Source organism: Pongo pygmaeus, chromosome 2 (genome assembly GCF_028885625.2).
Source record: "Pongo pygmaeus isolate AG05252 chromosome 2, NHGRI_mPonPyg2-v2.0_pri, whole genome shotgun sequence".
NCBI classification, from domain to species: domain Eukaryota; kingdom Metazoa; phylum Chordata; class Mammalia; order Primates; family Hominidae; genus Pongo; species Pongo pygmaeus.
The window spans coordinates 193,612,882-193,684,616 of NC_085930.1; the positions used below are offsets into that span (position 1 = coordinate 193,612,882).

General features: G+C 47.6%; 1 long non-coding RNA gene across 1 annotated transcript; it reads left to right on the plus strand.

The window, feature by feature from the left end:
- Nucleotides 1–490: 490 nt before the first annotated feature.
- LOC129033055 (uncharacterized) lies at nucleotides 491–43,672 on the plus strand. The gene is made up of 4 exons (XR_008501516.1): nucleotides 491–643; nucleotides 23,716–23,899; nucleotides 27,306–27,728; nucleotides 43,266–43,672. It is a non-coding gene; the product is annotated as an uncharacterized LOC129033055 (long non-coding RNA).
- The last annotated feature ends 28,063 nt before the right edge of the window (nucleotides 43,673–71,735 follow it).

Here is a 71,735-nt window from a genome sequence, read left to right on the forward strand (position 1 = left end):
TGTGTGTATTCATTTTGGTTGCCAAGCAGACTCAGCTGAGTAGATGTGGGCTCTGTAGGCATTGTGAGAAGTGAGGCAGGGGAGTGCGCTTTGTTAGTGACTTGGTTCTTGACCACCATCACCTCAGTTTTGTGATGACTTCCTGGAAATACGGCCATGCTTGAACTGGCAGCAGTTTAGTAGAGTGGTATGAACCGAGAATGACACTTGTTAGCTGTGTGACTTTGGCAAGGTATTTGCCATGCCTCAGCCTCAGTCTGCTGCAACATGGTCTTAATGATGGTTGCCTGCATGATTGTCACAAGGACCATAGAAAACGTATGTACATGCTTGGCATATAGTTGGCACTGAATGCCGTCACTGTAATTGAATCTGACAATGGGTGTGAGAACCATTAGGGAGGGGTGAAATGCTCCCCATGCCCGTGAAAAGGTGGAGGGGACTCAGTGCTCCGGCTTCTATTATGTGATGCGACAATAACTATTACTGTGGGCATGACCACAGCCTTTCTACCTTTGGCAGCCTGTCAAAGGGAATCTTCTGGAGCCAGCCTCTTCCCTCCTTTCCCACCTGAGAGAGGAAACATTCTTTCTTGCTGGGAATGAGGCTGTCAATCTACCTGATTAAGAGTGAGAGAAGAGAGGTGGGGTACAGCGGTGAGGGCTGTAGGGCTGGCGGGGGTGGGCAGGTGTGGAGGAGAAGTCTTCAGAGGCATGTGTGGGTGAGGGAGAGTGGAATGAGAGCAAAGAGATTCTAACATTCTGGGCTGTGTTTATAGGTCTCCTTTAATATTTTTCAAGATACGGATTAAGTGAAATTTCTCTTTCTTGGTAAAATATATATAACATAAAATTTACATTTTAAGGCTGGGCGTGGTGGCTCACGTCTGTAATCCCAGCACTTTGGGAGGCCGAGGTGGGTGGATCATGAGGTCAGGAGTTCAAGACTAGCATGGCCAAGATGGTGAAACTCTGTCTCTACTAAAAATACAAAAATTAGCTGGGTGTGGTGGTGGGCACCTGTAATCCCAGCTACTCGGGAGGCTGAAGCAGAGAATTGCTTGAACCCGGGAGGCGGAGGTTGCAGTGAGCCAAGATCCATACAGAAACTCTGTACCCATTAAACAATAACTTCTCACCCCACCTCCTCCAGCTCCTGGTAACCTCTATAACCTTGATTCTAGTTTCTGTCTCTACACATTTGCTTATTCTCTATCCTAGACATCTAAGTAGAATCATACAATATTCGTCATTTGTGTTGAGTTTATTTCACTTAGCGTAATATTTTCGAGGTTCATTCATGTAGTAGTATGCATCAGAATCTCATTCCTTTTTAAGGCTAAATAATATTCCATTATATGTACAGTCATTCCTTAGTATCCATGAGGGATTGGTTCCAGGATCCCCGTAGATGTCAAAATCCAAGGATGTTCAAGTGTCTGATATAAAATGGTGCAGTATTTGCATATGACCTACACATATCCTCCATATACTTTAAATCCTCTCTACTTATAGTACCTAATACATTGTAAAACTATGTAAATTATTATGCTGTATCATTATTTATTTATTGTTATATTGTTACTTTTTCATTTTATTTTGTCTTCAATATATATACTTATTTTTATTATTATTATTATTTTTTGAGATGGAGTCTCACTCTGTCACCAAGGCTGGAGTGCAATGGCACAATCTCAGCTCACTGCAGCCTCTGCCTCCCAGGTTCAAGCTATTCTCCTGTCTCAGCCTCCTGAGTAGCTGGGATTACAGGCATGTGCCACCACGCCTGGATAATTTTTGTAGTTTTAGTAGAGACAGGGTTTCACTATGTTGGCCAGGCTGGTCTTGTACTCCTGACTTCAACTCATTTGCCCGCCATGGCCTCCCAAGGTGCTGGGATTATAGGTGTGGGCCACCGCGTCTGGCTGTCTTCAAACATTTTTGATCTGTGGTTGCTTGCATCCCTGGGTAGGAAATCGTGGATACGGAGAGGGCTGACGGTATAGTCCACATTTTGTGTCTCAGTTCATCTGTCGAGGAACATTTGGGTTGTTTCCGCCTTTTGGCTATTGTGAATAATGGTGCTTTGAACATTAGTGTACAAGTATCTATTTGAGTCCCTACTTTCAATTCTTTGGATAGATATTTAGAAGTGGAATTGCTGGATCATATGGTAATTCTGTGTTTAATTTTGGAATTTTTCTTTAAGTGCCTTTGGCTGTCAAACTGCATCTTTTGTTCTCATGACGGTTCTCAAATCCTTTCATTCTGTTATAGTTTCTCCCCCTCTTTATTTCATGCCATTGATTTGTTGGAGAAACTGGCTAATTTGTCTCTAGAGAATGATCTACTGCTTAGATATATTTGTTCCCTACTCACGGTATCATTTAATTTGTTCCTTCATCCACCATGTTTCCTGTAAACTGAAAGTTAAATATAGTCTTCATGGGATTCTGGTTCAAGTGTGTGACAGGAATAGCCTATAGAAATGCTCTGTGTTTTTCATTGGATCCTATCAGGAGCTACCAAAATGTGCTTCTTTTTTGTTTTGGAGCCAGGGTCTCACTCTGTCTTCCAGGCTGGACTGCAGTGGCACGACCACAACTCACTGCAGCTTCTACCTGCCGGGCTCAAGTGATCCTTCCACCTCAGCCTCCCAAGTAGCTGGGACTACAGGTGCAAGCCGCCATGCCTGGCTATTTTTAAAATTTTTTCTAAAGATTGGGGTCTCACTATGTTGCCCAGGCTGGTCTTGAACTCTTAGACTCAAGTGATCCTCCTGCCTTGGCCTTCCAAAGTGTTGAGATTACAGGCATGAGAAACCATGCCTGACAAAATGTACTTCTTAAACATAAACATAAATTTACTCTGAGAATGACCCACCTGGGTATGTGGGGTAAAACCTCTTTATTCTGTAACATGAATTCTTAATTTCTTTATTTGTATTATTTGTTTATTTGTTTTTAGAGACAGGGTCTTGTTTTGTTACCTAGGCTGGAGTGCGGTGGTATGATCATGGCTCACTGCAGTCTTGACCTCCCTGGTTCAAGTGATCCTCCTGCCTCAGGCTCCCAAAGTGCTGAGATTACAGGCATGAGCCTGTGATTGTGCAGTGGGATGATCTCAGCTCACCGCAACATCTGCCTCCCGGGTTCAAGCGATTCTCCTGCCCCAGTTTGCATTCTTAATTTCATTCATAATGCTCTGGGGTAGGTACTATCACTCCCACTTTATAGAAGAGGAGACTGAGGCTTAGAGAGATTAGATAAGGTATGCAAAGACACTATGTTAGTAAATGGCTAAGCCAGGATTCAAAGGAAGGGACTTGTGGAACATGGATTTGAGGGGTCATTTCAGCTTTAAGGGAGGGGTCAGCTGTCCAGGGGTCCGCAGACTCAGTGCCCAGGGTCCAGGTCCCCTTGAGGAAGGATTCATGGGGCCTTGTCTAGTCCACAGCGCTCTCTAGCAAGTTGTAGCTGCTTCACTGTAGATTTTCGTGACATCTGCAAGGTACAGAGGATGCAGAGGAGTGGTTCTGGCCTGAGAGCTTTTACAAGAGAATGATGCTCTGTTTCTAAACCAGAATCTCCAGGGATGGGGTATGGGCAGCGGCAGTTTTAAAAAGCTCCCCGGAGACTGTGATGCAGGTGGAGGATAGGATGCAGGCAGGCCTTAGAGGCTTGGGAAGGGCTGTGACTGGCCCTTCCTTGGTGGAGAACTTTCCCTCAGAGCAACCAGCCAGGGAGGGTGCAGTGACTTTGCTATACCTTGCTTAAAAGCCATGGTCTACCGGGCGTGGTGGCTCATGCCTGTAATCCCAGCACTTTGGGAGGCCAAGGTGGGTGGATCACTTGAGGTCAGGAGTTCGAGACCATCCTGGCCAACATGGTGAAACCTCATCTCTACTAAAAATACAAAAAATTAGCCAGATGTGCTGGCACATCCCTGTAGTCCTAGCTACTCGGGAGGCTGAGGCAGGAGAATCGCTTGAACCCAGGAGGTGGAGGTTGCAGTTAGCCGAGTTCGTGCCACTGCACTCCAGCCTGGGTGACAGAGCAAGACTCCGTCTAAAAAAGAAAAAAGAAAAAAAGCCGTGGTCATAATCTATTATTTGTGTCCATGAGAAGAAAGATTGTTCTGTGGTGGTACCAGCGGCCTCAGGAATCTCCTGCGGAAGCCTCCTAAGCCCCACACACTTGTGGGTTCTGGGTAAGCTGCTTATCTCTCTCTGCAGTGTGCTGGGGCAATTGCTGTCAACTGCCAGAAGGTAAGGCCAAAGTCTTTCCCCTTGCTGTGCTTCTGCAGGTGCCCTGCAGTCAGGGATGAGAGTGGAAATAGTGACAGGGGTTTGTTTAAATTAGAGCAGTGCCCTGGGTCAATGGAGGTCCTTCTTCTCAGTTGCTAGTTTCACCATCCTTTGCTCCATTGGCCGCTGTCTCCCAACCCCTACCTGGGCCTCTGTCCCTGCTGTTTGCTGGTCATCTCTGACCACCAGTCTCTGGCCGCCTCCTGCACCTCTGACAAGCATCTGTCACTCTGGCCCTCGGTGCCTGCTGCTCATGTGGGGATGACGGCCCACCCTCATCCTTGGTCCTTGGGTTGTGAGGCTGTGCTCACTCTTTCACTACTACCTAGAACTCTCTGTCACCTCTCCCCAGACTCCTGGGACCCACGGTCTTCCTAGTTCCGTTTAGCTTTTTAAGGGGGAAGTGGGTGTATGTGTTTCATAGCAGAATTGCTTGAGCTCCTAATGGTGGTCCTCCACCGCCTCCCACTGGATTTTACTCTGCAGCCTTTTGCAGTGAGGCATGCCTCCTTCTCCTTCATCATCACCATCATGACCATGTGCTGAGTATCCTGAACTGACAGCACTGTGATGAGAGTGTAACATACGCACGGTCCTCCGTAGGACCATAGGAGGATTGAGCGTAGGAGGCTGTTAGCATCGCCATCCCATCCCTATTTTGCAGATGAGGAAAACAAGGTACACAGAAGTAAAGTAGTATTCCAAGGGAATGTGGCTGAGTGGATTCCTCATGAGATAATTGCTTCCCCCACCTCCTGCCCCTTAAGCTCAGATCTTTGCCTTCCAGGAGGGAGGTGAGTTTGGAGGATTCAGGAGCAGCCTCCCAGGGCACCCTGATTGTTCTGCTGTCCTTGACTGTCACTCTGAGGTGCTGAGTCTGGCCCACTTCCTCATGCGTGGTGATTTCTTTCTTGGGGTACAGTCACCGCGCATGTTACAGGCCTCCATTGGGCCTCTATCCCCCACCCCCACCCCCACCCACTGTAGCATTATCGCTGCCCGTGCCTGCGTGAACCTCAGATGTGATTAGGGTTCAAGCTGGTTTCCGTTGGGCACAAAACACATCTCTTAATGTCTCCAAGCATTTTGTGACAACTTAGTTGGCACAAGGGTGTCTACAGGGTGGTGTCGCTTAACTCCACCGGCCACTGTATGAGTGGGGTGGGGGGCTGGTAAGGTAAGAAGTCAAAATGTCAGTCATCATGATCTCCGAGTGCCAGGATTCTTGCTGAAAACTACTGTTGTTTTTCTTATAGTTTTTGCTATACCAAATACTTAGTACTTGCATAATCAAAGTAAAATAAACATAATCTGGGAATTTTTTTTTTTTTTTTTTTTTTTTTGAGACGGAGTTTTGCTCTTGTTGCCGAGGCTGGAGTGCAATGGCACAATACGGGCTCACCACAGTCTCTGCCTCCCGGGTTCAAGCAATTCTCCTGCTTCAGCCTCCCGAGTAGCTGGGATTACAGGCATGCCCCACCACACCCGGCTAATTTTGTAATTTTAGTAGAGACGGGGTTTCTTCATGTTGGTCAGGCTGGTCTTGAACTCCGACCCGAGGTGATCCGCCCTCTTTGGCCTCCCAGAGTGCTGGGATTACAGGTGTAAGCCACCACACCTGGCCAGGAAAAACTTTAAAAACATACAAAGAAGAGGTCTGGCACGGTGGCTCATGCCTGTAATCCCAGCACTTTGGGAGGCCGAGGCGGGCGGATCACCTGAGGTCAGGAGTTCGAGACCAGCCTGGCCAACATGGTGAAATGCCATCTCAACTAAAAATACAAAAATTAGCTGGGCCTGGTGGCACACGCCTGTAATCCCAGCTACTTGGGAGGCTGAGGCAGGCGAATCGCTTGAATCCGGGAGGCAGAGGTTGCAGTGAGCCGAGATTATGCCATTGCACTCCAGCCTGGGGGACAAGAGCGAGACTTCTCTCAAAAAATAAATAAATGAATAAAATAAAATTAAAAAATAAATAAAAATTTTAAAAAAGTACAAAGAAGAAAATGAAAATCTAAAATCTTAATACCCAGGAATAACCACTGTTGATTTTGGTATAACTACCTAGACTCTTCCTTTGCTGTTATAGATATGCATGATTGGGGTTATCATGCTCTTTTGGTCACAAATAACAGAAATCATCCCTAATAAAATTAACCAAAAAGGAAAATGTACTCAGATGATGGAGGGGGTTCGAAGAACGTGGGGCACTTGGCCTTCTGAGGCTGGAACCAGGAGTCAGGAAGCTGTCTCTGAACAGGACTGAGGACAATGGATTTGTTGACCGCTCCTCATGTTTTCCCCACCCTGTCCCGCTTTGGGGATTCCTCTCCCAGTCCACGTGGCCCTGGGGACTGTCAATCACAGAGTTTCCACCCCGCCACCTCCAGATTCTCGCAGACATCAGGGGCGTTCTTTGGCCCACTTATTAACTCAGGGCTGAAGTGTGTGCTCCGAGCGTCCGAGTCTTCCTTGGGATAGGCCCGTGGACAGATGGGAGGAGTTCTCATTTCCCTAGCTGGTGATAAGAGTCTGGCCCTTCTAAAGGCTTTTATAATTATGATGGGGCAATAACTAAATCCAAGTAGGGTAAGGAAGTGGAGAGAGGAACAAGGCAATACCACACCTACTTAGCAGCTGGTAAGCTCAAGTCATTCTTTTTTGCCCAAGCTGATTGGATCTGGGTTTCTACCACTTGTTTCTGAATAAGACCTGAACAATACCATTTATCTTGGCTCATCTGCTGCTACAGTCCCTTCTTTTTATTTGTTTGTTTGTTCGAGATGAACTCTCACTCTGTCGCCCAGGCTGGAGTGCAGTGGTGCAATCTCAGTTGACCACAACCTCTGCTTCCTGGTTTAAGCGATTCTCTTGTCTCAGCCTCTTGAGTAGCTGGAATTACAGGCATGCACCACCAAGCCTGGCTAATTTTCATATGTTTAGTAGAGACGGCATTTCAACATGTTGGCAAGGCTGTTCTCGCACTCCTGACCTCAAGTGATCCACCTGCCTCAGCCTCCCAAAGTGCTGGGATTACAGGTGTGAGCCACTGTGCCTGGCCAGTCCCTTGTTTTTGAATGCAGGTCTTTGCTGCTTTTCCAAGTCCAGGATGGTGTGTCCACTGCCTGGCAGTTTATAGATACATAGTCCCACCCATGCTCAGAGACTCGCTGGTTGTGTTTGAGCCCCAAATTCCCAGAGAGGGAATTTGCTTAGAGAATGGAATCACACAGGAAAATGATGGCTGCCAGGGGCCCACCTTTGTGGAGGTGTGGAAGTGTAGGTTGGGAGGGATCACAGAGAGAGAAAGAGGACTGTTCTGAGCCAGACAGTCCTCCTGGAGGGATTTCTTAAGTGTCAAAGTATACTTATGCATAAGTACACTTTGCATATTTTCGTGTGGGCGGCCGTGATATAGTGCCACTGATTCCTTAGTTTCTCTTGCCCTGAAGATGTCAGGATCTGCCTTTTGCTCTGGGCCCCCTGCCTCCTGTCTTCTACTCTGGGCCTTTCTGCTCCTTCCCTGGGCTCCCCCTATCCACCCTTTGCTCTAATCAAGGCTCTGCTCCGGAGAGAGCAATGCATCTAAATGCATTCTTATCATTTAGTCAGAGAGACCTGAAGTATGCAGAAAACCCCAATGATGCGGAGCGGTGTGAGGAGCAGTGGGGCCCCTGGAGATCAGGGAGGGAGACATGCTCCCAGCTAGGGGAATTAGGGCAAATCTCATAGAGGAAGCGGGTCTTGAGCTGAACCTTGGAGGACCCTTACACTCAGACACTGCAAGTGGATGGAAGGACCCAGGGCCCTGAGGAGAGTGTGGATTCAGTGGGGCTGGAGGAGGAATATGGAGTGGGAGGATAAAACTGGACAGGCAGGCCCGGGGCAGCTTGTGGAGGGCCCTGAATATCATACATATCTGTGCCAGAATAACCAGGGGCCTCCAAAGCTCAGGGCTGAGAGGATGGCTGGGAGTTATCTGTCTCCGAGGGCTGATACCACACTTAGATGTGGGAGAGCAGGTCCGTGCCCAGGGCTGGGCCTCAGAGGGCCCAGTACTTTGGAGTGCCTTCGTTGCAATGTTCTAAACCCTTCTTGGATGTCTGGGCTGGGCCGACAGTGCTAGCTGGGCTGGGTGCCCAGTGCCTGGACGGGGTCTGTGTGGGTCATGGTTTCTAGAAGACTGTTCCTCAAACATTTCTCTGATGACAGAGGCCAACCAGAGCTGCCCTCCTGGCAGACTTGAGTCTGCCCAGGCCCTGTTTCTCTCCTTTGTGGTGTTCTCTGCCCCCCACTCAGGGTGTGAGGTCAATCTGATGCCCTGAGGAGCTCCGGCACGTATGCCTATGGTGTGGTCCTGGAGTCTGTGCATGGACCCCACTTCCAGGAGGGAAGCCTGGTGATTGAATTGCTCCCGTTGGCACGCACAGTATTTCTTTTATGGGATCCTGTGAGTTTGGTCCACCTCCATTTGTCAGACACAGGCTGAGTTCAAGGTTCCGGGCTGCAGACGGTCCACGACCAACTCTTGGGCTCGACTGTGAGTGTGCCCAGGCATCAGCCCTCCCACTGCACTCCAACCACGGTGCTGCCTCAGGTCGACAGCACTCGAGTGTACCCGTGAGCCCTCCTCACCTTGCCAATGGCACTAGGGCGGCCAGCCCAGCCCTTCTGTGGTCTCCACACCACATATCAGGCAGTCCTCTGAGGGTGGCCCACCTGTCTCCTCCGAGGGCCCTCAGCGCTGGCCCACAACACCAAGGGGCCTTCCCACGGATGTCCTGCTTGCCTTGACAGCTATGTGAGCATCAAGGACACTGTTCTGTCTGTTCACGGGCCCCCTGGCCGATCCTTCCTGCTGGTGGTGTGTGGAAGGCTGTGGGCAGTCAGCAGGGAGAAAGATCACATTCTAGGGATTCGGCAATTATAGCCTGAAGAGTTCTAGAGCAGTCATGTTTGGGTGATGTGCTGTTTTATGTTTATGCTCTACGATTCTAAATGATAAATTTAATATAATCAGAACACAAAGAATTGCTCTTTTTTTTTTTTGCATACTCTGGGTGAGACTTGCCTTGGTAATCATTTTTGAGGAATCACCATCACCACCTTTGAGAGAGCCACTGGAAGCCAGTCCTCAGGGGCTGCACTGCGGATGATGCAGTGTGGAATTATGATGCAACCAGCCTTAAATACATGGTGTTAGGGAATTGCAGAGGTAAAAAGGTCTCTATTGTTTCAATATAAACAGATTTTCTAAAGCAATGACATTGTGGATAATTACAGTCTTGCTACCTGAGATTTATGAAGTTAGTCAGGAATGACAAATTTGATTATAACAAATGTGAAGAGACGGGGCCGGGCACGGTGGCTCACGCCTGTAATCCCAGCACTTTGGGAGGCCAAGGCAGCGGATCACCTGAGATCGGGAGTTCGAGACCAGCCTGGCCAACATGGTGAAACCCCGTTTCCACTAAAAATACAAAAATTAGCTGGGCGTGGTGATGCACGTCTGTAATCCCAGCTACTTGGGAGGCTGAGGCATGAGAATCTCTTGAACCCGGGAGGCGGAGGTTGCAGTGAGCTGAGATCATGCCATTGCACTCCAGCCTGGGCAACAGAGCAAGACTCCATCTCAAAAAAAAATTAATTAATTAATTAATTAATAAAATAACAAATGTGAAGAGATGGTTCCTGGACTCAACAGGAAAAGATGGGTCCTCTACATTCTGAGGAATCTTCATGTTCATTGACTGGACAATAAACAAATACAAAAGGACCTCTTCAATCAATCTGTATCACTCATGTGGACCCATGACTTTTTGTAATATATTATAAAATTAAATTGTTCATGTTGACAGGAGCCCACAAAATGTATTTGCCCAGGGCCTGCAAATCCTAGGAGTGCTTTTGCCCTGGGCAGTACTAGAGAGACCATAGGCCCCTACCCGCCACCCCTGTGGCAGTTCCATCCATCCTGGCCTTGAGGGAATGGTCACCGCCCGCCCTTGGGACCCAAGGCTCTGCATCCTGTGCCTGCGTGCTGGCCTGGCCCCATGCACCAGGTAGACACGGGGGACAAGAGGTGTGTCATGGCATAAGAGACCTGGCGTGGGGAAGGAAAAGTCACAAGTCAGGAGGAAGAGATTGGTGGGAAGAGACATAAGGGTCAGTCTCTTTTGAAACCAGGTGAACAGCCCTACCCAGGTGTCCAGGCTGTAAGCCAGGGCCTTGTCCTTGAGTCCCCCCATCCCTCACCCCCACAGTCAGTCACCATGTCCAGCCAGTTCTGCCTCATATGGAGCTTGCATTTGCCAAGGTTCTCTGGAGAAATAGGACCAATAGGAGGTACATATGTACATCCTATTATTATTATTATTATTATTAATTATTTGAGATGGAGTCTTGCTCTGTCACCCAGGCTGGAGTGCAGTGGTATGATCTTGGCTCACTGCAACCTCCAACTCCCTGGTTCAAGCGATTCTCCTGCCTCAGCCTCCTGAGTAGCTGGGACTGCAGGTACGCACCACCATGCCCAGCTAATTTTTGTATTTTTAGTAGAGATGGGGTTTCACCATGTTGGCCAGGCTGGTCTTGAACTCCTGACCTCGTGATCTGCCCGCCTCAGCCTCCCAAAGTGCTGGGATTACAGGCATGAGCCACTGTGCCTGGCCGTACAAGCTATTATTAGACATATTACGTATTACGGGACTTGGCTCATGTGATTAGGGAGGTGGGAGGTCAAGAAGTCCCACCGTCTGCTCTCTGCAAGCTGGAGACCCAGGAATGCTGGAGATGTAATTAGGTCTGAGTTCAGCTATCTGAGAACCAAGAGCTCTGATGTCTGAGGGTGGGAGAAGATGTCCCAGCTCAAGAGGAGAAAGGAAGAAAATGTGTTCTTCTTCCACCTTTTTGTTCTATTTGGGCCCTAGGGATGACACCCTCCCACATTAGTGAGGGTGGTCTTCTGTGCTTAGTCTACTAATTCCAGTGCTAATCTCTTTTAGAAACACCCTCACAGGCACACCCAGCAGTTATGTTTTCTTAGCTATCTGGGCACCTCTTAGCTCAGTCAAGCTCAAGCATAACCTTCACCATCACAGAGCTATTCTGACTTCCACCTCCTCTTCCTCCTATTGCCCCTGCCTCAGTTGAGGCCTTGCAGTCTCTGTCCTGGACCACTGCAATAGGTTCCTCATTCCTATTGCTCTGATGGTGCCTCCTCTCCCCATCTCTTCTAGACATTTTTCTTTTTCCATTTGGTATCTATTTTTTATGACAGCTTTAAATGCACCTAGTGTTTTGTTTTGTTTTGTTTTTTGAGACAGGTCTCACTCTGTTGCCCAGGCTGGAGTGCAATGGCACGATCTTGGCTTACTGCAACCTCCACCTCCCAGGTTCAAGTGATTCTCCTGCCTCAGCCTCCTTAGTAGCTGGGATTACAGGCGTCCACCACTGCGCCCGGCTAATTTTTGTATTTTTAATAGAGATGGGGTTTCACCATGTTGGCCAGGCTGGTCTCGAACTCCTGACCTCAGGTGATCCCCCTGCTTTGGTCTCCCAGAGTTCTAGGATTACAGTGTGAGCCACCACGCCCAGCCAGTTCTAGTTTAGAGAGTCAAGTAACTCAAGATGACTTTTTACCAAAAACAGTAGCCTCTTCCCATCCTTCCTCTCCAATCTTCCCCCACTCACCCCAATTTACTGCTTCCTAGAGGCAACCACTTCCCACTCACAGAGCTGATTGCTTTCCTGCTTACCTGAGTGTGTATGTGAGGATGAAGGGAGGATGCTTCGTTGCAAGCTTTGCTGCGGAATGGTCTGGGCTGGGCCAGGCTGCTTAATGGGGATTGTGGATGTCAGAGTCTTTAGGACTTTCTTTGTGGGCTAGTCAGTTTCCTACAGATGGCTCTTCCAGTCCTGGCAGGGATTAGGGACCTGGCTGCCAGTGTTGGGGAGAAGACAGGGAAGAGGCTGGGGGCGGGGCATATTTCTGTCTTCGACTTGTAGCTCCTGTTTGATCCCATTTTTGGTGTGGTGGCCCCGCCCTCACTCTGCTTGATATGCTAGTTCAGAGACCCTCGATTTACTTTTTTAGAAGAAAAACACCCAAGTCTGTGAAAGGAGCGGGAGAAGATGAGGTGGGGGGAGGAGTCAATCCCCAGTCCTGTTTTTGGCTCCATCTTTACCGCCTCCTGTTCCCTGCTTTCAGAGGACCTGGTGCCACCAATACCTGAACCATCTGTGGGTCGGGGGTCTAAATAGAATTGGCTGTTTAACGCCCTCATGGTTCAGGATTGAGCTTTCTTGGTTTTGCTACGTTGGTTGCCATTTTTCTAGCTGCTTTCCAGTTTCAAAATGTTGCTATTGACGCCTCTTCTGTTCTCTTTTTCCTTATGGATTTTTTATCTTAAAAAAAAAAAGAATTTCAGAAAGGAGTGAGGATAAATGTACGTGCCCAGTCCACCACTGTTAAGCTACTGGAGAGATCCTTCTAGCATTTAAATCTGATTATGTCTTCTTCCTGTTCAAAATACTTCCATTGTGCACCATTGGCAGTAGGATAAAATATAGAAGCCTTGTGAATGGCATTTTTGGGCTATGCCCTAAATCAGGGCTCACTCCTCTCATGGACTAGACTGTATTTGATTCTATTAATTTTAATGAAACAGAAATTTCAGGGCACCTAGAAACAGACAGACTCAAAACGTTTACCTTTTTCCCCTATTAAATGGCAATGCTAGAACAATGCTTAGCTATCACCTTGCATGACCTTTAGTTCTTTCTCGCTGGGAAACTGTAATTGCTGAGCAGTTAGGAACCCTGAGATGACTGGGTTTGGTTTGGGGTTAAAGCTCAATGCCGGTGTGGGGGGTGTGTGTGTCTGTGTGTATGTGTGTGTGTGTGTGTGTGTGTGTGGTGTGTGCGTGTATGTGTGTGTGTGGCGTGTATGTGGCACGCGCACGTGTATGTGTGTGTGGCGTGTGTGTGTGTTTGGCATGTGTGTATGTGTGTGGCGTGTGTGGCATGTGTGTTTGTGGCGCACGTGTGTGTGTGTGTGTGGCGTGTGTGTGGCGTGTGTGTGTGGCATGTGTGGCGTGTGTGTGGCGTGTGTGTATGTGTGTGTCTGTGTGGTGTGTGTGTTTGTGGCGCACGTGTGTGTGTGGCGTGTGTGTGGCGTGTGTGTATGTGTGTGTCTGTGTGGCATGTGTGTATGTGTGTGGTGTGTGTGTGGCGCGTGTGTGTTTGTGGCGCGTGTGTGTGTGGTGTGTGTGTGTGGCGTGTGTGTGTGGTGTGTGTGTGGCGTGTGTGTGGCGTGTGTGTGTGGCGTGTGTGGTGTGTGTATATGTATGTGTGTGTGGTGTGTGTGGCATGTGTGTGGTGTGTGTGTGGCGTGTGTGTGTGGTGTGTGTGTGGCATGTGTGTGTGTGTGGTGTATATGTGTGGGGCATGTGTGTGATGTGTGTGTATATGAATGTGTGGCGTGTGTGTATATGTATGTGTGTGTGTGGCGTGTGTGTGTGGCATGTGTGTGGTGTGTGTGTATATGTATGTGTGTGTGGCGTGTGTGTGGTGTGTGTGTATATGTGTGTGTGGCGTGTGTGTATGTGTGTGTGGCATGTATGTTTGTGGCACGTGCGCATGTGTGTATGTGTGTGTGGCGTGTGTGTATGTGTGTGGTGTGTGTGTGGCGTGTGTGTTTGTGGCACACGTGTGTGTGGTGTGTGTATATGTATGTGTGTGTGTGGTGTGTGTGTATATGTGTGTGTGGTGTGTGTGGCATGTGTGTGGCGTGTGTGTGGTCTGTGTGGCATGTGTGTGGCGTGTGTGTGGTGTGTGTGTATGTGTGTGTGTGTGGCATGTGTGTGGTGTGTGTGTGTGGTGTGTGTGTATATGTATGTGTGTGTGGCGTGTGTGTGGTGTATGTGTATATGTGTGTGTGGTGTGTGTGTTTATGGCGTGTGTGTGGTGTGTGTGTATATGTGTGTGTGGCGTGTGTATGTGTGTGTGGTGTGTGTGTGGCGTGTGTGGTGTGTGTATATGTATGTGTGTGTGGCGTGTGTGTATATGTGTGTGTGGTGTGTGTGTATATGTGTGTGGTGTGTGTGTGGTGTGTATATGAGTGTGTGTGGTGTGTGTGTGGCATGTGTATATGTATGTGTGTGTGGCTTGTGGTGTGTGTGTATATGTGTGTGTGTGGCGTGTGTGTGGTGTGTGTGTATGTGTGTGTGTGTGTGGTGTGTGTATGTGTATGTGTGGCGTGTGTGTGGTGTGTGTATATGTGTGTGTGGCGTGTGTGTGGTGTGTGTGTATATGTGTGTGTGTGTGGTGTGTGTATGTGTATGTGTGTGTGTGGCGTGTGTGTGGTGTGTGTATATGTGTGTGTGGTGTGTGTATGTGTATGTGTGTGTGTGGCGTGTGTGTGGTGTGTGTATATGTGTGTGTGGTGTGTGTGTGTGGCGTGTGTGTGGTGTGTGTGTATGTGTGTGTGTGGTGTGTGTATGTGTATGTGTGTGTGTGGCGTGTGTGTGGTGTGTGTGTGTATATGTGTGTGTGTGGTGTGTGTGTGGTGTGTGTGTATATGTGTGTGTGTGGTGTGTGTGTGGCATGTGTGTATATGTATGTGTGTGTGGCGTGTGGTGTGTGTGTATATGTGTGTGTGTGTGGCGTGTGTGTGGTGTGTGTGTATATGTGTGTGTGTGTGGTGTGTGTGTGGTGTGTGTATGTGTATGTGTGTGTGTGGCGTGTGTGTGGTGTGTGTGTATATGTGTGTGTGTGGTGTGTATGTATGTGTGTGTGGCGTGTGTGTGGTGTGTGTATGTGTATGTGTGTGTGTGGCGTGTGTGGTGTGTGTGTATATGTGTGTGTGGTGTGTGTGTGGCGTGTGTGGTGTGTGTGTATATGTGTGTGTGGCGTGTGTATATGTGTGTGTGTGGTGTGTGTGGCATGTGTGTATATGTATGTGTGTGTGGCGTGTGGTGTGTGTGTATATGTGTGTGTGTGGCGTGTGTGTGGTGTGTGTGTATATGTGTGTGTGTGTGGTGTGTGTGTGGTGTGTGTATGTGTGTGTGTGTGTGGCGTGTGTGTGGTGTGTGTGTATATGTGTGTGGTGTGTGTGTGTGGCGTGTGTGTGGTGTGTGTGTATATGTATGTGTGTGTGGCGTGTGTGTGGTGTGTGTATGTGTATGCGTGTGTGTGGCGTGTGTGTGGTGTGTGTGTATATGTGTGTGTGTGGTGTGTGTGTATATGTGTGTGTGTGTGGCATGTGTGTGGTGTGTGTATGTGTATGTGTGTGTGTGGCGTGTGTGTGGTGTGTGGGTATATGTATGTGTGTGTTTGGTGTGTGTGTGTGGTGTGTGTGTGTGTGTCTTCCTTCACACCTGCAGCCTTGAGCCTTTGCAGGGAATTTCCAGTTTATGTTGCCAGTAACTAGAAGGCGGACTCTTTTTTGTATTCTTTCCGGGGCATAAATTGCAGCTGGTGATGAAATGTATTCAATCTCTCCCACTACTAAATCACATCGGACCACACAAATACTTGGCCTAGGTAATCCTATTAGACCTAAACCAAAGGGGCAGGCTTTCCCCTAGATGGATCATGAAGATGCAAAACTGTGGGGTGAGCTGGCAGGGTCACCTGAAAGTGAGGGGCACTGCCATCTATTTTCTCTTCCCTCTTAGTGATAACATGAAGGAATTGTCCCGAACAAGTGCATTTCCCTTCGGTAGGCCTTGCTCAAAACATATTGATCAGCTTACTCTATTACCACATCAAAGGAAAACGCCATCATGGGTAGCTCCGGCAGAGCTTTTGGGTCCATGGTGATTTTGCTAAGAATCTCTGATGAAAGGCAATGAAGGCTCTTAATTGCATATTTCCTGTGTACTCATCCCTCTTCTCCGAAACAAATGACATTAGCTTTCTTTTTGTTTTCTTGAGATGGAGTCTCTCTCTGTTGCCCAGGCTGGAGTGCAGTGGCACTATCTCGGCTCACTGCAACCTCCGCCTCCTGCGTTCAAGCAATTCTCCTGTCTCAGCCTCCCGAGTAGCTGGGACTACAGGCACCTGCCATCATGCCCAGCTAATTTTTGTGTTTTTAGTAGAGACGGGGTTTTACCATATAGGTCAGGCTGGTCTCAAGTTCCTGACCTCAGGTGATCTGCCTGCCTCGGCCTCCCAAAGTGCTGGGATTATAGGCTTGAGCCACCGCGCCTGGCCTAGCTTTCTGTTTCAACTGCACAGAACTACCCATACGTGTCAGCAGGGGCCTACTTTCCTTCACATTAGGTTTTCACAGTCTATTCCCTCTGCCTGGAATACCTGCTCTGCCTTTTCTACTCCAGCTAGGCTGGCATATTTGCAGGTTTCAAATCTGCCTGTCATATTCTGTCCTCAGAGCCTTTATGATGACTGCTTCGTCTGCCTGGAATGTTCCTCCCCGACGTTTCCGCATGACTTGCCCTTCATTTCATTCAATCTCCACTCAAATCTTACCTGTCGGCTGTCACTGTCAATTGCCCTCCACCAGAAGACCACCAGGATCCCACCTGCAGTGGAGCACTTGGGGTTTATTGCTGGTTGCAGTGAAGGGGAACGCACGCCATGGGGCACTGTGGGCGTATCAGTGAGGGGGTGTCAGAAAGAACTTGTAGGGTTTGGGCTTGTTTCTGTCTAGTTCCATCACAGCCACAGAGTGGCCTTGTCTGATGTCGATGTTCTGTGAAACTGTTTATGTTCAGCAGGAGAGCACCAGGGGCCTGCAGTGAGTGCCAGGCCAAGGCCTGGACAGCAAGAACTGCTTTACTCTTCTTCACCACTGCATCCTTAGTGCATAGAACAGCAGCTGCCGGGAGGGTGGCAGGTGTCGAATGAAAACGTATTGAATGAATCGATAAAGTCTGTCTGCCTGGCAAACTCTTACTCCACATTCAAGTGCCCAGCCAGAAGCCCCTCTTCTGGGCGCCGTCCCTGACTCTCCTGGGCGGACCCTGATCTGGGCCCAGGCTGTGCCTGCAGAGTCTCACTAGAGCGGCTCCTGTGAGTCATGTCAGGGGGCTCTGCAGCCAGTCTCCCCACTGTGCTGCAAATGCCTTGAAGGCAGAGACACATCCCTTCCCTTAGAATCCCCAGTGCTAAATACAGAGCAGGTGCCCCATAACTTTAGTGTGACTGACAGACCAGCTGCAGGCCCAGCTCTGCTGTGTTTGAACTGTGCCTCTGGCAGGGGCTCCAGAATTCTGTGTGTGCTCCCTGAGAGTATAGGACCTGTGGGTCACTGGGTGGGAAATAGTTAAAACAGGAGAAGCCCAGGCCCCAGCAGCCAGAGGGTATGTTTGTGAGTCTGTGATTCTCTGGGACACCTTCAGGGCCTGAGGACTTTGGCCCCCATGTGAGGCCTCTGCAGTGTGACTCCATCTGGGCCTGGCTCCTCCTCAAAAAATGCCCCCAGCCAGGAGCGGTGGCTCATGCATGTAATCCCAGCACTTTGGGAGGCCAAGGCGGGCGGATCACCTGAGGTCAGGAGTTTGAGACCAGCCTGGCCAACGTGGTGAAATCCCACCTTTACTAAAAATACAAAAATTAGCCGGGCATAGTGGCGCATGCCTGTAGTCCCAGCCACTCTGGAGGCTGAGACGGGAGAATCGCTTGAACCCTGGAGGCAGAGATTGCAGCAAGCCAAGATCGCACTACCGCATTCCAGCTTGGGTGACAGACTGACTCCATCTCAAAAAAAAAAAAAAAAAATGACCCCATCCATGCCACCCAAGGCCCAAAGGAGGCTGATGGAAGCCCGCAGCTTCCAGGAAGGGCAGAGGAAGAGGCAGTAAGAGCCCAAGAACCTCCAAAACAGGGGCCATGAGGTGGTGGGGGGCGGGGAGAGAGAGGAGGGACCTGGTTATCTGGCTGTATTCTCACAGCAACCCCTTAAGGTATATACAATTATCATCTTTATTTTACAGATGAAGACACAGAGGCACAAAGAGGTTAAGTAACTTGCCTAGAGACACACAACTAATGAGTGGCAAGTGGGATTTGGACTCAGGTCTATCTAATCCTCAAACCCACGTCCTGGACCCCTACACAGACTTCCCGCCCTCAGTCCTCTGTGTGGCCTCAAGAAGGGTCTGGATATTCAAGTTTGAAAATCCATCCAAAGAATCTATGGACCCAGTGGCCTCTGGAGTCAATGTTCTGAGGCTCAGAAGGGCCAGGCAGGAGGGAGCCGCCTCTACACAGTCCTGAGCAGAGTGGGCTGTGTCCCGGCACAGCAGAGGAGATCGTAGAGAGAATTCCGCCCTGGGCCCTGTTTAAGTGGGACCTTTAGGCTGCCGGTGTCATGACCACAGGTCCCAGATCTGTGTCATGACACACACATTGGCTGTGTGTGGAAAATCTTCACTCCTTGCGTCCTTGTCCTTGGCAGAGAGCACCGCCGCTTCCTCTGATGGCCACCAGGGGGAGGCGCTCCCCTGGGAACGGTTTGCAGAGGAGCCTCACCCCACACGCGCCTTCCGTGGTACCCAGCACCAGTTTCCGTGGTACCCAGCACCAGCCGCTACCCATGGCTACCCACAGGCCCAGCTCTGCTCTGAGGAGGGAGGAGTGGTTGCGATCAGGCCTTGTCTGCATCCCGTGGCTGCCCCTTTCTTTTCTTTCTTTTTTTTTTTTTGAGATGGAGTCTCACTCTGTTGCCCAGGCTAGAGTGCAATGGCACAGTCTTGGCTCACTGCAACCTCTGTCTCCCAGGTTCAAGCGATTCTCCTGCCTCAGCCTCCCGAGTAGCTGGGATTACAGCCGCCCGCCACCACGCCCAGCTAATTTTTGTATTTTTAGTAGAGATGGAGTTTCACCATGTTGGCCAGGCTGGTCTTGAACACTGACCTCGGGTGATCCACCCACCTCGGCCTCCCAAAGTGCTGAGATTACAGGTGTGAGCCACCACGCCCAGACGTGGCCTCCCCTTTCAAAGAATAACTCTCAGCGTGTGTGTGTGTGTGTGTGTGTGTATGTGTGTGTGTGTGTGTGTGTGACTGGGGAACACACGGGCTCAGTCTGTTATCCTGAGAGGAAATTCATAGCAAAGCATAAAAGCCCCTGAGTGGGCTGGGGACAGTGGCTCACACCTGTAATCTCAGCACTTTGGGAGGCCAAGGTGGGCAAATTATTTGAGATCAGGAATTCAAGACCAGCGTGGCCAACATGGTGAGACCCTGTCTCTACTAAAAATACAAAACTTAGCCAGGTGTAGTGGCGCATGCCTGTCATCACAGCTACTTGGGAGGCTAAGGCAGGAGAATTGCTTTAACCTGGGAGATGGAGGCTGCAATGAGCTGAGATCGCGCCACTGTACTCCAGCCTGGGCAACAGAGTGAGACTCCATCTTAAAACAAACAAACAAACAAACACACACACACACAAAACAAAAAAAAGCCTGCTGGGTTTTAATGAAACCATCTCTCCTCTTTTACCTGAATGAAGGCAGACATGGGACTTTCTACAGGTACAGCAGCCTCATAATTCAGTGCTGGACTTCCAGCCAAGACGGCAGAGTGGGCTCACGCTGTGGCCTCCTCTCTCTGTTCCAAACACACAGCAATCAGGAATAAAATAGAAAAAATGATAAACAAAAGGACATAGCTGGGCCCCAACCAAAATGGCTGTCTCTGTGTACCGGAAGCAGACCAGAAATGCAAATTGGTGAGTGGGGCCGAGGGCCTGCTGGCCTCGGGGTCTGGAAATAGCAGTAACTGCCAGACGCAGAGGTCCTGGTAAGGGAGTTAAAGTGCTCCATGCTACAAAGGGGCCGACAGCCAGGTGTCTGGAAGCCAGGGCTCGGGGAAGGTTCCCTCTGCTTGTGAAAAGAATCGGGGGTGGCGGGGGTGGAGTGGGGAAGCCAGCTGTCCACAAATAGCTTGGGGCTTGAGTTGTGGGAAGATGAGGACAGATTCTTGACTAGATGCTGAGCCAAGCCACCCTCTGGCTACGTGCTTGTAGCTGTGGTGTCCTCATGCCACAACGAGTAGAGCCCTGCAATGCTATTGTAAGACCTGGTTCTCAACTGGGCCTGAAGTCCTAGCTCAGGATAGTTAGAGACAGAGTGAAAAAGAGATGTAAAAACAAGGTGGAAAACTCTCCAACTCACTGTAAAGTTGTAAGCCGAAATAGATGAGAAACAATGGTAAGAAAAACAGTCAACAAGGCCGGGCGTGGTGGCTCATGCCTGTAATCCCAGCACTTCGGGAGGCCAAGGTGGGAGGATCACCTGAGGTCAGGAGTTCAAGACCAGCCTGGCCAACATAGTGAAACCCCATTTTTAGAAAAAAAAAAGGCAAGAAAGAAAAATAGTCAACAGAATCACCATGTGGAATATGAATTCACTGCAGATTAAATTAATTTTGTGAAAGTCTTACAAAGAATTAAAAATGTTTAGGATGCCAAAAATGGCAAATGAAGGCTTAATATCCATTGGAAATTAACAAGACATAAATGAAGGTAGATCAAAATGAAACAAGAACAAGTAGATGTGAAAAGAATCAATTAGAAATCTTAGAAATAAAAAGTTTGTTCATTAAAAGAAAGCTCAGTAGACAGAATAAATGATGCAAAAAGAGAATTACTGAGTTAGAAGACATTACTTAGGAATTAACATGAATACAATACACAAAGATTAAAAAATATAAAAGCAGTTATGAGATATGAAGGACAGCTTGCATGAAGGACTATGTATGTCTAATAGGAGTTTCAGAGGAAGACAATAAAGGGAATGGCAGTGAAAAATATATGAGGAAATAGTAGCTGAGAAATTTCCTTGGGGAAATTGCAGAACATCAAGGGCAAAGAGAATAAAACCTTACAATAGACCTGAGAAAAAGACAGATTACTTAAAAAGTAACTTCTGGACCTCAGCAAAGACTGAGGCTGGGGATGAGGGAGTAGTATCTTCAAAGTGCCAGTTGGATTTTTATGCCCAGCTAACTTACAGTGGAAATTTAAGACAAAAGGGGTCATTTCAATACATGTAAAGTGCAGCCCCTCATTGAAAGAATTCTTATAGGATATACACTTCAGGAAGAAAAACGAACCAGAAAAAAAGGGGAGAGCACATGAAACACTGTTAAGCATAGAAATAGATAAAACATGTTGATAAATTTAAATGAGCATTGACTACAACAGAAACGCCTTTATTTTTTATTATTTATTTATTTTTGAGACCGAGTCTCTGTCACCCAGGCTGGTATGCAGTTTTGTGATCTCAGCTCCTTGCAACCTCTGCCTCCTGAGTTCAAGCTATTCTCATGCCTTGGCCTCCTGGGTAGCTGGGACAGGCCTGGCTAATTTTTGCTTTTTTTTTTTTTTTGAGACGGTGTCTTGCTCTGTCTCCAGGCAGGAGTGCAGTGGCGCTATCTCGGCTCACTGCAACCTCTGCCTCCTGGGTTCAAGGAATTCTCCTGTCTCAGCCTCCCGAGTAGCTGGGACTATAGGCGCGCACCACCATGCCCAGCTAATTTTTGTATTTTTAGTACAGACGGGGTTTCACCATGTTGGCCAGGATGGTCTCAAACTCCTGACCTCGTGATCCGCCCGCCTTGGCCTCCCAAAGTGCTGGGATTACAGGCGTGAGCCACCGCGCCTGGCCTAATTTTTGCATTTTTAGTAGAGACGGGGTTTCACCATGTTTGTCAGGCTGGTCTTGAACTTCTGACCTCAGGTGATCCACCCGCCTCGGCCTCCCAAAGTGCTGGGATTTACAGGCATGAGCCACCATGACTAGCCAAAAACTCATTTAAACTTCTCATTTTTATTAAAGATATACATATACATGTTTTTAGAACTCAAATAACTCTGCAGGGCTTATGTGGGAGCCAGCTTCTGGTCTGGCCCCAGTGATCCTCACCTCCTGGTGCTCATGCCCTTGTGTCACACTTTTCCACAATGAATAGGGCTGATCTGTGTAACCGGTAGGGTGGTGCAGAAAATAATGGTGTGTGACATCTCAGCTTAAGTGACGACAGACATTACAGCTTCCACTTGTTTATTATTATTATTATTGTTATTATTTTTGAGATAGGATCTCACTCTGTCGCCCAGGCTGGAGTGCAGTGGCACGATCGTGACTCACTGCAGCCTTGACCTCCTGGGTGCAAGCGATCCTCCTGCCTCAGCCACCTGAGTAGCTGGGACTAAAGGTATGCGTCACCACTCCCAGCATATTTTATTGTTGTTTCAATCAGTTATTGTTATTTCAATAGTAATAGAGAACTGATACACTCATTTATGAACGTAAATACAGAAGTCATAAATAAAATATGAGCAAAATGAATTAACTAGCCTATTTTTAGAGTTTAATACTAGAATGTAAGAATGTTTAACTTAATTTATGAATACTACTCACCATATTAAAAAATTAAAGGAGAAAATATAAGATCATCTTAATAGATGCAGAAAATTCATTTGATAAAAAATTATATCAATTCGTGGTAAAACTTAACCAAATTTGGAATAAAAGGAAGCTTTTTAAACATGATAAAGGTTATCTACCAAAAATCACCAGCAAACAAACTCACATGGCACAAATCTTTTTTTTTTTTTTTTTTGAGATGTAGTCTTGCTCTGTCGCCCAGGCTGGAGTGCAGTGGTGCCATCTCAGCTCACTGTAACTTTTGCCTCCTGGGTTCAACTGATTCTCCTGCCTCAGCCTCCTGAGTAGTTGAGACCACAGGCACCCACCACCACATCTGGCTAATTTTTGTATTTTTAGTAGAGATGGGGTTTCACCACGTTGGCCAGGCTGGTCTTGAACTCCTGACCTCAGGTGATCTGCCTGCCTTGGCCTTCCAAAGTGCTGGGAATACAGGTGTGAGCCACCACGCCCAGCCCAGAAGCATTCTTTTAAACTCAGGAATAAAACAAGGATGGCTGCTCTCATCACGTCTTTTCCACATTGGAGAACCTAGCCTGTGCAATAATATCAGAAAAATGGTATAAGAATTGGAAAGGAAGAAATCGAAACATGGCTAACCTCAAAAACATAATGTTGAGCAAAAAATCACTTTGTAAAATGACATACAGAATGTAATACATTTTATATATAGTTTGAAAACGTAATGGATATGTAGTTACATATATTTTATATAGTATAAACATACAGGAGAAAGATAAATGTCAGAATTCCATAGAGCTGGGTGTTGGGTGCTTGGATGTCAGATACGTTAGTGTCTTTACTTTTTTGTTTGAAATATTGTAAAAGGAATAACAATCCAGATTTATGTAACTTAGTTAAGAAAGAATGGCCTCTGAGCTCCTTGTGTGTACAAATTTCATGATTCTAGGGTTCTTGGCATCCCTGTCCTGCTACATTGTGAGCTCCCTGACCTTAGAGGCATTGTCTTTTTTTGCTCTTTATATTTCTAGGGCCTAGCATGGTATAGATGTTCAACCTGTGTTTGTTGACTGACTGACTGAGTGAATGGAGAAAGAGGGAAATGCAAAAGAAAGAAGGAAAGGAGGAGGATGGATATGAACTTTGAGACAATTCTTTGACTGCCTGCATCTGACATGGACTTGTATGGAAAGAAGCAGATGGGTTTGAGCAAAGGTAGGGAAATTAGCTCAGCTGGACTTCAGGCATCATTAGAGGGAGAAGTCTAGGATGTTTTGTGAGCCTCCCAGTAGAAGGATGGCATTGATGGCATCACCACCTAGGTAGGGAGCCCAGAAGGACATGCAGGTTTAGGAGGATAAGTGCAGTCTAATTTTAGACAGGGCTGTGAGACCTCCAGGTGTAAACATCCAGCTTGTACTAGGATATGTGGGTCTAGCGCTTGGAAGAGAAGCTGGGGCTAGAAATGGCAACTGTATTGTTATAGGAGAAAGGTGATAAGTAGCATGGTAATCCATAAGCTTCTCCAGGGAGAGTGGGGAGCATGAGGAGAGGAGGAGGCTGCTGACAGAGTCGTGGGGAGCATCAACATGTAAGGACTGGGCAGAGGGAAATAACTCAGGTGAGGAGGCTGAGATGAGAATCCAAAGAAGTAGGAGAAGAACAGGAGAGGCAAGAAAAGAAAGCTTCAGGAGAGAGTGGGTTCAGTGGGGTCAGATAAGGAAAAAAGATCAAGAAATATAAAAACTGAAAAGTGTCCTTTGAATTTGGCAAACGGCAGTCACTTGTGGCCTTTGCTGGAAGAGTTTCCTTAGAGAAGTGGGAGGAGAGACAGGTTGTGCTGTGTCATCAGTGGTGGTGAGCTAAATGTAAGTAAATGTGCAAGACTGAATCTCAAAACCCACTTTTTTTCAGATGCCTGGCCTTGAGGGGTGGAGAGAGGTTGGCCAATGAGATCATGGGGTGGATCTGGGGGATAGGAGATAGTTGACTCAATAAACTAAGAGAAGGAATCTGAAGACAGATTTAATTGTGCGAGAGGCCAGGTATGGTGGCTCATGCCTGTAATCCCAGCACTTTGTGAGGCCAAACCAGGAGAATCACTTGAGGCCAGGAGTTCGGGACCAATCTGGGCAACACAGTGAGATCCCTATCTCTAAAAAAAAAAAATTGTGGGAGAAAGGGGAGATAATGGATGAATAAGGTTCTGGAGGAAATGGAAGAATGTACAAATACCAGCAATACTGATTAGTCCTGCTAATACTGGTGCTAGCAAACACTTAAATAGCCCCTTCTATGTGCTGAGAGCTTTTCTAAGTACTTAACATACATTTGGCTCATTTAATCTTTTTTTTTTTGAGACAGAATCTTGCTCTGTTGCCCAGACTGGAGTGCAGTGGTTCAATCTCAGCTCACTGCAACCTCTGCCTCCAAGGTCAAGAGATTCTTGTGCCTCAGCCTCCTGAGTAGCTAGGATTACAGGTGCCTGCCACCACACCTGGCTAATTTTTGTATTATTATTAAATTTTTTTGAGATGGAGGCTTCACTCTTGTTGCCCAGACTGGAGTGCAATGGCGCCATCTTCGCTCACCACAACCTCTGCCTCCCGGGTTCAAGCGATTCTCCTGCTTCAGCCTCCCAAGTAGCTGGGATTACAGGCATGTGCCACCATGCCCAACTGATATTGTATTTTTAGTAGAGACAGGGTTTCTCCATGTTGGTCAGGCTGGTCTCGAACTCCCGACCTCAGGTGATCTGCCCACCTCGGCCTCCGAAAGTGCTGGAATTACAGGCATGAGCCACCGCACCTGGCTTAATGTTTGTATGTTTAGTAGAGACAGGGTTTCACTATGTTGGCCAGGCTGGTCTCAAACTCCTGACCTCAAGCGATCTACCTGCCTCAGCCTCCCAAAGTGCTGGAATTACAGGCGTGAGCCACCGTGCCCAGCCTCATTTATTCTTTCTAACAATTCTATAAGGTAGGTGCTATAATCACCTAATTTTACAGTTGAGGAAACTGAGGCACTGAGAAGTGAAGTAATTACTATCATTACCATGTATTGAGCTCTTTCTTTTTTTTTCTTTCTTTTTTTTTTGAGACAAAGTCTTACCCTGTCACCCAGGCTGGAGTGCAGTGGTGTGATCTTGGCTCACTGCAGCTTCTGCCTCCCGGGTTCAAGCAATTCTCCTGCCTCAGCTTCCCAAGTAGCTGGGACTACAGGTGCACACCACCATGCCCAGCTAATTTTTGTATTTTTTTTTAGTAGAGACGGGGTTTCACCATGTTGGCCAGGCTGGTCTTGAACTCCTGACCTCAGTTGATCTGCCCACCTTGGCCTCCCAAAGTGCTGGGATTACAGGCATGAGCCACCGTGCCCAGCCGAGCTCTTTATATTGATAAGCTACTACATGAAGAATTCACAAGTCTTACTCCTGACAACTCTGTGATGTATTTGGAGATGAGTTTTACATAGCAGGTAGAGCAAGAACACGGCGAGAGGCAGTGAGAACACAGATGGAGAGTTTGCCTCAGTCTCTGATTCTGGAGGGAGGGATGGATGTGGGTTCGGAGATGGTTGTGGACTTCAGGGAGGGAGGGGGAGAAGGCAGTAGGAATTTGAGGCAGTTCAGGGCAATGGGTTTGATTTCTTTGGTAACGTAGAGAAGGAACACATTTATTGTAGAAAACACAGGTAGTGATAAAAGAAAATAAGAGTATTTTAATAGCAAGCCCTTGTCACAACCACTCTTAACATTTTGCTGTGTTTCTTTCCAGAATTTTTTTTTTCCGAGACAGAGTCTTGCTTTGTCTTACCCACGCTGGAGTGCAGTGGCAAGATCCTGGCTCACTGAAGCCTCCACCTCCCCAGTTCAAGCGATTCTCCCGTCTCAGACTCCCAAGTAGTTGGGATTACAGGCACATGCCACCACACGGGCTAATTTTGTATTTTTAGTAGAGATGGGGTTTCACAATGTTGGCCAGGCTGGTCTCGAACTGCTGACCTCAGGTGATCCACCTGCCTTGGCCTCCCAAAGTTCTGGGATTACAGGCATGAGCCACCATGCCAGGCCTCTTTCCAGAACTTTCTTTAAGAATCCATATGCAAGTGTATATGCATGACAGAGAGAGGTCAGTCCTTCCTTCTGATGGAGAGGATAAGAGTCAAAATAAACAGACCCAGAAGCTGGGGGTGGGGTGGGAGTGGGGCCTCCTGGCATCACTGAGGGGAGCATTTAGCAGATGGGTGCCCAGTGAGTGGCCCAGTTGTCTGAGGAAAATGGTGTGGGGTATGAAGACTCCCTTTGTGTTTAGAACGTGTAGAAGACCAGCCCGCAGCTCCCTGAGAGAGGATATAGGAGAGATGGAGGTGAGTGGCTATGACTCCAAGAAGGGTAAGGGGCTGGACTTTGTCCTGCCCCCACACCTGTGGATCAGCCTTGGGACCCTCTTTGACCCTTCGAAGAACCCACAGGAATCGATGGAACCAAGGACCCAGCCTGCGCCTTTACCTTTCAGGCCTGTTCTCCAGAAGCAAGATCACTGGTTTCACGAAGATGGGCTCCTGCTGTCCAGGCCCTTCACTTAATAATGTATTGTAAATCTTTTTCTATTTCATTCAGTGTTTGCTGTGCATCAGGATGTTTGGTGGACATTCCATTGTGGATGGACCCTGGCTTCTTGCCCAACCGCTTATGTTGGAAATGCCCACCAGACGGGACCTCCCTGGAGACCAAACCCAGCTCATCTTGGGAGCTGGCCAGTGCCACATCCTCCCTCTCTTGCAGGGACCAGCTGAGTCAGTTGCTCCATCTCGCACCTCTCAACACCTTCCTGTGTGGCGCTGGGCCACCTGTGAAGCCCTGGCATGCCTTGCTACCATAGCTCGCAGAAGTTATGGAGAAAAGGAGGCCCACACAGACTGAGAAAACACCAAGGCGAGGACATGGCTGGGATCCCAGCGCAGGATCCCCATTCTTCTGCAGTCACAGTCTTGGCTGAACTGAACCCTTTCCTCCCAGTGTTTGGCTTGGATGCTAGACCAGGTGAGTCAGTCGTCCTGGCGCACTCTTTCGAGCTGAAAGTCACATCCAGATGGAGCTCTTGCCAGAAGGGCAGAATTATCCATCTCGTCTTCCCAGCCCCCTCTCTGAAACTAGGTCCCAGAACGTGTCCTGTGGGGAAGTGGGCAATGACAAGCCATAGGAGCTGACATAGATCAGCTCTAAGTAGCACGGAGCCTCTCGTAGTCACCCAGGGTCTGGGCCCTCAAGTGAGAGACACACTTCTCTATGTATCCTCAGATTCTTGGGCTTGAGCGTGCACCTCCCAGAGGATGCCAGATAGACCTGGTTGGAATCCCAGCTTCGTCACTGGCCAGTTGGGTGGCCTTGGCCTTACCTCTCCGGGCCTCAGAGATGAATTATTCTCATCTTAAAAATGGAAAATATTGTCTGAGCTTATGAAGATAAAAAGGTCAATGTATATAAATAGAATAGGGCCTTAAAACTGAAATTTCCACTAGACACTAATATGCATCATAGATGTGAAGACCCAAAGTGAGAGCTCGAGTCACCTTATGGAAGATTTTCTGTGGAAATGCCAAAAAATCTGATCCAAGACTTTGAAACCCCTTTCCCGCTTTGAGACACTGAAAATGTAGACAGACAGGTGATGGGAGGATGTTGTATGGCGGATGTCTTTGAAGAAAGCTGTGCTGTGAGTCCTATCCTGGGCACAGGTGAGCTCCTGCTCCCTTACCTCACACTTGGTAAGGGTGAGTGTCTGTGGGGCAGCTTCTTTAAGAGTCTAACATGAGGCCAGGCGCAGTGGCTCATGCCTGTAATCTCAGCACTTTGGGAGGCCAAGCCAGGCAGATCATGAGGTCGGGAGTGCGAGACCAGCCTGGCCAACATGGTGATACCCCATTGGTACTAAAAATACAAAAATTAGCTAGGTGCGGTGGTGCACGCCTGTAATCCCAGCACTTTGGGAGGCCAAGCCTGGCGGATCATGAGGTCAGGAATTCTAGACCAGCCTGGCCAACATGGTGAAACCTCGTCTCTACTAAAAATAAAAAAGTCAGCCGGGCATGGTGGCATACACCTGTAATCCCAGCTACTCGGGAGGCTGAGGCAGGAGAATCAATTGAACCCAGGAGGCGGAGGTTGCAGTGAGCTGAGATTGTGCCATTGCACTCCAGCCCGGATGACAGAGTGAGACTCCATCTTAAAAAAGAAAAAGAAAAAGAAAAAAAAGAGCCTAACATGAGACCCCTACAACTGGGGAGCGGGGTGGCCTGGGGTCTAGTTTCATCTGGGAAATCTGGAGGGTGACAGGAGGGCTCACCAGCTGCTCTGGTGGGGCTGCTGCCACCTCACTGGGACCAGCCTGCACCCTCAGAGTTTTTTCTGGGTTAGGGAGGCAGGAGAGTTTCTTCTGAACAGACATAGGTCCCATGGCAGAGAAAGCCTGCAAGGACTCTATGTCTTGAGTCTATGTAGAGGGATCCTAGTGGGAGAAGATTGGAACTGAATGCCCAGGGGCTGAGGATGGGGTCTCAGATGACCACCTGAAATGAGATTGGACTTGAGACACATCCACAGATTAAAGAGGACTTTGGGAGAAAGGCTGAGCTGGCACTCAGCCGGTAACTTGAGTGGCGGGGGTGTAAAAGCACTCCATGAAAAAGAGGCAAAATTTAACATCTGCCCGCCAAGACAGTCTGAAGCCAATTCTATGGTAACTGGCTCGGGGAGGCCAAGTGGAACGAGAGAGAAGACCAAGCCGTCTCCATTGTGTCCACTGGAGGTTCCCAGCTGGCCAGGCGCAAGCTGGGGAAGAGAGAAGGATGTAAGGTAAAAATAAGCTCAGAGTTTTGATGAATACCTCACACTAATGTTCCAATTTCTGGTGTGAGACTGCGTTTGCAACTGAAAGCAACCACAGACTATTCTAAGCATGAGCAGAAAAATCTCAGGCCTGCTGAAATTGGCATCCAGGCTGGGGAGGGTGTCCCATTCTGAATAATTATGATGCAAAGAAATAGCACACTGGTTACTTAAGGCTCAGCAGCTTGGCAGCTGGGACACGCACAGCAGTAGCTCTTTGTCTCACTGCCCCAGTCACCTGATGGTCTTTGGTTCACAGACTACTCTTTCTCTAGCTCATAGATTATTCCTTGAAGGATGTTTGTCTGAATATCAAGGTCAAGTTCTCTTAGCAAACGCCACTTCTTACCACTGATTATCTTGAGCCTAATTTCCCTAGAAGTCAGATGGGCCGGGTGTGGTGGCTCACACCTGTAATCCCAGCGCTTTGGGAGGCTGAGGCAGGCAGATCACCTGAGGTCAGGAGCTCAAGACCAGCCTGGCCAACGTGGTGAAACCCTGTCCCTACTAAAAATACAAAAATTAGCCATGGCGGTGGGAGCCTGTAATCCCAGCTACTCAGGAGGCTGAGGCAGGAGAATCACTTGAACCTGGGAGGCGGAGGTTGCTGTGAGCCAAGATTGTGCCATTGCATTCCAGCCTGGGCAACAGAGTGAGACTCCATCTCAAAAACAAAAACGAAGAAGTCAGACAACCTCCCTGATGGATACTATCCTGAGAGAGAGAAGAACATGCCATGGCCATGCTTTTTTCTCTGTACCAGACAGTGGCAGCGCTACCCAAGAATCAGGCCAGGAGTTGGAACCAGGCAGGCTGGCTTCTGCCGCTTAGAAGTCATGTGGCCCCATGGACAGACTTAAGCTCTCTGCCCTACTGGCTGGTCATCTGTAAAACAGTTGATAGTAATAATGTGTATCTCACAGGGTTAAGAGTATGTAATAAATTATCTATTAGGTTCAACTCTAGGAAATCCCTCACATTCAACCATTTTTTACTCTACAAAAATAGCAGTTTCTAATGATTCATCCAAATACGTAAACAGTGCTTTGCAACCTCTCCATTGCTAGTTATTGTGTCAAACAAAACAAAACAGCAGTAACAACAAAATTTTTCCATCCATGCTCCAAATAATGAGTCTCCAGAATTCTGTTTCCAGGAATATCTTCTCAAGGAGCCTGGTGAGTTGTAAAGTAGCCACGATCGACAGCTCAAGACCTGTGAATGCTCAAGACCTTCCTGGTTTCCTTGCTAGATTTTCCCAGTACCCAGAGAGCTCACTGTCTCTCTTCTGGGCCTCACTGCAAAAACAAGCACAACCTGTGCCTCAAACACAAAAAACTCTCAATCATATTCTGAAATTTCACTACACTGTGTCTCAATAGATATTTATTGCATTCATCCTGCTTAACATGAAGTGCACCCTCTCAATTCTAAAGACTCGCATTTTTCTTTGGGTTTGAGAAATATTCATTTATTCTTTTTGTTTTTTGAGACTGGGTCTCACTCTGTCACTCAGGCTGGAGTGCAGTGGTGCCGTCATGGGTCACTGCAGCCTCAACTTCCCAGGCTCAAGCAGTCCTCCCACCTCAGCCTCACAAGTAGCTGGGACTACCTCAGGATCACCTGAGGTCTGGAGTTCGAGACCAGCCTGGCCAACATGGTGAAACCCTGTCTCTACCAAAAACACAAAACTTAGCTGGGCATGGTGGTGTGCACCTGTAATCCCAGCTACTTGGGAGGCTGAGGCATGAGAATCACTTGATCCCGGGAGGTGGAGGTTGCAGTGAGCCGAGATCATGCTACTGCACTCCAGCCTGGGTGACAGAGTGAGACTCTGTCTCAAGAAAAAAAAAAGTAATTGAAGCACATTTAGTAAAACAATAAGTTGTCAGTATTGATTGGTGGTAACATAGTATTATATTATTTGCTGTTCTATTTTGTAACTTTAACATTAAAGAAATTATCTCTATTCTGTTTTCTTCTTCTGGAACATCCATTAGAGGGATATTGGAACTTTAGAATGTATTTTTCATATCCCTTAAATATATTAATTTATATTTTTCTTCCCTCATGCTGCATTCCGGAAGGGTCTCTCAGCTCAATTTTCCAGCTCAGTAATTCTTTTTTTCTAACCTCCTTTTTTTTTTTCCTTTTATAATATTGTTTTTATCATATTGTTAAAATAGTCACTGGTCAGTGTTTGTGTTTACAAAACCGTTTTGTTAAGACTTTGTCCCCTGTTTTGTCCGTCTATGTGAAGATGTTAGGAAGAAATGAAGTGGGCCGGGCACAGTGGCTCATGCCTGTAATCCCAGCACTTTGGGAGGCCGAGGTGGGCAGATCACAAGGTCCGAAGTTTGAGACCATCCTGACCGATATGGTGAAACCCCGTCTCTACTAAAAATACAAAAATTAGCCAGGTGTGGTGGCTCATGCCTGTAATCCCAGCTACTGAGGAGGCTGAGGCAGGAGAATCACTTGAACCTGGGAGGCGGAGGTTGTAGAGAGCCGAGATCCTACCACTGCACTCCAGCCTGGGTGACAGAGTGAGACTCCATCTCAAAAAAAAAAAAAAAAAAAAGAAACAAAGAAATAGTCTATCATATATACATATATATATATATATTTTTTTTTTGCTATATGCTTATTAGAATGTCCAAGATAATAATAATTTAAAAAATGAACAATACAAGGAGATGGTCACAGGAACCCTCATATACTGCTCAAGGGTATGCAAAATGGTATGGTCTTTTTTTTTTTTAATTTTACTGTAAGTTCTGGGATACATGTGCAGAACATGCAGGTTTGTTACATAGGTATACATGTGCCATGGTGGTTTGCTGCACCCATCAACCCGTCATCTAGGTTTTAAGCCCCACGTGCGTTAGATATTTCTCCTAATGCTCTCCCTCCCCTTTCCCCCCACCCCCCAACAGGCCCTGGTGTGTGATGTTCCCCTCCCTGTGTCCATGTGTTCTCATTGTTCAACTCCCACTTATGAGTGAGAACATGTGGTGTTTGGTTTTCTGTTCCTGTGTTTGTTTGCTGAAGATGATGGTTTACAGCTTCATCTAGGTCCCTGCAAAGGACATGAGCTCATTCTTTTTTATGGCTGCATAGTATTCCATGGTGTATATGTGCCACATTTTCTTTATCCAGTCTATCATTGATGGGCATTTGTGTTGGTTCTAAGTCTTTGCTATTGTAAATAGTGCTGCAGTAAACATACGTGTGCATGTGTCTTTATAGTAGAATGATTTATAATCCTTTGGGTATATACCCAGTAATGGGATCACTGGGTCAAATGGTATTTCTGGTTCTAGATCCTTGAGGAATTTCCACACTGTCTTCCACAGTGGTTGAACTAATTTACACTCCCACAACAGTAGGAAGTGTAACTTCCTACTACTTCACATCCTCACCAGCATCTGTTGCTTCCAGACTTTTTAATGATCACCATTCTAACTGGCATGAGATGGTAGCTCATTGTGGTTTTGATTTGCATTTCTCTAATGATCAATGATGATGAGCTTTTTTTCGTATGTTTGTTGGCCACATAAATGTCTTCTTTTGAGAAGTGTCTGTTCATATCCTTCACTCACTTTTTTTTTTTTTTTTTTTTGAGATGGAGTTTTTGCTCTTGTCATTCAGGCTGGAGTGCCATGGCACGATCTCGGCTCACTGCAACCTCCGCCTTCCCAGTTCAAGTGATATTCCTGCCTCAGCCTCCTGAGTAGCTGGGATTACAGGCGCCCACCACCATGCCCGGCTAATTTTGTATTTTTAGTACAGACGGGGTTTCTCCATGTTGGTCAGGCTGGTCTTGAACTCCCAACCTCAGGTGATCCACCCCCCTCAGCCTCCCAAAATGTTGGGATTACAGGCGTGAGCCACCATGCTGGCTGTCTAACCTCCACCTCCATTTGTTTTAAAAAAAATTTTTTTCTAAACTCCTTCTTTTTAAAAAAGAAAAAATTTGTCATAGAAGACAACATTAGAGATCTCTCCCCTTAACTAATTTCTAAGTGTGCAGTGCCTAATTGTTGACTAGAGAGAGTCAGTGCTGCACAGCAGATCTCTAGAGCTTATTCATCTCGCTTGACTGAAACCTGATGCCTACTGGTTAGTAACTCCCCCAGTCCCTGGTAACCGCCATTCTACTCTTTGATTCCATAGATTTCACCATTTTAGATACCTCATATAAGTGGAATCATGCAGTGTTTGTCCTGTGACAGGCTTTTTTTCACTTAGCCTAACGTCCTCAAGCTTTATCCATGCTGTCACATATTGCAGAATGTCCTTCTTTTTTTTTTTTTTTTTTGAGACGGAGTCTCGCTCTGTCACCCAGGCTGGAGTGCAGTGGCGCAATCTCAGCTCACTGCAACCTCCGCCTCTGGGTTCAGGTGATTATTCTGCCTCAGCCTCCCGAGTAGCTTGGACTACAGGTGTGTGCCACCATGCCTGGCTAATTTTTGTATTTCTAGTAGAGATGGGGTTTCACCATATTGGTCAGGCTGGTCTCAAACTCCTGACCTTGTGATCCACCTGCCTCGGCCTCCCAAAGTGTTGGGATTACAGGCGAGCCACCGCGCCCGGCCAGAATGTCCTTCTTTTTAAAGGCTGAATAGTATTTCACTATATGTATATACCACATTCTCCTTATATATTCATCGGTTAATAGACATTAAGGTTGTTTCTACATCTTGCCTATTGTGAATAGTGCTGCGGTGAATGTAGGAGTGCTAATATCTCTTTAAGATCCTGATCTCAATTCTTCTGGGTAAATATCCAGAAGTAGGATGCTGAATTATATGGTGGTTCTAGTTCTGGTATTTTGAGAAACCTCCATACTGTTTTTCATAGTGGCTGCACCTGCACCATTTTGCATTACCATCAACTGTGTGCAAGAGTTCTGATTTTTCTACAGCTTTGCTAACACTTATCTTTTTTGTTTTTGGTAAGAGCCATCCTGATAGGTGTGAGGTGATAGCTTATTGCTGTTTTGATTTGCATTTCCCAGATGATTTGTGATGATTAGTGCTCAATTAGGGATTGAACATTTTTTCATATACTTGTTGGCCATTTGTATGTCTTCTTTGGAGAAATGTCTATTCAAATCATTAGCCCATTTTAAAATCAGGTTATTAGTTTTTTCTAAATTATTGAGTTGTAGAAGTTCCCTATATTTTTTATTTTATTATATTTTATTTTTGAGACAGAGTTTTGCTCTTGTCACCCAGGCTGGAATCTCAGCCCACTACAACCTCTGTCTCCTGGGTTCAAATGATTCTCTTGCCTCAGACTCCCTGGTAGTTGGGATTACAGGTATGCACCACCACACCTGGCTAATGTTGTATTTTCAGTAGAGACGAGGTTTCACCATGTTGGCCAGGCTGGTCTGGAACTCCTGACCTCAGGTGATCCTCCTGCCTCGGCCACCCAAACTGTTGGGATTACAGGTGTGAGCCACCGTGCCTGGCTTCTTATATTTTTTAGAGATTAACCCCTCACCAGTCATATGGTTTGAAAATATTTCCTCTCATTTCATAGGTTGTCTTTCATTCTTGATTCTTCTCTTTGCTATGCAGAAGCTTTTTAGTTTGATATAGTCCCACTTTTTATATTTGCTTTTGTTGTCTGTGATTTTGGTGTCATATCTGTGAAATCGTTGCAAAGATCCATGTCACAAAGATTTTCCTCAGTGTTTTCTTCTAGGAATTTTACAGTTTCCTCTTTCTTTTCTGATCTCATTTAACTGTTTTACCTTTTTTTCTGAGTTGGTCTAGCCAAAGATTTGTCAATTTTCTTTATCTTTCCAAAAAGCTAATTCTTACTTTTGTTCATTTTTTTTGTTTTCTTTTTTTTTTTGAGACGAAGTCTCACCCTGTCACCCAGGCTGGGGTGCAATGGCGCAATCTCGGCTCGCTGCAACATTTGCCTCCCGGGTTCAAGTGATTCTCCTGCCTCAGCCTCCGAAGTAGTTGGGATTACAGGCATGCGCCACCACACCCGGCTAATTTTGTATTTTTAGTAGAGATGGGGTTTCGCCATGTTGGTCAGGCTGGTCTTGAACTCCTGACCACAGGTGATCTGCCCACCTCAGCCTCCTAAAGTGCTGGGATTACAGGTGTGAGCCACTGCACCCGGCCGATTTTTTTCTATTGTTTTTCTTTTTTCAATCTTATTTATCTGTGCCCTAATCTTTGGTATTTATTTCTTTCTGCTAACTTTGGGCTTAGTTTGTCATTTTTTTCCCAGTCAGTTGAGTTGTGAAACTTATGAGATGCAACAAAAGCAGTCCTAAGAGAGTATAGTGATACATACCGACAGTTACAGTTAAAGTAATTATTGATAGAAAAGGATTTACTATTGCCATTTTGTTAGTTGCTTTCTAATAGCCTTGTGGGTTTTTTTTCTGTCTTTTCCTCCTTGCTGTCTTCCCTTGTGTTTTATTTTTTTGTATTGCTATGCTTTGATTCCTTGTGTGTGTGTGTGTAACTTCTTCTTTTTTTTTTTTTTTTTAAGACGGAGTCTTGCTGTGTCACCCAGGCTGGAGTGAAGTGGGGCAATCTTGGCTCACTGCAACCTCTGCCCTCTGGGTTCAAGCGATTCTCCTGCCTCAGCCTTCTAAGTAGCTGGGATTACAGGCATGCGCCACCATGCCCAGCTAATTTTTGTATTTTTAGTAGAGGTGGGGGTTCACCATGTTGGCCAGGCTGGTCTCGAACTCCTGACCTCAGGTGATCCACCTGCCTTGGCCTCCCAAAGTGCTAGGATTACAGGGGTGAGCCACTATGCCTGGCCCTTGTGCAACTTCTATAGGTATTTATTTTGTAGTTACCTTGGGGCTTAGGTAAAATATTTTATAGTTATGACAGTTTATTTTAAGCTGATAATTTAAGTTTAATCACATACAAAAACTTTACACTTTTAACTTCTACCCCCATCACACTTTATATTATTGTCATAATTTATATCTCTTAATTCTGTGCATAAGCCAAGGATTGAATGTTTGTGCCATCAGAAACTCATGTTGAAACCTAATCCCCAGTGTGGCAGTATTGAGAGGTGGGGCCTTTAAGAGGTGATTGGATCATGAGGGCCCTGCCCTCATGAATGGATTAATCCATTATTGGATTAATGGATTAATGGGTAAATAGATTATCACAGAAGTGGAACTGGTGGCTTTATAAGCAGAGGAAGAGAGACCTGAGCTAGCGCTCTCAGCCCCCTCACCATGTGATGTCCTGTACTGTCTTGGATTATGCAGGGTGTCCCCACCAGCAAGAAGGCCTCCACCAGACGTGGCCCCTTGACCTTGGACTTCCCCAACTCTAGAACTTTAAAAAATAAACTTCTTTCATTTATAGATTACCCTGTCTCAGGTATTCACTTACAGCAACAGTAAATGGATTAAGAGTATATTTTAATATATTTTTGGTTATAGTTCTTTTCTTTTCCTTCCTCTTCCTCTTCCTCCTCCTCCTCTTCCTCTTCCTCTTCCCCTTCCCCTTCCCCTTCCTCCTCCTCCTCCTCCTGCTCCTCCTCCTCCTCTTCTACTTCTCCTTCTCCTTCTCCTCCTCCTCCTCCTCCTCCTCCTCCTTCTCCTTCTTCTTCTTCTTTTTCTGACAGAGTCTTGCTCTGTGGCCCAGGCTGCAGTACAGTGGTGTGATCTCAGCTCACTGTAACCTCTGCCTCTGGGGTTCAATAGATTCTCCTGCCTTGGCCTTCCCAGTAGCTGGGATTACAGGCATGTGCCACCATGCTTGGCTAATTTTTTATCCTTTTAGTGGAGGTGGGGTTTCAACATGTTGGCCAGGCTGGTTTCGAACTTCTGACCTCAAGTGATCTGCCCGCCTTGGCCTCCCAAAGTGTTGAGATTGTAGGCGTGAGCCACCATGCCTGGCTGATTATAGTTATTTTCAATCTTTTTTCTTTTAACTTGTATAGGAGAATTAAAAGTGATTTCTCCATCACCATTACAGTAGTACAGTATTCTATATTTGTCTATATATTTACCTTTACCAGTGAGTTTCATACTTTCTTTTAATATCGTGTTGCTATTTAGCATACTTTCATTTCAACTTGAAGAACTTCTTTTAGCATTTCTTGTAAGGCAGGTCTAGTGATGAACTCTCTCAGCTTTTGTTTGTCTGGTAGTCTTTATTTCTCTTTCATTTTTGAAGGACAGTTTTATCAGGTATAGTAGTCTTGGTTGGCAGTTTTTTTCTTTCAGTGCTTTGAATATATCATCCTACTCGCTTCCTAGCTCAGTAATTCTTATAAATTGTGATTATTTTGTTGTCAGCTCATCTGCTTAATTTTTTATTTCCATTACAAAATTTTTGAGATGCCTTATTGACTTTTTTTTTTTTTTTTTTAAATCACAGCTTGCCTAAATTTGTTTTTATGTCTTGGCTGTTAGACCCTCCCTTATTCTTCCAAGTATTTGCTTTTTTATTTTTTTTGGAGATGGAGTCTTGCTCCCATCGTGCAGTCTGGAGTGCAGTGGTGCAATCTTGGCTCACTGCAACCCCCACCTCCCAGGTTCAAGTGATTCTCCTTCCTCAGCCTCATGAGTTGCTGGGATTACAGGTGTGCACCACCACACCCAGATAATTTTTATATTTTTAGTAGAGATAGGGTTTTGCCATGTTGGCCAGGCTGGTCTCGAACTCCTAACCTCAGGTGATCCACCTGCCTTGGCCTCCCAAAGTGCTGGGATTACAGGTATGAGCCACTGCACCCAGCCTCTTCTGAATATTTGAATTGCATTAAGTCTTGCTATGATTACACTTGGCCTTTGTAAGTTCTTCTTCTTTTTTTTTAATGGTTCGTTCTATTTCTTTCATAGTGTTGGCTTTACGCAAATACTTGCTGATTGTTGATGTGCTCATTGTTTTAATTGAGAGACTCTGTTAGGCTCTCTGATGTCTGTGCTGCTTGCTTTGGGAAGGAGTGGGATAGAAGTGGGATTGGAGAAAAGGGAGGGTGGGCAGTTGGGAACAGGGTATGGCACAGGCTGGTCTTGTGGATATGAGTGCTCCAGTTTCTGGTTTGCATGGAGCACTGCTTTGTCTCTCTGACCCACGCTGACAGCCATTGCCCTACCTGGTGGGGACCCAGTTGCCTCTGGCTGGCTGGGCATTTGTGAATATGTGAGCAGGAATTGGTTTATGGAGGCCAAACACATGGCAGTTCCTCTTGGTGGTTTCTCCATTTGGGTTGCCCCAGATCCCTCCAGCTCCCAGGCCCTTCCTCCTTGGTCGTGGTGCTCTCCCATCCACATTTTAAACTAAGTTTTCTTTCTTCAATCAGATCCTATCATCATTTCATCAGCATTTCATCTTTAGGAATTCTCCACCGTTTTTGGTCCATCATGAGACCCCCTTCATGATTTTGAGTTATAGCTTTAAAAAATGTCTTTTCTTTCATTTGTTAGGAATATATCTTATTTAGGCCAGGCGTGATGGCTCATGCCTATATTCCCAGCACTTTGGGAGGCCAAGGCGGGTGGATCACTTGAGGTCAGGAGTTTGAGACTGGCCTGGCCAACATGGTGAAAGCCTGTATCTACTAAAAATATAAAAATTAGCTGAGCATGGTGGCGGGCACCTGTAATCCCAGCTACTCAGGAGGCTGAGGCAGGAGAATCGCTTGAACACAGGAGGCAGAGGTTGCAGTGAGCCAAGATTGTGCCACTGCATTCCAGCCTGGGCAACAGAGCAAGACTCGGTCTCAAAAAAAAAAAAAAGAAAGAATTATATCTCATTTATAGTCCACCATCTGTGAATCTCAGGCTTGGAGAGAAAGCTTACATCTGGATACATAGATTTGGGAATCATTTGAATAATAAATGAAAACTTGAAGCATGGTAGGATAAAAGATATTCAGAGAATGTGTGCACAGAGAGAGGAAAAACCAGCCAAGGGCAGAATTTAGGAAATTACCTGTTCTTAAGGGGTTGGGATACAATGAGAAATCAGTGGCAAGGGGTGATTGGAGAGGTAACAGGAGACTCAGAGAGGGGGAGACGAGAGAGGAAGGATAAAGACTACAGAGAGGTGATATGTCAGTCCTGAGGAAAGGTCACAAGGACAACACCAGAGGCTGCTGGTGACCTGTGAGAGCTGCCTCACTGGAGGGGTGAGGCCAAAGCCAGATGGAGATGAGCTAATGAGTGAGTGGGAGAAAGCAAAGGCAGGCAGTGGGCACCCTCTGATGACAGTAGTGAGAGAGGGCAGGCAAAGTGGAGGGGGCTTGAAGGCATAACAGAGCCAGGAGCAGATTCTGGAAGACCCTTGGAAACATCCCTCCATTGAATTGACTCCCTCATCCCACCCCTACCAGCTGCAGGGCTTGGCTCTGATCTTACAGTACAGGAGCAGATATTCTCAGTGGGTCATTGTTAAGGGTGGTGGAGATCAATCCTTCTCTCCAGTCACCGCAATCTGATCTAGCAGGCATCTGCTGTTCTCTGGCCTCTCTTTTCCTCTGGAGGTGGAGAAGTCCCACCATCCTGGGCACATCCCCTCCACTCTCCTTCCCCCGATGATCATGTCCCTAAAACACCTCAGTTTGCCAGTTCATCGCCCCCACATCTTCCGTGGTTTCCCCGTAAACTAAGCCCCTAGCATATCCTTTAAGGCTCCCCATGCTCTGGCCCTTTCTCTGTAATCTCAGTCCCTCCACAGATTGCTACTGAGCTTTTATTAAGAGCCAGGCAAGGGGCTCATGGCCTAGCAGTGGGGCACTGAGAGACCTCTGGAGCAAATGGTACAATACCATGTGGAATGTTCTGGCATCAAGGTTTGTCCTGGGGCCAGATGGCACTGAGACGGCAGTGGACAAGGTCTAGGGGAAGAAAGCTAGGGGTTGGGCTGGCATGGGCAAAGGCCCAGAAATAAGTCTGTGGTACACTTGGTAAAGGCAGTTGGCTTTGTCGTCTAGACTCTAGAGCAGTGTGTGAGTTTGTGGAGGGAAAGAAAGGGTGAGAAAGATGGGAAAGGAAGCCTGCGAGAGCTGTGGAAATGCACTCTGTTCCAAGGCGATGGGCCATGCGGAAGGGCTGTAAGCAGGAGGCAGCCTATCCATATTGGTGTTGCACAGAGATGGCCCTGGGGCCTGTGCTGGAGGAAAGACGGCACAGGAAGATCCATTAGGAGGCTTGTTCTGTGCAGGCAGGTGGTGATGAGGACCTGTGCTTCCCTCAGCAGTGGGAGGTGATTAGAGACAGTTCCCACATTGTAGCAGGCGAGGGCTGGTGAGGAGCAAAGGTGTGGCGGGCATTTCTAAAGAGAACACCTGATTAGGTGGTGCAGATCCCACAACATGTGACACAGGGAACGGCGTGGGGGAGGTTGCTGAGCCTCATTGTCAGTCCTGCTCCCAGGCTCCACAATCCCACCCACACATCCTCCACCCAACAGGTCTCTTCTCTGAACACGCGCTGTCTTGCCACACCTTTGCTAATGGTGTTCTTTCTGCCTGAAATGCCCTCTTCACCACCTCGTACACCTCCCACTCTTCACCACCTCGTACACAATAAAATAAATGATAATTAGAGCAAACTTTTGAGCTCTCACCACAAATCCAGGGAGGATGCTGACTTCTCTGTTTGTATATTTAATACTCACAACAAGCCTATGAGATGGACATTTTTATTCCAGTTGCTAGATGTAGAAACTGGAGCCCAGAGGTGGTTATGTTGCTGATGGGCACCAGGCAGAGCTGGTTCCTGGGCTCTGTGGCACTGGGAAATGCTAGGACCAGTTCTTACCAGTCCCTGGAATGAGCTCCCATCTATAGTTCCTGGGCTCGCCTGTCTCATGGAGGAGAGGGCAGTAGGGAGGGAGCACCAGCACTGAGGACTTTTCCCTTCTTGAAGCAGTCTCTTTCCAGTCTCTCGCATTCTCTTTTTTTTTTTTTTTTCTAGACAGAGTCTCGCTCTGTGGCCCAGGCTGGAGTGCAGTGCACTCACTGCAACCTTCACCTCTTGGGTTCAAACGATTCTCCTGTTTCAGCCTCCTGATTAGCTGGCACTACAGGCATGGGCCACCACGCCCAGCTAATTTTTTTTATTTTTAGTAGAGACGGGGTTTTGCCATGTTGGCCAGACTGGTCTCGAACTCCTGACCTCAGGTGATCCTCCCATCTCGGCCTTCCAACGTACTGGGATTACAGGTGTGAGCCACTACACGCAGCCTCTGGCATTCTCTTCCTCTCCACTTCCCTACCCTTCAGGGTTGGGGTTCTTTCGCGTTCTAACTTAGACCTTTGTGTCATCACTCAGTCCATGCTCATGTCTTAATGACCACCTGCATCTAGCAATTCCCGACTCTTTATCTTGATCCCAGGCCTCTTTCTCAAGCACCAGCCATGTATATCCACCTACTGAGTTGACATCCCAACTTAAACATGTGGCGTGGAATACAGAATTCACGATCTTCTTCTCCCTCCCCTCCCTCTTCTCTTCCCCACATCACTGAGTGACCCACCATCCAGCCTCCCCAGGGCTGAACCCAGAACCCCGTGTGTCCTTTACTTATCTGCCCACGATGCCCAACCTCTCCCAGCCAGCTTACAACCACCAGGCTCAGTCGATTTTCCTTTAAACATCTCTTAACTCTCCATTCCCTTCCATCCCTACCATTACCCTATGTCTGGTTGACTGCCACGGCTTTCTTCTTTATTTCTTTTCCTCCAACTATTGTCTTAATAGCAACTATAGACATCTTTCTAAAGTGGAGAATAGCTTAGATGCAATGCAGCATGGACTCCAGGGCCAAACTACCTGGGTTCAGACTGTGGCTTTCTTACTTCTACCTATATGACCTTGGGGAAATTACTTATCCTTCAGCTTCCCATCTGTAAAATGAGAATATTAACAGGTTTTACACAATCTCTTATCCAAAACCCTTGGGATCACATATGTTTCAGAATTCAGAAATTCTGCGTTTTATAAAAGGCAGTACTTTGCCTGTGTCCTGTATTTTTTAACACTCCTAGTGAGATCTGGGGCAATACCCTGCAATCGAACATGGCACTTCTGCAGTGAAACATACAAATATTCACATCACATGGGGAAAAATAAAGATAGAATGTCAGTTCAGATCAATAAAGATGTCAGTTCAGCTCAAATTTTGCTGCCAAATAAGTCATGAAAATCTTTAGGTTGGGAGAGTTTTGGATTGTGGAATTGATGTTAGCAGATAGTGGACCTACTTCATAAGGCTGGTAGAAAGATTACATAAATTTGGTCAGGCGTGGTGGCTCACGCCTGTAATCCCAATATTTTGGGAGGCTGAGGCGGGTGGATCACCTGAGGTCAGGAGTTTGAGACCAGTTTGGCCAACATGGTGAAACCCTGTTTCTACTAAAAATACAAAAATTAGCCAGGTATGATGGCACACGCCTGTAGTCCTAGCTACTTGGGAGGCTAAGGCAGGAGAATTGCTTGAACCCAGGAGGCGGAGGTTGCAGTGAGAAGAGATCTCGCCACTGCACTCCAGCCTGGACAACAGAGCAAGACTCCATCTCAAAAAAAAAAAAAAAAGAAAGAAGAAAAGTTACATGAATTAAATGTGCCTATAATTTTATAGTCATTTGCAGAGTGCTTGGCACACAGTTGGGTGATATAAATGCTGGTTAAGGGGCGTTTTTCTACTTAAACCCTCCTGTGGAATCTCCTAGGTCCCGGGAGAAACCTCACTCCTGGGAAGCTCCGGCATGCTACCCCTGTTGGCTGGGAGACAGCTCTGCCACATTTTTTTCAACTCTTCCATTGCTCTGCTGATTCACAGGCTCCAGCTTCCAGAACCTTTCCCCCTGTCAGGACAGTAGTCCACCTCCCTTTCCACATGCTTGTCCTGTTTGCTCGTTGGGTTCCAGGAGGCTCTCTCCGTCCCCCGGCTCTGTGTATGGCCCCACCGTCCTTACCACACTGTCCTGCAAGTGCTCGTTAACTCGCCTGGCTTCTCCTCTGCCATCTCTGCTCCCTCAATGAAGGAACCCTGGGATCTTGCTCGCCCCTAGTATCTGGCACATAGTATACCCCCAGGAAGTATTTATTGTGAAAATCAATACATTATCTGAATTGATATTTGTTGAGCATCTGTGTGCGCAAGGCTGGTGGTAAGCCTTCTGCACAATCATTCCACACAGATTGCAAAGCCCCTCTCTGAGGTAGCATCGTAACCCCTGCTTTCCCTTAGAAGCTTGTGCTCCCCGATCTCCTACCTTCCGGTCCTCCTTGTATCTGTCACTGGGTCACCTCGCTTGCCCACTAAAGATTTTGGCATGTATTCCACGGTTTTCCCTGGCAGCTCAGGGCCCTTCTCATGTCCTTGTCAAGAAAGCCCCGTGCTGGCTTCCCTGTTCTTGAGGCCCCTCATCTCTGGGGAGTTGACTCACTTCAGTCACCCACTCCTGAGACCACACACAAGATACAAACTCCAAACCCCACCCCCATTTTGTGCCCCACACCCCTGTCCTCCCCTCTTGCAGACCCCCACTACTCTCCGTGTAAACGTCATTTTATAATGAGGCATCTTCCAGCACACCACCCTGCCATTCCCTGCAAAGCTCTACACATTGGTTTTGTCTGCATCTGTTTTTTAGCAAAAGGACTTCCTGCCACATTTTAAAAGATCCAGTCATTTTACACACACAAAAAATCCAGATTTATGGCCTTCCTTAAAGGAGAAAAATCAGAAGATCTGAACTCGAGCCTTGCATTCCTGCCAGAGATCAAGCAGCCTGGGCTCCTCTCCAGTTTGCCTAATTTCTACCACACCCTCTTCTCTTATTTATCTTACCTGACCAGCCTGAAGGCACCTGAGTACGTGACCTTTGTCTTGGATGGAAAAGTTTTCAAGGCAGGCAAAAAAAATCTTACGTTGGCCAACCCAGAAGTTTCTTGGTCATAAAATAGTGTGGACGACAATGTCCCCTGTTTGTTGAGCACTGACTATATGCTGGCACTTCACAGGCAGTGCGCCTCTTGATCCTTACACAACCCTAAGAGGTGCAAATTGTTATTCCCCCACCTTTTTTATTTCAGGTAAGAAAACCAGGTGCTTAGAAAGGGCAAGTAATTTGCTTACTGACACACAGCTAGAAAGTAGCAAGACTTTGTAGGTGCATGAACAAAGATTGCTCCAAGTACCAGACCATTTGGATCCTGGTGAAACATGCAAGATATGAGTGCAGATTGTGGGGAAGCCCCTGACACCTTTGGCCAAGAGGATCTGGCTTTGATAGAGAACCAAACCCTTCATAGGGTTTGGTATAGTCTTAAATACAGTAGACATGCTGGAAGATTTTTGAAGAGAAACATTTTGCTTATAAAACTCTTGGCTGGCTCATGCCTGTAATCCCAGCACTTTGGGAGGCCAAGGCGGGTGGATCACCTGAGGTCAGGGGTTCGAGACAAGCCTGACCAATATGGTGAAACCCTGTCTCTACTAAAAATACAAAAATTAGCCAAGCGTGGTGGTGTGTGCCTGTAATCCCAGCTACTCAGGAGGCTGAGGCAGGAGAATTGCTTAAACCTGGGAGGCAGAGGTTGCAGTGAGCTGAGATCGTGCCATTGCATTCCAGCCTGGGCAACAAGAGTGAAACTCCATCTCAAAAAATAAAATAAAATAAAACAAAACTCTCTAATGACCTGATTGGTAGTGTTGGGAGTGAGTGTACGTGGTTATAGGTTCAGAATGATGCTCCAATAAGGATAGGAAGCAAAAAGGAGGAGGCCCAGACCCAGGGGGAAATGGCTGAGGGCAGAGATGCTGCAGTTGAGGGTGGAAAGGACACCAGTTTGCATTTGCTTCCAGAGACAGGAAGCAGGGCCCTTGCAGGCTCCCTGAGACAATGGCATCTCTGCTGTAGGAGTTTGAGGGGGAAGTCTGGGGCTGCCTCAGACTCTGAGATAGAGGGGCTGTCAACTCTGACTCTCAAAACATGCATTCCTGCTACCTATTTCTTCTTCCTCTTTGGTTCTTACCTGACTCTCCTGGGGGTGTGTACCCTCCCTCACCTCCACTTCTGAAACAAATACTCCATTGGCTCTGCTGGCAATCTCAGCTCCCTTCGGGTCTGAGTGGTCCCTTCGGGACAAAGTGGTCCCTCTGCCTGGGGTCTGACTTCTGGGGATCTGGGACTTATCACTTGTCTGAAGCTCTCTCAATGACAGGTTGAATGAAGGCCCACGGTCTTCCCAGACAGGGCGGCACCCAGGCAGCCAGACAGGGGAGCATGGTTCCTGGGCTTCTGTGAAGGCCTTTTCCCACGCAGAAGGGAAACAGTGGCCTCTTGTACTTTGTCTTTCAAAACTCTGACAAACCTGGGGTAATGTTTATGATAGGGGTTAAGAAAAGCAGGATTCAGTCGTGTAAATACCGTGTGAGTTTGGCAGTTGAGAAAGGTACCAGGAGGGAGACGTACCAACACATCTGGAGGGATTATCCTATGCTGGTGCCACTGTGGGAGATTTATCTTCTCTCTCCCTTTCCCTTCCAGATTTTCTACCACTTCCAGGTCTTCTACAATGAACAAGTATTACTTTTCTTTATTTTTCTTTTTTTATTTTTTTTGAGACAGAGTCTTGCTTTTGTTGTCTAGTGCAGTGGTGCCCATAGCTCATTGCAGCCTCAACCTCCCAGGCTCAAGCGATCCTCTCACCTCAGCCTCCCGAGTAGCTGGAACTACAGGTATGTGCCATCATGCCTGGCTAAAGGTGTTGCTTTTCTAAGAAAAACTTTTTTTTTAAAGAAGTTTCATCTAAAAACTTGTAACTGATAATAAGAACGTTAATATTTAGTTGAAAGCTTGGAAGGAAAAACATCCAAAATTTCACTCTGCTTCTTTCTGGAATCTCACCTGACCCTCCAAATAGGGAACGCCCAGCTCAAGTAGTCTGTCTGTCCCTCTTGCCCTGTGTATTCTTCTTCATGGCATTGTGACGACCTGACGTACTTTATGCCCATGGAATCACCTCTTGTCTGCATCCCCCACTGGCATGTCAGCGGCACAGGAACAAGGGCCCTTCTGGTTGTGTTCACCGCCATAGCCCAGAGTAGACCTGGCAGTGAGAAGGAGCTCTGTACACATTTGAATGAAGGAATAGCCAGCCTGTGAGCAATTTCAATGTTCTTCTTATTTATTTATTTTGAGACAGGGTCTTAGTCTGTTGCCCAGGCTAGAGTACAGTGACACGATCTTGGCTCACTGCAACTTCCACCTCCCACGTTCAAGCAATTCTCATGCCTCAGACTCCCAAGTAACTAGAACCACAGGCACCCACCACCACGCCCGGCTAATTTTTGTATTTTTGGTAGAGACAGTGCTTCACCGTGTTGGCCAGGCTGGTCTCAAACTCCTGGCCTCAAGTGATCTATCCACCTTGGACTCCTAAAGAGCTGGGATTACAGGCGTGAGCCACTGCGCCCTTCCTTTAGTGTTATTGTTACTATATTTCTGAGTTTCCAGCTGTTTATCCAATAAACTTTCATTGCTTTCATGATCAGAAAAAAACGAATAAATATTATTATTTTCCTCCACGAAAATAGCACAATGAAGCAAACTCTCAATTCTAACATTTGAGAATGAAGTTCTTTTCTATTGACGTTAGCATTTGTTTTTATTTATTTATTTTTTTGAGATGGAGTCTCACTCTGTCACCCAGGCTGGAGTGCAGTGGCGCGATCTTGGCTCACTGCAACCTCCACCTCCTGGTTCAAGCCTTTGCTTCCTGAGTAGTTGTGATTACACGCACCTGCCACCACGCCCAGCTAATTTTTGTATTTTTAGTAGAGATGGGGTTTCACCATGTTGGCCAGGCTGGTCTTAAACTCCGGACGTCAGACGATCCACCCACCTCGGCCTCTCAAAGTGCTGGGATTAAAAGCGCGAGCCACCACGCCTGGTCTAAAGTTAGCATTATTTTAAGTCTCAAAAATACATGAGAAACCTGCTGGTGTGAGTCACATGTTTGTGTGGGCGCATTTCTGCTGAGCTGGTTGAAAGCATAGATGTGTGGAAAAAAGATTCCTCTCTATGCGCCACTCTTTGCCCACAGGGCCATCGATGGTCAACAGGATAGACCTGTGCAAATCTGCCTTTCCAGAAGGCTGGCTGGGAAACCCATGTGCTGTCTCTCCCTCTTGCCCTGTCTGTTTACCTTTTGGTCTTTGGTCAGCAGGTGCAGGGATGTGTTTGCCAACAGAGTTCCTGAAAGCTTGTCTGATTTAGACCTCCAGAGCCACCTGGGGGACATGTCAGAAGGAGAGGGGCTGGGCCTGTCCCCAGATGGACCCCTGCTCTTCTGGGAGGACAAACTGGAACTGGTCTGGATCCAGCTGTGATGCCGCTAGAGGAGAACGAGGCATCTTTTGCCCTCCAACATCTGGAGCTTGCCTCTCCAGGATGGGTCCACAAGGCCTCTGCCTGCTCTCCATTCCTTTCCACACTCCCCTTCTCTTATTTAACTGCTTGCTACCCAGCTTGGAGGGCCTGTTTTTCCTGCTCAGGAACATTGCTTATTTAGGTGATATTCAGGGCTATCTTCAAATTACAGATCACCTTGTCCACCATCTTGGAAAACCTCTTTTTTTTTTTTTTCCTGAGACAGAGTCTCATTCTGTCACCAGGCTGGAGTGCAGTGGCGAGATCTCAGCTCACTGCAACCTCCGCCTCCCGGGTTCAAGTGACTCTCCTGTCTCAGCCTCCCAAGTAGCTGGGACTATAGGTGCGTGCCGCCACCCTGAGCTAATTTTTTTTTTTTTTTTTTGAGATGGAGTCTTGCTCTGTCGCCCAGGCTGGAGTGCAGTGGTGCAATCTAGGCTCACTGCAATCTCCGCTTCCTGGGTTCCACGCCATTCTCCTGCCTCAGCCTCCCAAGTAGCTGGGACTACAGGTGCCCACCACCACACCCAGCTAATTTTTTGTATTTTTAGTAGAGATGAGGTTTCACTATATTAGCCAGGATGGTCTCGATCTCCTGACCTCATGATCCACCCGCCTCGACCTCCCAAAGTGCTGGGATTACAGGCGTGAGCCACCGCGCCCGGCCAATTTTTGTATTTTTAGTGGAGACGGAGTTTCACCATGTTGGCCAGGCTGGTCTTGATCTCTTGATCTTGTGATCCACCCCCCTCGGCCTCCCAAAGTGCTGGGATTATAGGCGTGAGCCACCGCGCCCGGCTGGAAAATCTCTCTACGCATTATGAAGCTTTCTGATCTCTGATAACAGCACTTCATTCATTTATTTATTTTCGTTTGTTTGGTAACAGCATTTCTGACCACAGACTCTTTCGTGGAATTGTAGCAGCTTCACTAGTGGTGATTTTACTTTGTGATACTTTCCTTACATCGATGGCCAGCATCTCCTCCCTTCTCTTTCCTTCTCCAGACTTCCAAACGTTGTGCTTTTCCATCTCACACAAGCGGGTTCAAGCCAGTGGAAGAGGTGGCCTGCCTCCCAATTGCACCAAGGGATGCATATTTCTACGTAGTTTGCTGTAGCTCTATTTCATTTTATACATCAGCTACCATCATCATTTATGGACACTTTCCTCGTTCTGCGAGAAGCCCAGAGGCTTTCTGAAAATGTCCATGAACTCTGGGGTGGATGTTCTCAGGAGCTGTCTGATGAGTTCCTGCATCTTCAGCACTGCTGAGGTCATTTACCTCCCACATTTGATGGTGATCCTTTCCCTTTGCTCCCACCAACCCAGATATGAGCCTTTTCTATGTGTTCTTCCAGAATCGCTCAGGCAACACGGTTGGTTTAGAAGCAGACTTTATTTTTCTAATTTTTTGAGATAAGGTCTTCCTCTGTTGCCCAGGCTGAAATGCAGTGAAGATTTTATTGAAAAGGTTGGATTTTTTTTGGTCACCCAAGGCAAGCCGTTTTAGCATTAGGCAGTCCTGCTTTTGAGAGTGCTCTGCAGCCCTGCTGCTGGCGACTCCTTGCTGGTGCCCTGTCTCCTCAGGCTCAGGCCTCTGCTAAGGGCCTTGGCTCCTCTCCTTGCCTAGAATCTGCTGCTGGACTGTAGAAAAGCCATATGCTGCCCTCTCCCAATTTTCCCTCAGGGGTGAAGTGACAAAGTTAGTTTTGTTTGTTTTGTTTTTAATTTTTAATTTTAATATAATTTTATTATTTTATTTTACTTTTTTGATACGGAGTCTCACTGTCACCAGGCTGTAGTGCAGTGGCACAATCTCTGCTCACTGCAACCTCCTTCCTTTGGGTTTAAGTGTGATTCTCCTGCCTCAGCCTCCCAAGTAGCTGGGACTACAGGTGCCCGCCACCATGCCCAGGTAATTTTTTTTTGTATTTTTAGTAGAGATGGGGTTTCACTATGTTGGCCAGGATGGTCTCGATCTGTTGACCTCGTGATCCGCCAGCCTTGGCCTCCCAAAGTGCTGGGATTACAGGCGTGAGTCACCGTGCCAGGCCATTATTTTACTTTATTTTATTTTACTTATTTTATTTTATTTTGAGACAGAGTCTCACTCTGTCACCCAGGCTGGAGTGCAATGGCACAATCTCAGCTCACTGCAACCTCCGCTTCCTGAGTTCAAGCAATTTTCCTGCTTCAGCCTCCCGAGTAGCTGGGATTACCGGCATGCACCAGCACACCCAGCTAATTTTTGTATTTTTAATAGCGACGAGGTTTTGCCATGTTAACCAGGCTGATCTTGAACTCCTGACCTCAAGTGATCCACCTGTCTTGGCCTCCCAAAGTGCTGGGATTACAGGTGTGAGCCACTGTGCCCAGCCTTGTTTTGTTTTTAAGAGACAGTCTTTCTCTGCCACCCAAGCTACAGTGCAGTGGCATGATTGTGGCTCACTACAGCCCTGATCTCCTGGTCTCAAGCAGTCCTCCTGCCCCAGCCTCCCAAGTAGCTAGAACTACAGGTGCATGCCACCATACTCAGCTAATATCTTTATTTTTGTAGAGACAGGGCCTCACTATGTTGTCCAGGCTGGTCTCAAGCTCCTGGACTCAAGCAACCCTCCCATCTCAGCTTCCCAAAGTGCAGGGATTACAGGTGTGAGGCACCATGCCCAGCCAGTTTATTTTTTAAACAAGGTGTTAATTTTCCTACAATTAACATAAAAAATAGAAGCAAAAATGAAATGGACAGAGTAAAATGAGGAAGTCTGAGATCCTGATGATCATACAAGGGTGGATGTGAACCATTATTATGGATTCCAGCTCTCTCATGTTAAACATCCTTAGGCACAAGCGCACGCAGCCTTTCCCGCCCCAGCGACCCAACCCTGTGCCTACTCACAGCTCACGTGGTTTGCAATGGGTGTACGTTGGGTGTGCTAGAGTAATTACGACCTTGGTTCACGACATGCTCCCTTCATTGGTCCTTGCTTATTCTTTTTTTTTTTTTCTTTTTCTTTTTGAGACGGAGTCTTGCTCTGTCACCCACGCTGGAGTGCGGTGGCGCGATCTCGGCTCACTGCAACCTCCGCCTCCCGGGTTCAAGCAATTCTCCTGTCTCAGCCTCCCATGCAGCTGGGGCTACAGGCACCTGCCACCATACCCAGCTAATTTTTGTATTTTTGTAATTTTAGTAGAGATGGGGTTTTGCCATGTTGCCCAGGCTGGTCTTGAACTCCTGACCTCGGGCGATCTGCCCACCTTGGCTTCCCAAAGTGCTGGGATTACAGGCATGAGCCACCATGCCTGGCCAGTGCTTATTCTTTTATTTTAGTGACCTATTTATATACCCATAAACCTACCCCTAATTTTAAGAACGAAGCCATTATTGAGAACTTCCTCTTCCTCTGTGTTCCCGCCATGTTCTATTCTGCTGCCTCTCTTCCTCCCCTCTCCTGAGGGGTGTGTCTTTCTAAATTTTGTGTCTATAATTGCCTTGCTTTAAAAAAGTAGCTTTATCCCCAATTTTGGGAATAGCCAATCTGCTTTTCAAGAAGAACAACAAGGAAGAGGAACCTTTCCTAGCAGATATCAGTGTGGAATAGAGCTGGGAAGCTTGACTAGCCACCCAATCTATGCTCACGCCCTCCCAGTTCTCCATGCTGGTACCCCTCCTGGATTCCAGAGGTGGCCACAGAAGGCACCTGGCTGCCCTCAGAGAGTCCTGGAAACCACAGCCACAGAATAAAGCAGGCAGACACAAAGTCTGATAGAGGGACAGTGTAAACAGCCATCCTAGGAGCTGGCAGGTTTATGTGGGGACAAGGAACACAGCTGCAGAGATGGGGAGCCACACTGTGGATTCCAGAACACGACAGGATCACTCACCCAGTAGCAGCCTCCCAAAGCTTCTTACAGGGGTAGCACAGCACAGCTGGGGACAGAATTACAGTCTTTTTTTTTTTTTTTTTTTTTGAGACAGAGTCTCGCTGTGTCATCCAGGCTGGAGTGCAGTGGCATGATCTCGGCTCACTGCAAGCTCCACCTCCCGGGTTCACACCATTCTCTTGCCTCAGCCTCCCAAGTAGCTGGGACTACAGGTGCCCGCCACCACGCCTGGCTAATTTTTTGTATTTTTTAGTAGAGACGGGGTTTCACTGTGTTAGCCAGGATGGTCTCAATCTCCTGACCTCGCGATCCGCCTGCCTCGGCCTCCCAAAGTGCTGGGATTACAGGCCTGAGCCACCACGCCCGGCCAGAATGACAGTCTTTAAATGAGATGCTTTCATCCTGCAGCATGGCCTCTGCCCTGAGTTTCTTGAGTTCTCTTCCACTGGGGTCTGCGAGGCACGGCTGGTACCTGGTCCCCGGGAATGCTGTCCAGGAGGAGCAGTGACAGTGCCAGAGGCTGCAGAGGCCACAGACAGCAGCCAGCATGGCAATCCCCAAGCCCGGGTGCCAGCAGAAGATGATGAGGAAGGCCAGGTTCTCGTGGCTGTCTGCTCGCCAGGGCTGTCCAGTGGGGCGTACATCACTGAGGCTCCCTGAAGCAACCAGGAGCCAAGCAACAGGAGCACCCAGGCCTTGAGAACCCAGAGCTGGGGATGGTCAAGGGACCCAGAGCTGGGGCTGGTCAAGGGACACAGACCTCGGAGAAGTCGGGGGAAGAGAATCTGCTGGCCCCACAGGAGGGCTCTAGACGCCATCATCACATAGTAAAGCCCCAAGTAATAGATGGTCAGTGCTGGAATCAGGTGTCCCAGGAAAGTGCCCATGCAGCAGCCGGCGGTCTGCTTGGGGGTGGAGGAGTGGGGATTATGAGTGACTGTCCCCACTAGGAGCTTGCCACGTCTGAACTGTCAGGGTAGTCCCTGCTGACCTGCCTCTGCAGCCCACACACGGGGTGGGCCCAGGTGCTGTGTAGGCCCAGGTCTATTTTCAGGTAGCTGAGAACTGGCTGGACTCTTTCCTGCCCTGCAAAATATTGCCAACTATTCAGTGCTGAAACTGAGTCATCAAGAACTTGATAGAAACTGTGCTATCAAGCCAGCTCCTTCAGGATGATGGGGAACATGATAAGACCAGTGAATTACATGATCATGAATCATTGCTACGCTTCTTTTGTTGTAAAGTGTTTGGAAACAATGCTGTATGGAATTTCACTGGATAAGGCATACTTTAAGTTCATGGATGGTGGTTTTGGCAGATTTGTGAGCAGGGTACGTACATCTGTGTCCAGAGTAAGTGTCTATCCCAGCAAGAACAAAATGCTGCCTCTTGCATGATGGAAGTGGTCCAGTGTAATCAACCTGCCACCAGATAGTAGGCTGGTCACCGTGGAGAATGGTGCCATATCATAGACTCAGTGTTGTTCTCTGCTGCTGGCAAACTGGGCACTCAGTGATGGCTGTAGCCAGGTCAGCCTTGGTGAGTGTTAGTCCACACTGCTGAGCCCATGCATCCTCCATCCCTGCCACCACAGTCACTTTCTTTTTTTTTGAGACGGTGTCTCGCTCTGTCACCCAGGCTGGAGTGCAGTGGCCCAATCTTGGCTCACTGCAAGCTCCGCCTCCTGGGTTCAGGCCATTCTCCTGCCTCAGCCACCCGAGTAGCTGGGACTACAGGCGCCCGCCACCATGTCTGGCTAATTTTTTTTTTTGTATTTTTAGTAGAAACGGGTGTTAGCTGGGATGGTCTCAATCTCCTGACCTCGTGATCCGCCTGCCTTGGCTTCCCAAAGTGCTGGGATTACAGGCATGAGCCACCGCGCCCAGCCACAGACACTTTCGTTATGAGCCCATTAGGCAATGACAATGATAATGAGCCCATTAGGTGGTCAGATGCTGATTGGTATCCATAGAACAAGTCATCCTATTTACTTGATTATTAATATCCTTCTCTGTTGAGGTTGCCTTTTGGTGGGCATTGACATGGGACACAAATGTCTTCAGGTTTTTTTGTCCATTCAGAGAGGTCTACCCATATATCTCTTTCTCAAATTTCCTTATCACCAATTTTTCCATTCATATTCTTTCTGAGTCCCTGACCATCCAGCCAAACCACTGGCCATAGTCTATAAATGGGTATATAATTGCATGTCTGACCATTTCTCCTTTGAAGCAAAGTGAACAGCCAGATGCATTGCTCAAAGTTCTACCTGCTGGGAGGAATCCTCTTCATCACTGTCCTTTGGAGGTGTCCCAGAAAGGAAGTGTAGTGCTGCAATTGTCCACCATCAGGTGGTGCCTGCATATTGTGCAGCACCATCTGGCAACCAGCCCCAAGTCTTCTCTTCCTTTGTCAACTGATGATAGGGAACTCCCCATGAGGCCATAGATGTAGGCTGGGAGACAGAAGGCAGGGTAGCAGGAGTGGAGGACTGTGGGCTTTTGGGCCAATTCTTCATGTAATTTACCAATACCTACAGAGCTTTCTCAGGCCCAATCATGTATATACCACGTCCGTTTGATGATGGAGTATTGCTGTGCACACCCAAATTTATGGCTTAATGGGTCAGATAACATTCAGGTCACGATGGGAAGCTCAGGTAACTTGATGGCCCATGGTTAGGCACACAGTATCTATCTAAGGCCCAGTAGCAGGCCAGGAGCTATGTCTCAAAAGGAGAGTAATCTGTGGAGGATGGCAGAGTTTTGCTCCCAAATCCTAAGGAAATTCACTTGCAGGGGCCTGCCAAAGGCTCCAAAGAGCATCCCTATCTGCTACTGACATTTCACGCACCACTGGATCTGCTGGATCATATGGCCCAAGCAGCAGAGCAGCCTGCACAGCAGCCTGGACCTGTTGTGTGAGCTACCGTGCCTGGCCTGGCTCTGTTTTTATGATTCAGATTAGACTTTTGTTAACTTGGCTTACAACTTTTCTGCTTATATGGATCAAGTAATCAGTAGGCTTCCCATCTATTTCACTTCTAGGAAAGCCATGCTTAACAGCCGGTGCCATTGGTCTGCAGGAGTCAGCAATTCTGACAGCTGCTGTGACTCTGCTGTCCATCACGGTAACCACGTTCACCTCGCTTGTGGCAGTGGAGTGCTGCCACTTGGTCCCTGCGCTCTGAGATCCATGACTCCCATTACATTTAAGTTTCCCAATTCAGTGACTGCAGTAAGTTCTGCCTACAGAGACGGGGGATTACAAAGCTCTTTCAAGGTGCTGAGGCTCCATCACAAATTTATTTCTCACAGTATTGGTAAAAAGCAGATCTTCTGGCACTTCCCAGTAGGTCTAGAAGATGTACTTTTATGTCTTAGTTGGTGAGTAGGTCTTAAATGACAAATCCCCACGAACATCCCATCTTCCTACGCCTTTGAATCCATTCTACATTAAACCAAGGCATGTCTACCATTTCCAGTTTGTTTATGGTGGGTTGCCCTTTTTTTTTTTTTGAGACGGAGTTTCACTCTTGTTGCCCAGGCTGTAGTGCAGTAGCATGATCTTGGCTCACTTCACCTCTGCCTTCTGGGTTCAAGTGATTCTCCTGCCTCAGGCTCCCGAGTAGCTGGGATTACAGGTGCCTACCACCACACCCAGCTAATTTTTTGTATTTTTAGTACAGATGGGGTTTCACCATATTGGCCAGGCTGGTCTCAAACTCCTGACCTCAGATGATCTGCCCGCCTCAGCTTCCCAAAGTGTTGGGATTACAGGTGTGAGCCACTGTGCCCGGCCAACAGTGGGCCATCTTTGATTCACTCATCAGCCAACCAACCAAACTGTTAGAGCCTTTTCTTTTCTGAGCTGCAACATTAAAATGCAGGATCTCTGCTTAGTGAGCCCATGTCAATAAATTCACTCTGATACAACTTTATGTTTTTTCTTTTTCTTTTTTTAGTTTCTTTTTTCTTTTCTTTTCTTTTTTTTGTGACAAAGTTTTGCTCTTGTTGCCCAGGCTGGAGTGCAGTGGCGTGATCTCAGCTCACTGCAACCTTCACCTCCTGGGTTCAAGCGATTCTCCTGCTCAGCCTCCAGAGTAGTTGGGATTACAGGTGTGCACCATCATGCCAGGCTAATTTTGTATTTTTAGTAGAGATGGCGGTCTCACCATGTTGGCCAGGCTGGTCTCGAACTCCCGACTTCAGGTGATCCACCCGCCTCAGCCTCCCAAACTGCTGGGATTACAGGCATGAACCACTGCACCCTGCTTGTTTTTTTTCACTATTATCTCACATCCTCAATATCCATTCCCATACATGTTCCCCAGATTTCTGTCTATAGAAATTAGAAAACTTAAGTAGTTCTTTTGGAGTATAGCACACCTCCTCATGGGTAACCTTTGTACCTCATCTGAGGGGCTTGCTGGGACTTGAGTCTAGACTTGAAGTCTAGAAGCAAAAAGGGGTGGTGGGGGTGGATCCTGAAGAGAATCAGCATTGTTTTGCAAAGGCAACTGACTCAAGGGAGGCCATCACAGTTTCCTCTGGCAATACAGAGTTAGTTCGCTCAGATGGAGGTGGGGAGGCTGCTTCCGTGGCAAAGAAGACTCATAAGAATTTCGGGGCTCTGGCTGGGCACAATGGCTCACCACACCTGCAATCACAGCCCTTTGGGAAGCTGAAGCCGAAGGATTGCTTGAGGCCAGGAGTTCCAGACTAGACTGGGCAACACAGTGAGACCCCCATCTCTACACACACACACACACACACACACACACACACACAATTAGTGGGCATAGTGTTGTGTGCCTGTAGTCCTAGTTACTTGGGAGGTTGAGGCAGGATTGGCACTTGAGCCCAGGAGTTCAAGGCTGCAGTGAGCTATAATTGCACCACTGTACCCCAGCCTGAGTGACAGAGCAAGACCTGATTTCTCTCTCTCTCTCTCTTTTTTTTTTTTTTTGGATTTTTAATAGAGATTGGGTTTCACCATATTGGCCAGGCTGGTCTCAAACTCCTGACCTCAGGTGATCTGCCCACCTTAGCCTCCCAAAGTGCTGGGATTGTAGGCATGAGCCACTGTGCCCGGCCAAGACCTGGTCTCTTAGAAAACAAAACAAAACAAAACAAAAAAACCTGAAAACTTAGATGTTCACTGTTCCCATCTGCTTCGAGTCTTCCTACACATCCCCACCCCATTCTTTCCCAGTTAACACTCTCACTTTCACAGTAGACACCTGTTAAAGACACCTGTGAGGCTGGAAGTTCAGTCCATGTTGTAATCCAGCCAGTCACAGGATTCTCTGCCTGATTTTCAGTAATCTCAGCACTTTGGCGACAGGAGATAAGGCTCTCCTTCAGGGCACATGTAGTAGCTTTTAGGTTATTTACACCGCTTTTGAACTAGGAATTTGAACCCCTGAACTCATTCTTTTCTTTTACCACTTTGTCCAGTGACTCTAGGAGCAAGTAACCAACCTTGTTATATTCATTAGTTTTTCAAAAAGGTTAGAAAGTATCTTATATATAGTCACCCAGCTCCTGGCTTCTTATAAGTGGTTGATTAGGTGTATCCAATGGGAATATTTTGCATATTTCAATTGTCAGATCATGCCATGGACGTCTAGTGCTCTCTTTCTTACTGGAAACAGAGTTGTTAGTCTCTTTAAATCTAATCAGACTAGAGAGACAATGCCAGAAATCTTAGAACCAATTCAGAAAGCTCATTCTTAAAATTCTGTTTCTCACGGGAGGCTGAGGCAGGAGAATCACTTGAACCCAGGAGGCGGAGGTTGCAGTGAGCCGAGATCATGCCACTGCACTCCAGCCTGGTGACAGAGCGAGACTCCATCTCAAAAAAAAAAATAAATAAATATATATTTAAACATATATTTAAATATATACATATAATATATATACATATTTTATACACACACACACACACACACACACACACACACACATATATATATATATTTTTGGAAATGGAGTCTTGCTCTGTCGCCCAGGCTGGAGTTCAGTGGTGCGATCTCAGCTCACTGCAAGCTCTGCCTCCCGGGTTCAGGCCATTCTCCTGCCTCAGCCTCCCAAGTAGCTGGGACTACAGGCACCTGCCACCGTGCCCGGCTAATTTTTTGTATTTTTAGTAGAGACGGGGTTTCACTGTGTTAGCCAGGATGGTCTCGATCTCCTGACCTCGTGATCCGCCCGCCTCCGCCTTCCAAAGTGCTGGGATTACAGGCTTGAGCCACTGTGCCCAGCCATATATATATATTTTTTTGAGACAGGGTCTCCCTCTGTCAGCCAGGCTGGAGTGGAGTGGTGTGATCATAGCTCATTTCAACTGTGAACTGTGCACAGGTGATCCTCCTGCCTCAGCCTCTTGAGTAGCCAGGACTACAGGCATGCACCACCATGTCTGGCTACTTTTTAAAATTATTTGTAGAGATGGGAGTCTACAGCTATGTTGCCCAAGCTGATCTCAAACTCTTGGCCTCAGGTGATTCTCCTACTTTGGCCTCCCAAAGCGCTGGGATTATGGATGTGAGCCACCATGTTTGGCCCTAAAATCTTTATGAGTCAGAGTTCTCCAGAGGAAAAGAACCAATAGGAGATAGATAATAGATATGTACATATGGAGGCTGAGAAGATCCACCATCTGTCATTGCAAGCTAGAGATGTGGAAAAACTGGTGGTGTAGTTCCAGTCTGAGTCTGGAAGCCTGAGAAGCAGGAGAGCCGGCGGTATGAGCTCCAGCACAAGTCTGAAAGCCTGAGAACAAGAGGGCTGATGATGTAAGTTCCAATCTGAGTCTGAAAGCCTGTGAACCAGGAGCACTGATGTGAGACCCTGAGTCAGGACGAGAGTGAATTCTCCCTTCCTCCACCTTTTTGTTTTATTCAGGTCCTTGGCAGAGTGGATACTGTCCACCCACATTGGGAAGGGCCATCTGTGTACTCAGTCCATTGATTCAAACACTAATCTCCTCCTTAAGCCCCCTCATAGACACACCCAGAGATAATGTTTAACCAAATATCTGGGCACTCTGTGACCCCATCAAGTTGCTGTATAAAATTTACCATCACGGAGCGGGGGTTCACGCCTGTAATCCCAGCACTTTGGGAGGCCAAGGCAGGGCAGATCACAAGGTCAGGAGATCGAGACCATTCTGGCTAACACGGTGAAACCCCATCTCTACTAAAAACACAAAAAATTAGCCAGGCATGGTGGCATGCACCTGTAGTCCCAGCTACTTGGGAGGCTGAGGCAGGAGAATAGCTTGAACCTGGGAGGCAGAGGTTGCAGTGAGCTAAGATCGTGCCACTGCACTCTGGCCTGGGCGACAGAGCGAGACTCCATCTCAAAAAAAAAAAAAAAAAAGAAAAAAATTAACCATCACAACAAGTCTCAGCAGCCTTCATGTTAAATAGATCCTTCTGTAGGAGAGATGTCAGATGGCTCTAGATATATCTGAGTTTTAGCTCTAGAGAAGTCAGAAACTATGCTGTATCTTACAGATATAGATATAGGGGATTTAAGGTTATGTAGTTGGGTTGATACCAGACATCATTTTTAAAATTCTTTTTCTTTCTCACTTAATTTATTTCTCACAGCTCATGACCTAATCAAATATAGTTTCCATTTAAATTACAAATGACTTTTCATTAAAATTACAAAGCATATAATGTTTGCGCTAAATATAAAAACCTATCATTTTGAGCAGATTGCAAGGAACGCAAACATCTAGGGTCCTCAATGACCTTTCCTGCTGACCCTCTCAATTACTGCTGAATTGTTCATGGTTTGCACCAAGCTGAAGTTAATGTAACTATCTTACCCTTTCCATCCCACAGTGAAAGTGCTTAAAACCTTTCTGGGCCTTTAATTAGATTTGTCAACATACACACATGTTGCTGCAATTGTAATTATCCTAGAAAAAGTAATACAAATCATGATAGCACTCCTATGTGCCAAGGCACTGTGCTAAGCACTTTACATATCTACTAACTCATTTAATTCTTCACAACACTCCCTTTGATCCCTCTTTTATGGATGAGGAAGTGAAGCACAAACCTGCCCAAATCATTGGTTAGCGGGGATCTTACCTGGGCTATTCTCTGCTAATTCTAGGGACAGGTTTCCCATGCCTGCCTTCCATGAGTTTCTGTATCCTTCCCCATCTGCAAGAAGAACATAGCTCCAAATATGCTACATCAGCTGGTGACTGTGTTTCAGTCACAATCTGTTTTTTTTTTTTCTGCCAACCTTTTCTTCCGAAAAATTCCTGATCCCATTTTAGAAGTGACCTGCCATGATGCCAACCACCTGGTGTCCTCTAGTGTGGGGACATCTGGGGCCTGGCTCACACCCAGAGGGAGTGAACCAAACCTTGGTGGGCTGCTAGGGGTGACACCCAGGCACATCCTTGGGGATCCTTGTCCCAGAAAAGGGCTCAGTCCAGGTTGGGCACCGTCAAGGGTCATCAGGAAACAGCTGGGAGGATTTCATCAGATCCCCTCTTAGCACGTGGTTGCAGCAATTAATAATGAGAGGGAGAATTGGCTGGCCTGGAGGCCAGCAGAGTCTTCTGGGACTCTGGAGAGCCTCACCCCAAGAAACAGCCCAGTTTGGTCCATATGAAGTCCCTAGAAACCATAAGGTCTGCATTTGGAGCAGCAGTAGTAGAGGCAACGTTTTCTCTGAGCTCTTCCTGTCCTGAGAGGCAGGACCTGTCTTCCTACACCATACCCCAGCCCCCGGCCCACTCACTGGGTCTTGGCTCTACCTTCTTGCTCCTTCTCTGTGCACTTCCTCACCCCCACTCTGAGCGGGGACCTGCCTGGAACAGACATTGCCTTTGAGTTCTTGACATCTAGTAAAGACAGCCCATGAGCACATAAAAGCCTCACAATACAGAGCAGGATTAATAAGAACAAAATGCAAAGCCACTGGAGATCAAGGAGGAAGATATTCCCAGCTGGGGAGCCAGAGCAGACCTCATAGAGGAGGGGGCATTTGAATTGAACTGTGAAGGTCCAGACATTGCAAGAGGAGGGCCTGGCTTGGGAAATCACAAGAGGAGAATGTGGTTCAGTGAGGCTGAAGCAAGATGCACGATGAGTGGATGGTGTTGGACTGGCAGGTCTGGGCAACCTGGAGAGGGCCTTAACTGTTGGACTACCCATCTCTATGGGGTTGTGAGCTCAAGCTCAGGGGTGAGAGATGGCCTGGGCTGGTATCTAGTCTAATTTCTGTTGCTTATGACAGAATAATACTTGAAACTGGGTAATTTATTTTAAAAAGGAATTTATTTCTTACAGTTACGAAGACTGACAAGTCCAAGATCAAGGAGCCGGATCTGTCGAGAGCCTTCTTGTTGGTGGGGACTCTTTGCAGAGTCCTGAGGTGGCAGAGGGCATCACATGGTGAGGGGCTGAGTGTGCTAGCTCAGGTGTCTCTTCCTCTTCTTATAAGGCCACCAGCCCCACTCTCATGATAACCCATGAATCCATTCATCCACAAATGGATTAATCCATTCATAAAGGCAGAGCCTCATGACCCAGTCGCTTCTTAAAGGCCCCACCTCTCAACACTGTCATTTGGAGATTAAGTTTCAACATGAGTTTAGGAGGGGATTAACATTCAAACCATAGCAACAGGGACTGTAACAAGTGAGCTGTCTCCAGGGCCATGCCTGGCAGCCACTGTTGGGAGCCTATTTCTGTGCCCTCTCTTGCCATGTGCATCAGGTGAATAGGGGTGAGGGATGTCTAATGTTGAAACGGACCTGGGGTGGAGGAATAGATCACAGGTCAAGGGGAAGGGGAAATTGGAGGGGAGAAAGCATGTGGGTTTGTCTCTTCTGGGACCAGGTGAACAGCCAGCCAGATGCTCAAGTCAGAAACTAGGGCATCATCCTGGGCTCCTCCCTTCCTTCACTCCTGTATTAGTTTGTTTTCATGCTGCTAATAAAGACATACCTGAGACTGGGTAATTTATACAGAAAAGAGGTTTAATGGACTCACAGTTCCACATGGCTGGGGAGGCCTCACAATCATGGTGGAAGGCATGGAGGAGCAAGTCACATCTTACATAGATGGCAGCAGGCAAAGAGAGAGCTTGTGCAGGGAAACTCCCCCTTATAAAACCATCAGACCTCATGAGACTTATTCACTATCACAAGAACAGCATGGGAAAGACCTGTCCCCATGATTCAATTACCTCCTACCGGGTCCCTCCCACAACACGCAAGAATTGTGGAAGCTACAATTCAAGATGAGATTTGGGGCCAGTGCAGTGGCTCACAGCCTGTAATCCCAGCACTTTGGGAGGCTGAGGTGGGCGGATCACCTGAGGTCAGGAGTTCAAGACCAGCCTGGCCAACCCTATCTCTACTAAAAATACAAAAATTAGCCAGGCATGGTGGTGCGTGCCTGTAATCCCAGCTACTCAGGAGGCTGAGGCATGAGAATCACTTGAACCTGGGAGGTGGATGTTGCAGTGAGCCAAGATTGTGCCACTCACTCCAGCCTGGGTGATGGAGCTAGACTCCATCTCAAAAAAAAAAAAATAATAAATAAAAAGAAGATGAGATTTGGGTGGGGACACAGCCAAACCATATCAACCCCTCATGGTCAATTGCTCACTGTGTTCACCCAGTTCTACCCACTATGGGGTTACTTGGACTTTCTTCTCCATTCCACCACCCCAACTTGGTTCTCTCCTGGACCATTGCAGCATCATCTTGACTCTTCCTCACTTCATCTCCTGGCTTTTCTCTTCCATAGAGAAGTCTTGTTAATATTCACATCTCATCATGTCATTTCCCTGATGAATATTCTTCAAGTTCCCTGTGTCAGCTGCAGGTGGAATCTGAACTTCTTTTTTTTTGACACAAAATCTTGCTCTTGTTGCCCAGACTGGAGTGCAATGGCGCAGTCTTGGCTCACTGCAACCTCCGCCTCCCAGGTTCAAGTGATTCTTCTGCCTTAGCCTCCTGAGTACCTGGGATTACAGGCGTGCACCACCACGCCTGGCTAATTTTTGTATTTTTTTAGTAGAGATGGGGTTTCTCCATGTTGGTCAGGCTGGTCTCGAACTCTGATCTCAGGTGATCCACCTGCCTCAGCCTCCCAAAGTGCTGGGATTACAGGCATGAGCCACCATGCCTAGCCCAGAATCTGAACTTCTGTGGCCAGGCAGAAGAGGTCCTGTGTTACTCGTCTCCTTTATCATTCATGCCCGTATTCTCCCATTTGCTAACATTTATGTTTCTGCTCCACTGGATTCTTTGGATTTTTCTAGAACATACCCATGCTTTGCATTGCCTTGGTCTTTGAATGTTTGGTCCACTTTTCCTGCAAAGTCGCCTCTCACCTTATCTTCCTGGCAAACTTCCAGCCAACACCTCTTTACTCACCAGAGAAACATGGTCCAGCTGTGCACAGGCTTGCACAGAAACTGTTCTCATTCTGTCTTGTCATTGTCAGTGTGGCAGAGGCGCACCTTAGATACCTCTTTGAGAAAGGACTCACTGCCCAGCCGCCTGGCACGTGATGAGCTGATATCTCCAGCTATAGACTCCTTTAGGGTTAACCTCTGCTTTCCAGTCGAGATCATATCCTTTGCAGGGTGGCCTCCCCAGTGATGACTAAGGCAATGTTACAATGGCCTGGTCATTTCCTCCCAATGCTGGACTCCCAATGAACAATCTGCTCCAGAGCTTCCCACTGGGCAGTCAGAGACCTTAGCTAGTCTGCCTCCGAATCAGAGGGCTCTCTCTGCCCACTCTGGCTTCTGCCTCTTTTTTTCACAAGTCCTACTCTCCAGTGAAAGTTTTGAATTCCTAACTCCATCTCAGCATCTGTTTTGTTTTTTTCTTTTTTTTTTTTTGAGGGGGAATTTAACGTTTGTTGTGCAGACTGGAGTGCGGTGGTGTGATCTCTGCTCACTGCAATCTCTGCCTCCCAGGTTCAAGAGATTCTTCTGCCTCAGCCTCTTGATTAGCTGGGATTACACCATGCACCACCATGCCTGGCTAATTTTTGTATTTTTAGTAGAGATGGGGTTTCACCATGTTGGCCAGGCTGATCTCAAACTCTGATCTTAGGTGATCCACCTGCCTCAGCCTTCCAAAGTGCTGGAATTACAGGTGTGAGCCACCGCCCCTGGCTCTTTTTTTTTTTTTTTTTTAAGATGGAGTTTCGCTCTGTTGCCTAGGATGGAGTGCAATGGTGCCATCTCGGCTCACCGCAACTCCCGCCTCCCGGGTTCAAGCAATTCTCCTGCCTCAGCCTCCTGAGTAGCTGGGATTACAGGTGCATGCCACCATGCCCAGCTAATTTTTGTATTTTTAGTAGAGATGGGGTTTCACCATGCTGGCCAGGCTGGTCTCGAACTCCTGACCTCGTGATCCGCCTGCCTTGGCCTCTCATAGTGCTGGGATTACAGGCATGAGCCACTGCGCCAGGCCCATGGATTTTCAATAGTGGTCCAAGAAAGCAGTTGGAAAGACGGGGTTTGGGGGCTGGATCACTCCACCACCAACTGGCAATGAGGCCACACCCCAGGAGTTAAGTGAGCAAGGAAAGTCCCCAGCACATGTTGGTGGCCCTACTGTTAAACATTTCACTGATGCTGACGTGGGAGAATGTGCCAGTGAAGGGGAATGAACTGGCTTATGTGATAAGTCAGGCATTTGAAAGGTACACAGGGGAGAAAAACATTCTATACAATATGGATAATATATGATGTATAATATATATGAATATCGAATATATGAATTATAGATAGATACATGGAAATGAACAACTGCATTGGTGATCTACAGACACATAATGAAAAGCTGAGGGCAATTAACAAACAATTGAAAACCAAGTGTGAAAGCCAGAGGGTTTCTTTGGCAGCTTATGAAGAATCCTTCATGTCGTCTACTTGGTGAAGAAAAGGAACTGAAGATGAAGCCATGAGTTAATAGAGTGGCTGCACTCCAAAGATGGCTGAATGCTCTAGCGATTCAGATCTCTGGGACCCTGACACATGGGATGGGACCTCGAGGTGGGTGCCCCTGAACAATCTGAAGCCCTGAGCTTCTCTGGCTCTCAGAACCTGCAGAGGTGGCTCCTCCCCTACACTTGAGAGTACTCCCTCCTCCTCCGTGCTGGGGGACAATGCAGAGGTGAGGTGGCTCATCCCCTAGACTTGGGGGTACTCCCTCCTCCTCCGTGTTGGGGGACAATGCAGAGGTGAGGTGGCTCATCCCCTACACTTGGGGGTACTCCCTCCTCCTCCGTGTTGGGGGACAATGCAGAGGTCTTTTTTTTTTTTTTTTTTTTTTTTGAGACGGAGTCTCACTCTGTCGCCAGGCTGGAGTGCAGTGGTGTGATCTCGGCTCACTGCAACCTCCGCCTCCTGGGTTCAAGCGATTCTCCTGCCTCAGTCTTCCTCAGTAGCTGGGACTACAGGCACGTGCCACCACGTCCAGCTAATTTTTGTATTTTTAATAGAGACAGGGTTTCACCATGTTGGTCAGGATGGTCTTGATCTCTTGACCTTGTGATCTGCCCTCCTTGGCCTCCCAAAGCGCTGGGATTACAGGCCTGAGCCACGGCGTCCGGCCTGACAAGGCAGAGGTATTTCCCCTACAAGGCAACAGATGTCCCTAGGCAGCTGCCTTCACCTCATCTTCTGGCTGCTAGACTTAACTCCTGGGGTGTGGCCCTCATTGCCAGTGGGTAGCTAGACTTTACTACTGGGTTAAATCATTGCGTGGTTTGCCTGGGGATATGCTAGCTGGATACAGGAGGAAAGGGTCTATATTCCAAAGGAGCTGTAAGATCTAGTCAACAGGTGCCAGCAGAGGCTGCGGGAGTGCTTGTGGGCCTGGATTCTGAGAGCTTCATGGGACTGGAGAAGGGAGCTGTAAGGCACAGGATTTCACCCCCTGGTAAGGACCCCAGGGAGGGTGCAAGATAACTGCTAGGGTGGTTCCTTGAAGCCTGGACAAAGTGGCAGCTCAAGCTGAGTGAGGTTGAAATATCTGAATTGCCAGGGCAGAGGGCAGAGAAAGGGATCAAAAGCCTTGGGAAAGTGGGTGGGCATTTGGAATGGAGGCAGTATGTTAGGCAAAAGAGAATAGGATTCTATGGGGAGACAGGGGAACACACCATTTGCCACGGTCATGACTAGGTTGTTCAGTGGTGACCCTCCCCCGCAGGACAGGACTGATGCTGGGAGAGGCAGGCACAGAACTTTGTTTGCTGATTGTACTGGAGATGATAGGGCTGGGGCAATAGAGAGCAGGGCGCAGCACTTAGTGGTCAGAAGACAGGGGTCAGAACAACTGTAGCAGCAGAGAAGGTCAGAGTGATAATTACAGGGGCTTGATGTTCAGACAGTTGTGGAGATGGTTAAGAGAACACAGTGTCTCCAGTGGAAAAATAGATAAGCAGCCCAAAGGGAACTGTTATGTATAGAAGTACAGTCGGCCCTCTGTATCCATAGATTCTGCATCTGTGGATTCAACCAATTGTGGGTGGAAAAAATATATATATTTTAAATTTTGTGTGGCTGAGTGCAGTGGCTCACACCTGTAATCCCAGCACTTTGGGAGGCCGAGGCAGGAGGATTGCTTGAGACCAGGCATTCAACATCAGCCTGGGCAACATGGTGAGACCCTGTTGCCACAAAAGATTGAAAAAAAAAATTCATCTGCACCGAACATGTACAGACTTTTTTTGTTCTTGTCATTATTCCCTTAAAAATACAGTATAACTACTATTTACGTAGCATTTACATTATATTAGGTATTATAAGTACTCGAGATTATTTAAAGTATTCAGGAGGATGTGTGTAGGTGTGTGCAAATACTGTGCCTTTTTTTTTTTTTTTTTTTTTTTTTTGAGACAGAGTCTCACTCTGTCGCCCAGACTGGAGTGTACTGGCGTGATGTCAGCTCACTGCAACCTCCTCCTCCCAGGTTCCAGTGATTCTCCTGCTTCAGCCTCCCAAGTAGCTGGGATTACAGGTGCCCACCACCACACCTGGCTAATTTTTGTATTTTTATTAGAGACGGGGTTTCACCACGTTGGCCAGGGTGGTCTTGAACTCCTGACCTCAAGTGATCCACCTGCCTCTGCCTACCTAAGTCCTGGGATTACAGGCATATGTCACCATGCCCGGTCAAGATAATATTCAGACATTTCAAGGACAGTTGGACACAGAGTCTGAGTTGATGTTGCTGTCCAGAGGCCTGAAGTGTTATCATGGTGCCTCTGTTAGTTTAGAGCATATGGAGTCCTGGCCAAAAACTCTGCTTACAGGGGGGTTAAGATGTTCATAGACTCATCTGGTGGCCTGTGGAACTGAGATTGGCATACTTGGTAGTTGGCGTAACCTCCACATTGGAACCTTGGCCTATAGGTTAAGAGCCATGACAGCAGTAAAGCCCAGACGCAATCCTCTGAAACTGCCACCGACCTACAGCCAGAATAAAAACACAAAACAGTAAAAAAACAGTATATCAAAAACAGTATCTATCACATTCTGAGGGGAAAGGTGGAAATGAATGCCACACTTAAGAATCTGAAGGCTGTAGAGATGCTGGTCCTCATCTTATCTTCACATAATCAACAGTCTGGCCCCTGTGCCTCGTGGTGATAAGTGAGCCCCATTTCGGTACCAAGACCTCTGACTTTGTGGAGCCCAGAGTTGCAGGGATGGGAAGCACAAATTCACCCAGGGGGTCATTGGGAGTGATGGCAAATGAGCCACTCTTACTTTTTTTCTTAAGAAACTCACAGTCCACACTCCTGCTTTTTAACTCCTTTGTTCCTAGGTCCATCTGTTCTTCCTACTGAGGTTGTAGCAACATATAAAGGTTTCTGATTCAGTTAGCATTCTGTGCCCTGGAGGATGGTGCCTCCAAGCTAGCACTCCAACTGTGCCACCAACAAGTCATTCCAAAGCGCTAGCATGCTGGCAGCTTCTGATGGTGCGGCAGGTGAGACCACCAGTGATCTCATGATCATGGCCTTACTTTGCTGTAAAGGGAATTCCCTGGTCAGATGCTGCATTAACTACTCGTCCTCATCTTTTGTATTCTTGGTGTTCTGGCATTTGGGGCCTTGATCCTGCCTCTCTCAGGGCTAGCTAACTCCTAGAAATAGCAAACAACCTCCCTGCAAGCACATCCGTGATAGGAAAACCAACCAATCCGAGTCCATACCCCCAACCATGTCCTTTATCAAACTCCCACATATCAAGCCAATATTTCCCCTGCCCTAAATCACCCCAGAGCCGTGTACCAAACAATTAGGGATCACTCTTTTTTTTTTTTCAGATGGAGTCTTCCTCTGTTGCCCAGGCTGGAGTGCAGTGGTGCGATCTCAGCTCACTGCAAGCTCCGCCTCCCGGGTTCACGTCATTCTCCTGCCTCAGCCTCCCAAGTAGCTGGGACTACAGGCATCCACCACCACGCCCAGCTAATTTTTTGTATTTTTAGTAGAGACAGTGTTTCACTGTGTTAGCCAGGATGGTTTCGATCTCCTGACCTCGTGATCTGCCCGCCTCAGCCTCCCAAAGTGCTGGGATTACAGGCATGAGCCACCGCGCCCAGCAGGGATCACTCTTTATAGCCCAGGGCCTGCCAAAACCATTTCATCTATCCAATCCTGGACTCAGCATACCTACCCTGCCTTGTCTGCTACTTTCCATGAGAACCCCCGTAGAGGCTCTGGGCTGCGCTCTGCCCTCACCTCTCTTTTGCCTCCTGATCAATCCCAGTCCTTCCTCATGTGGCCTTGCATGGTGTGCTGTGCCTCCTGTTTCCAGGGATCTGTGAGGATAAACTTCCTTCTTCATTACAGTCATTTCCATGTCTGCATATTTGGCCATATCTGATTAATACGAATCCCGGGTACATTTGCATAACAGATGCTCTGTTGTATGGGATGCCATGCCTGTGAATCAGGCATTCCATAATCCTTTGGATAGCAGTGCTGGTTGAGACATTATGGGAAAGAAAGGCAAACTTATACCCAGAATAGATGTCTATTCTCATGAGAAAAAACTGCTGACCTTCTAGGATAGAAGGGTTCCAGTGTAGACAACTTGCCACCATGTGGCTGGTTGGTCTCTTTAAGAAGTAGCGCCATACCACAAGCTTAGCATGGATCTCTGTGCTGGCAGATTGGACATGCAGAGGCAGCAAAAGCTAGACTGACCTTGTTAAGTGGGAATTCATGCTGTTGGGCCCATACATAGCCTTGGTCATTGCCCATTGTGCTGGCACCGGGGTAGGCACTGACAAAGGCTGGCTACTGTCAACTGGCTGAGTAATTTTGTCCACTGAGGCCTGGCCACTTCCATGGTGGATGCTTTCTTGGTCCACTCCCAGTTCCAAATATTTGGTTGAGCTCTTTAGAAAGCAGGTGTGAGACAGAGTTAGGCAGCAGACATTTGATTGAGGAGTAACACCTGTGAAGAAAAGGAGTAAAGCAAGATTGGGCAAGGGGAGGCTCAGATGGCCATGCAAATAAGACAAAATCTCTGCCAGACCGGTGGGGTGGCTCCAGGCAAAGACTGGTAAAGGCTAGGCCCTTGGACTGCCGCCGTGCTCAGTTATGGGCTGGGGCTTGCTCCCAAAATAGGGTGACCTTGGCTCCAACACTGAGGCAGATCCTGACGAAGCCAACAGCTGGAGGCTGCCTGCCAACCACACTCCTTACAGTTGGGCAGCACATCTTTCCTCAAAGGAGGGTCCGGACAGGACATTTTCCTTGTTACCAGGGGCTCAGACTCATCAAGAATGAGGGCTAGGGTCACCCCACAGCTAGACCATGAGGGCCGACAGAGGTGGGAGCTGAGGGCAGGGCAATTTAGAAAGAATAGCAGAGGGAGCCAAGCACCAGTGGTGGCCCTGAGGCCGGTAGCAGTGAATGAGGTCTCTGTTTCATGCCCGTAACTTCCCTCTTGTACAGAGGCCCCCCAGATCCCTGGGGGAGCTGCTCCCCACATGTGTCCACATGACCATGACATGTGGACTGTGGCAGACACGGGGCTGCTCTGCTCCATTCTCCTTTGAGAAAGTATTGCTGCCCAGCCGCGAGGAGTGTGATGAGTTGACAGCCTCAGCATCTGGGCTGGTGTTCAAGGTCAGCTGCAGCTTTTGAGCTGAGATCATGCCCTTCTAGGGGTGGCCCCAGCCAAAGACTGAGCTTGATGATAAGGGCCTGGCTGCTTCTGCCTTGTGAACGACTCTTCTAACAGAAAGTCTTCGACACCTTTGTTCCAGGGCTCCCCTGGGGCTGGCCAAGCTTTGTCACATCTGCACTGTGGTCTGGCAGCTCCCTGCCCCACTCACCTTTCCTCCCCTTTCCTCTCTGAGGCGTTGCTTACCAATGAGGCGGGGGTACTCCCGACTCTGTCTCAGCCTCTGCTTCTCAGAGAACTCCGCTGACACAGTCTGCATGGCACAGTCTTCTCTGATCTCGGAGGACACCTGTCTTTTTTTTTTTTTTTGAGACTGAGTCTCGCTCTGTTGCCCAGGCTAGAGTGCAGGGGCGTGATCTCGGCTTACTGCAACCTCCACCTCCTGGTTTCAAGCGATTCTTCTGCCTCAGCTTCCTGAGTAGCTAGGATTACAGGCATGCACCACCATGCCCAGCTACTTTTTGTATTTTTAGTAAAGACGGGGTTTCACCATGTTGGTCAGGTTGGTCTTGAACTCCTGACCTTGTGATCCACCTGCCTCGGCTTCCCAAAGTGCTGGGATTACAGGCGTGAGCTACCGCGCCCGGCCGGACACCTGTCTTAACAGCTTGTGCTTCCTACATGTTTGTGGTCTGACCTACTGACCAGCTGAACGCCGAGCTCAGCTGGGTATGAGTATGTTCTCTAGAGTATGGGACCAGAATTCCGAGTATGTTCTCTAGAGTATGGGACCTGCGGGCCACTGGGTGGGAAATAAACAGGAGACGCCCAGGCCCCAGCAGCCAGAGGGTTTGCTTGTGAGTTTGTGATTCTCAGGGACAGCTTTTTGGCTGGAGGACTTTGGCTGTCAGGTGTGGACTCTGCCGTGTGGACTCCATGTGGGCCTGGCTGTCTCCACACCACATCCTCCCCTGCCTCCCTGAGGGTCAGATGAAGAAAGAGAGACTTCTAGACTAGGTTCCAGGGACTGAGACAGCAAGTGGTCACAGAGCCCAGCACCTCCAAAACAGGAGCTGCACTCGGAGAGCAGCTGGTGCCCCCAGAGACCAACAGCAAGGGGCAGCGTTTCAAGGAGTGTTGGGGGCAGAAGAGCCCTTCCTGGTTCACTCCTCCATTAAGACTGAAAGTAGGGGGCTGGGCGCAGTGGCTTATGCCTGTAATCCCAGCACTTTGGGAGGCCAAGGCAGGTGGATCACCTGAGGTCAGGAGTTCGAGACCAGCCTGGCCAACATGACAAAACTGCGTCTCTATGAAAAATATGAAAATTAGCCAGGCATGGTGGCATGTGCCTGTAATCCCAGCTACTCAGGAGGCTGAGACAGTAGAATCACTTGAACCTGGGGGGCAGAGGTTACAGTGAGCTGAGATTGCCCCATTGCACTCCAGCCTGGAGAACAAGAGTGAAGCTCTGTCTCAAAAAAAAAAAAGACTGAAAGTAGGGAGGGCAGGGACGGGCCCTTTTATCAGTGGCCTTTATGGTTACAGAGGGGGCTCCAGGGAGACGACTAAACAACGTTCCTCAGCCTCCGCAGGCAAAGCACAGACACCCTTTCCCAGCAAGAGGAGTGAGGCTCACTCCCAGTGACCTGCATCCTACTTGGCCGTTGATTTTTTCTGTGTGTGGAGTTAGGGGTTCTCATTATGTTGCCCAGGCTGATCTC